We start from the raw sequence: 72,089 nt of genomic DNA on the forward strand, positions 1-72,089 counted from the left end.
CCTAACACAGGTGTATTAACTGCACACATCAAGCTCAGGTAAAAGTAAATAAGCTGATCAGGAAACTCTGTGGTTGTAGCTTGACACCCCCCAATCCAAAATTCACATTGACTGCATTTTATAGATCTGTCACTTCATTTTGTATTTCGTTGTATAGTGTATTTTCCTTCCATAGCCTATTCTGCTGTGTGGCACTGAATTATTTCTTAGTGAGCAATAAAGCATTATACTATATCTAACCATTTAGATATTTTTTTCATCAATTACAATATGTTGGTCAGTTTTGTCACTTGATTTTATATTTTGTTGTATTATCTATTTTCTTCCATAGCCTATTCTGAATAACTTTTTTTGTGATCAAGAAAGCATTATATATTTACTTATTATTTAATTAACAACTCAGGTATGCAAAAATTGTTACCAATACTTTTGGAGTGTAAACTATGTCAACAATTATGGGTCATGAACCCAGTTTGAATACACGGGTTGGGGTCATTCTGAATTGAATCAGAGAGGAAGGAGTGAAGCGAAGCGAGAGGCTCCACTCCCGTCAAAATCTATTCCAGCAAGAATACAGAGATATACAGTTTTTATGTATTGATATAAGTGGATGTGGCATCTGGGCAACTTTGAGAAAAACAGTTTCATGTCAGAGTTGTGTTTGCTGTTCACGTGCATATCTGCCCTCTCATTGGCTAGAATGTTTCCACCTGCCTGCCATTCCACTGTTGCGACAACAAATCCCATTGTTAGGGCGGAGACAACACCATCTCCTCATTAGAGTATGAAGTCAGTCAATTCAGTAAGTAATTTGAATTTAAAATAAAGTGGAACAACTTTTGAATTGAATAGCGTCTACTTTTCAGTTAATTGAGAAGTCATAGAAAATAGATGCAGTTTTTTCAATTATTGAATTGGAATTTCATTGTACTTCCTGAATTGACTGCCTTCAATTCAAATCGACCCCAACACTGCGGAATTCAGCCTTTGTCTGTCTCTCTGTGTTCTATTTGTTTGGTTAAGTGTTCCATCTGGATCTTTGATCATCTCAGTGTTCTGTCTGGCTCTGTTTTCTGTCTGGCTCTGTGTTCTGTTTGTCAAAGTGTTCTGTCTGGCTCTGTGTTCTGTTTGTCAAAGTGTTCCGTCTGGCTCTGTGTTCTGTTTGGCTCTGTGTTCTGTTTGTCAAAGTGTTCTGTCTGGCTCTGTGTTCTGTCTGGCTCTGTGTTGTGTTTGTCAAAGTGTTCTGTCTGGCTCTGTGTTCTGTTAAAGTGTTCTGTCTGGCTCTGTGTTGTGTTTGTCAAAGTGTTCTGTCTGGCTCTGTGTTCTGTTAAAGTGTTCTGTCTGGCTCTGTGTTGTGTTTGTCAAAGTGTTCTGTCTGGCTCTGTGTTCTGTCTGGCTCTGTGTTCTGTTTGTCAAAGTGTTCTGTCTGGCTCTGTGTTCTGTTTGTCAAAGTGTTCTGTCTGGCTCTGTGTTCTGTCTGGCTCTGTGTTCTGTCTGGCTCTGTGTTCTGTTAAAGTGTTCTGTCTGGCTCTGTGTTGTGTTTGTCAAAGTGTTCTGTCTGGCTCTGTGTTCTGTCTGGCTCTGTGTTCTGTTTGTCAAAGTGTTCTGTCTGGCTCTGTGTTCTGTTTGTCAAAGTGTTCCGTCTGGCTCTATGTTCTGTTTGTCAAAGTGTCCTGTCTGGCTCTGTGTTCTGTCTGGCTCTGTGTTCTGTTAAAGTGTTCTGTCTGGCTCTGTGTTGTGTTTGTCAAAGTGTTCTGTCTGGCTCTGTGTTCTGTTAAAGTGTTCTGTCTGGCTCTGTGTTGTGTTTGTCAAAGTGTTCTGTCTGGCTCTGTGTTCTGTTAAAGTGTTCTGTCTGGCTCTGTGTTGTGTTTGTCAAAGTGTTCTGTCTGGCTCTGTGTTCTGTCTGGCTCTGTGTTCTGTTTGTCAAAGTGTTCTGTCTGGCTCTGTGTTCTGTTTGTCAAAGTGTTCCGTCTGGCTCTATGTTCTGTTTGTCAAAGTGTTCTGTCTGGCTCTGTGTTCTGTCTGGCTCTGTGTTCTGTTTGTCAAAGTGTTCTGTCTGGCTCTGTGTTCTGTTTGTCAAAGTGTTCTGTCTGGCTCTGTGTTCTGTTTGTCAAAGTGTTTTGGCTGTGTATTCTGTTTGTCAAAGTGTTCCTTCTGTTTGACTGCCCGTATCTCTGGTCCTTGGCAGTAGTAAGTTCAGTTCACATGTAAGTATAATACCCAAACAGGCCACTAAATATCAGGAGAAAATTGGAATGATGATCAAATTTCACCAGGACCATCTGAGAGGAAAAGGTGTTTCCCTGCATACAGACACATACACACACAAATGTGTGGGTGTTTCAGTGGCGACCCATCATTCAGGGCAGGTGGGGCTCTGTTTCGAGCCCCACATCTTTAGCAAATAAATAAAGAAATGTTTTTTTGTGGGGGGGGGGGGGGGGGCTTGCTTGTTTTTCGTGTTATTTTGGCATTAATACGTGTCACATATCAGATTGCAAACAATGTAAAAATATATAGTATTGAGTTAATGAAGCTGCATACAAACATGGTCTCTGTTTTGCTTTCTTGAGTAAGGCAGCTGCAGGTGTTTCAGCCTAGCTCAGTGCTTTTTGTGGTGGTGGGGCAAGCCAGCAGAAAATACAGAGCTTTGCGCTGTGATTGGCATAGTGTTCTGTCACTCATGGGGACACTACGTCACAACGAAGTCTAAGGGTAGACTTAGAAAATTCTAGCCCTTTGCGTGCTGCCATAGAGTTACATTAGAAGTGTCCATCCAAGAAGGCTCAAGGTCATTGGCCACAGATAAAATGACTTCAAATCACATTATATGTACAGTAGCTTCGATTGGACTGATCATGTCATTGTCATATTTTCAAAATCTTCGCTAGCAGTCATCATCATGAATCAAGTCGACAATTAATACTGGAAAATCCTTTTCAATCTTTGTCATATGAAGATAAATAATGAAGAGAAATTACAGCTAAAACATGTCGGTGCTCATCGGCCATTGGACATAAACGTTACACAACAATGGAAATCGCAAATTCAACAATGAGTGGTTTGGAAGGAAGTGAGCACAGCACTGTTATGGTAGTCCTCCTCCTCTTCAACCGAAGAGGAGGAGTAGTGACTGAACCAAGGCGCAGCTTTGTGAAATGACATGATTTAATAAAGACACGACCAAACAACCAAGACAGAAAACGAACTAGACTTGAATTAACTAACAAAATAACAAAACGAATGTGTAGACAAACCTAGACATACGAACTTACAATAAAACACGAAGAACGCACGAACAGGGAAAAATAGACTACACAAAAATGACGATGTACAAACATACCGAACAGTCCCGTATGGTGCGACAAACACTGAAACAGGAGACAACCACCCACAACTGAACACTGTGAAACAACCTACCTAAATATGTCTCTCAATTAGAGGAACGCCAAACACCTGCCTCTAATTGAGAGCCATACCAGGCAACCCTTAAACCAACATAGAAACAGACAACATAGAATGCCCACCCAAACTCACGTCCTGACCAACTAACACATACAACAAACTAACAGAAATAGGTCAGGAACGTGACATAACCCCCCCCCTTAAGGTGCGAACTCCGGGCGCACCAGCACAAAGTCTAGGGGAGGGTCTGGGTGGGCATCTGACCACGGTGGTGGCTCAGGCTCCGGACGCTGTCCCCACACCACCATAGTCACTCCCCGCTTCTGTATCCCCCTCCCAATGACCACCCTCCAACTAAACCCACCTAAATGAAGGGGCAGCACCGGGATAAGGGCCAGCACCGGGATAAGGGGCGGCAGCTCCGGGCTGAGGGACTCTGGCAGGTCCTGGCTGAGGGACTCTGGCAGGTCCTGGCTGAGGGACTCTGGCAGGTCCTGGCTGAGGGACTCTGGCAGGTCCTGGCTGAGGGACTCTGGCAGGTCCTGGCTGGACGGCTCTGGCTGGTCCTGGCTGGACGGCTCTGGCTGGTCCTGGCTGGACGGCTCTGGCTGGTCCTGGCTGGACGGCTCTGGCTGGTCCTGGCTGGCTGGCTCTGGCAGCTCCTGGCTGGACGGCTCTGGCTGGTCCTGGCTGGCGGAAGGCTCTGGCTGATCCGGTCTGGCGGAAGGCTCTGGCTGATCCGGTCTGGCGGAAGGCTCTGGCTGATCCGATCTGGCGGAAGGCTCTAGCGACTCCTGTCTGGCGGACGGCTCTGGACGCTCCTGACTGGCTGACGGCTCCCGCAGATCCTGTCTGGTTGGCAGCTCTGGCAGATCCTGTCTGGTTGGCGGCTCTGGCAGATCCTGTCTGGTTGGCGGCCCTGGCAGATCCTGACTGACGACTGGCTCTAACGGCTCGGGACAGACGGATGGCTCAGACGGCGCTGGGGAGACGGATGGCTCAGATGGCGCTGGGGAGACGGATGGCTCAGATGGCGCTGGGGAGACGGATGGCTCAGATGGCGCTGGGGAGACGGATGGCTCAGATGGCGCTGGGGAGACGGATGGCTCAGATGGCGCTGGGGAGACGGATGGCTCAGATGGCGCTGGGGAGACGGATGGCTCAGATGGCGCTTGGCAGACGGGCAGTTCAAGCGCCGCTGGGCAGACGGGCAGTTCAGGCCCCGCTGGGCAAACGGGCAGTTCAGGCCCCGCTGGGCAGACGGGCAGTTCAGGCACCGCTGGGCAGACGGGCCATTCAGGCACCGCTGGGCAGACGGGCCGTTCAGGCACCGCTGGGCAGACGGCAGACTCTGGCCGGCTGAGACGCACTATAGGCCTGGTGCGTGGTACCGGAACTGGAGGCACTGGGCTGGAGACACGCACCATAGGGAGAGTGCGTGGAGGAGGAACAGGGCTCTGGAGATGCACTGGAAGCCTGGTGCGTGGTGTCGGCACTGATGGTACTGAGCTGGGGTGGGAAGGTGGCGCCGGATATACCGGACCGTGAAGGAGGACACGCGCGAACCGGGGACACCACCTGTAAGGCTGGTGCCATGTACGCCGGCCCGAGGAGACGTACTGGAGGCCAGATACGTTGGGCCGGCTTCATGGCATCCGGCTCGATGCCCAACCTAGCCCTCCCAGTGCGGCAAGGTGGAATAGCCCGCACTGGGCTAAGCACGCGTACTGGGGACACCGTGCGCTTTACCGCATAACACGGTGTCTGACCAGTACGACGCCCTCTCACTCCACGGCAAGCCCGGGGAGTTGGCTCAGGTATCCAACCCGGCTTCGCCACACTCCCCTTTAGCCCCCACCCAAGAAATTTTTGGGTGAGCCTCTCGGGCTTCCAGCCGCTCTTACGTGCTTTTGCCTCATAGAACCTCCTCTCCGCTTTCGCTGCCTCCAGCTCCGCTTTGGGACGGCGATATTCCCCTGGCTGAGTCCAGGGTCCTTTGCCTTCCAGGACTTCCTCCCATGTCCATTTCTCCAAATAATTAAGCCTCTCCTGTTGCGTGTTCCACTGCTCGAACTTATGCTGCTTGGTTCTGGATTGGTGGGTGGTTCTGTTACGGTAGTCCTCCTCCTCTTCAACCGAAGAGGAGGAGTAGTGACTGAACCAAGGCGCAGCTTTGTGAAATGACATGATTTAATAAAGACACGACCAAACAACCAAGACAGAAAACGAACTAGACTTGAATTAACTAACAAAATAACAAAACGAATGTGTAGACAAACCTAGACATACGAACTTACAATAAAACACGAAGAACACACGAACAGGGAAAAATAGACTACACAAAAATGACGATGTACAAACATACCGAACAGTCCCGTATGGTGCGACAAACACTGAAACAGGAGACAACCACCCACAACAAACACTGTGAAACAACCTACCTAAATATGACTCTCAATTAGAGGAACGCCAAACACCTGCCTCTAATTGAGAGCCATACCAGGCAACCCTTAAACCAACATAGAAACAGACAACATAGAATGCCCACCCAAACTCACGTCCTGACCAACTAACACATACAACAAACTAACAGAAATAGGTCAGGAACGTGACAAGCACAACAAGGTGCGTCCAAAAATGTATTGTATGCTGCTGCATAATGATGTAATATGCCACAGAGATATGTATACTGTAGCTAAGAAAGTAATACGAAGTGTATGTTGTGTAGTAAGCTGTTAGTAGCCCATGTGCCTCACCCTAATAATTTGCAATATTTTCCCTTCTTAATTTTGCCTACTGTTCTGACTTGGTGGTGCACATGTAGCCTATAGCCTGTTTTAGAGAAATGTAATCATTGAATATTGTAAGAGCTTTCATTGTCTGCTTATATGCTCCCATTATTTATCCTACGGTTCTGACTTGGTGTACAGGGAGAGTACTGTAAGAACAGCCCATGTTCTGAATTCTGTCGCTAAACATTTCAAAAGTGCTGAACAAATAATTATATTGACAACTTCGGTCTTACTGTAGCTCGCTCATGAATGTCTTAATCGAAATTACGGATTGCCTCTTATCCGCTCGTCTTTCCCTTATGCCCTAGTTTGTACATCTCAATTGTCAGTATAAATCACATTTGTTTAAGCAAGAGCTATATCAGCTATGTTTTTTAAAAAGGCAGTAAATGAGGCTGAATGAACTGTTTCGTTGCCAGACAAGGCTCCGTTGATAGCCATGTGTAGCAGTGGTAAGGTGCTGAGACTGCTGTTGGGACAGCTTTATGTAGGCCCAACAGTTTGTGGACACCGTTTGTCACCGTTATAGTGCAATTAATGTATTGTCTAGTGTTGTGTTGTGTTGTGGCTTTGCTGGCATGCATAAATATATTTTTAGACCCACAAAATTTAAAATCACGACTTGTGTGTTCCAGTCTGATCACGGCAGGCTGACGTGGACGGAGCGTGTCAGCTGATAGCCAGTCTGGACTGTGCTGCCCGCAAGTCTCATTTATACCTCTTGCTAACATGAGTCTGTTGTCCTGGTTTACATTTGAGTCATGTAGCAGACGCTCTTATCCACAGCGATGTACAGTAGTGAGTGCATACATTTCAGCACTTTTATTTATTTTGCACACTTTTTCCACATTCTGATTGTGCCCATTTTTTATACAGGTGTAGACGATTAAAACACCATTTGTGATCAGAGCTTCCTTTCCACCTCCGGAGGTAATCAGGCATGCATTGTGTCTGGATATCTCTCAAGCCTGATTTGGATAGTGAAACCATTTGAATCATAATTACTCGCCTTCTAAAATCATTGACAGGTGGCACCACTGACTTATGGCATCAATATGTCAATATGGCATCAATATGTCACTGTATAAACCAGACACTGCTTTTGAAGTTTGCAGTCGGGTCTACCTCATCACGTGACCATGACCGACTCATGTCCGCTACAATAGCAGCAGGTATAAATGTGGCTTCAGACAGGTGTTTGGACAGGCCCAGCTCACCGTCAAGCCCTGATCAACACAGGAGACAGCACAGCTACAGCACATCTATACAACAACGTTACAGCCTAGTTACAGTCTAGCTGGCAACAGTTTAGAGATTGGGCTTGTTCTGTTGTTTTTGTTATTATACATGGATCATGTAGCTTCACAAAAGAGAAAACATGTTCTAACTATGAGTGTAGTTCGATGTAATAAACCGTTTAAAGAATGGGCTTGAATATTAATACATGGTTCAATATGATCATGTTGCATTACAAGATATTTACTTTTTTAAAATTTTTATTATATATTTTTTTCTCCCCAATTTTCGTGGTATCCAATCGCTAGTAATTACTATCTTGTCTCATCGCTACAACTCCCGTACGGGCTCGGGAGAGATGAAGGTCGAAAGCCATGCGTCCTCCGAAGCACAATCCAACTGCTTCTTAACACATCCAACCCGGAAGCCAGCCGCACCAATGTGTCGGAGGAAACACTGTGCACCTGGCCCCCTTGGTTAGCGCGCACTGCGCCCGGCCCGCCACAGGAGTTGCTGCTGCGCGATGAGACAAGGATATCCCTACCGGCCAAACTCTCCCTAACCCGGACAACGCTAGGCCAATTGTGCGTCGCCCCACGGACCTCCCGGTCGCGGCCGGCTGCGACAGAGCCTGGGCGCGAATCCAGAGACTCTGGTGGCGCAACTAGCGCTGCGATGCAGTGCCCTAGACCACTGCGCCACCCGGGAGGCCATATTTACATTTTTAACCACAATACGCATATTTTATTGAAGTTGATGAAATGTTGAATGTCCTTGATTTGTTTTCTCTTTTGACTTCTATGCCAGAAAAATACTTCTATAACACAAATTAAAAAGAATAACATAAATGTCATTGCATGCTATCAATTACTGTGTTTTTATCACAATATACAGTATAAGATCTTTTGAAATCAATAATTTTTTGCTCGCATTATCTTGTATGCCTACATTGATTTCTATTCAGTAAAATGGATTGATGCATGCTGTCAAAATGATAATTCTCGACAGTTCTTAGTTGTGCAGCTCTGTGCTAGTTTCCTATCTGCCCTCTTTACAAGCCTTATGGTGAGAGACTCTCCCTGAAAGTAGTCTGGCTGATACCAAACTCAAAGTCCTCCAGACTCTCTCCTCTCTCTGTGTCATGTGGTCTGCACGTCAGCCAGGCTAACAGTATCTGCTTTTCCCCTCGAAGTGCCCATCAAAGGCCCTAAACCTAACCCTTATTTTAAATCTAACCCTTATTTTAAACCTAAACCTTATTTTAAACCTAACCCTTATTTTATATCGAACCCTTATTTTAAATCGAACTCTTATTTTAAACTACAAACTTATTTTCAACCTAACCCTTATTCTAAACATAACATACTCTAACAGTATCTGCTTTTCCCCTCGGAGTGAATTTATTTTATATCTTGAAAATGAAGTATGATGAAAATAAGTGTCTCAAAGTGAAAGTACAGTTTGTTGCACAAGTAGCACAGCACTGTCTCTGTCTTCATGAAACATAACCTACAATGTGGTGAGACTGTTGGTCTATGTGTGTTCTTGCACCTGCACGAAGATGCTTTGCAGACTTTTGCAGCAGTTTCTGTATAGAAGTCACTATTAGAAGACAGTAGAAAGCTATTCTAAACCAACTCTGGCCACGTATTTCTGAGGAACTAGTCTTAAACAAATGGTTCTATGTAGCGCCAAATAAGGGTTATTTGACTCTTAACGATGGCAGAACCCTTGTTGGTGTTATACCTTTTTTAAAGGTTCTGTAAAGAGCCATGCTCATAAGGTTCTAAATAGAACCTTTATGGCACTATAAAGTCAATTAAAAAAAGGTTCTATATAGCACTAAAAAGGGTTCTGCTATTGTTGCAAACCTTTTTGGTGCTATACAGATCCATTTTTTAAAGATTATTGACAGATCGTTTATGGAGGATCGTTCTACAAAGAAATATACTCGAAGAACCACACAAGGTTAAAGAATGACTGATTTTGACAACACTTATGACACATGGCCGTGCAATTTTAACAAGATGCCATTACTTGCTGAAATCACATGCAAGATATGGCATAACACAACAGACTAGGTAAATTGGTATGAAACTCTTACTTCCGGTTGCACAAAAAGAGCTGCCAGCAAACCACGCACCAAAATATTTGAAAGAGTCGCCGCCCCTAGATTTTAATTATCACTAAAATAGGAAATAAATAACCTTTTTCTGAACTGCAAAGAACCTTTGAGGTACTTTTCAGTACCTCAAAGGTTCTTTGCAGTTCAGAAAAAGGTTATTTATTCATTATGGTTCCACATATAACCATCTCCCTTACCAAAGAACCATTGAAGAACCCACTTTTTAAGTGTGCACAGAGAGGACTATTTAGTATATACAGTTGAAGTCGGAAGTTTACAAACACCTTAGCCAAATACATTTAAACTCAGTTTTTCACAATTCCTGACATTTAATCCTAGTAAGGATCACCACTTTATTTTAAGAATGTGAAATGTCAGAATAATAGTAGAGAGAATTATTTATTTCAGCTTTTATTTCTTTCATCACATTCCCAGTGGGTCAGAAGTTTACATACACTCAATTAGTATTTGGTAGCACCTCAGGAGTAAATGTCAGTTGGCCTTTCATAGCCGATCATTAAGAGTATCTCTGCCGCTCCTGCGGTCTCTAGAGAGTTGAAAACAGCAGGTCTGGGACAGGTAGCACATCCGGTGAACAGGTCAGGGTTCCATAGCCGCAGGCAGAACAGTTGAAACTGGAGCAGCAGCACGGCCAGGTGGACTGGGGACAGCAAGGAGTCATCATGCGAGGTAGTCCTGAGGCATAGTTCTAGGGCTCAGGTCCTCCAAGAGAGAGAAAGAAAGAGAGAAGGAGAGAGAGCATACTTAAATTCACACAGGACACCGGATAAGACAGAAGAAGTACTCCAGATATAACAAACTGACCCTAGCCCCCCGGCACATAAACTACTGCAGCATAAATACTGGAGGCTGAGACAGGAGGGGTCAGGAGACACTGTGGCCCCATCCGATGATACCCCCGTACAGGGCCAAACAGGAAGGATATAACCCCACCCACTTTGCCAAAGCACAGCCCCCACACCACTAGAGGGATATCTTCAACCACCAACTTACCGTCCTGAGACAAGGCCGAGTATAGCCCACAAAGATCTCCGCAACGGCACAAACCAAGGGGGGGCGCCAATCCAGACAGGAAGATCACGTCAGTGACTCAACCCACTCAAGTGACGCACCCCTCCTAGGGACGGCGTGAAAGAGCACCAGTAAGCCAGTGACTCAGCCCCTGTAATAGGGTTAGAGGCAGAGAATCCCAGTGGAGAGAGGGGAACCGGCCAGGCAGAGACAGCAAGGGCGGTTCGTTGCTCCAGAGCCTTTCCGTTCACCTTCACACTCCTGGGCCAGACTACACTCAATCATATGACCTACTGAAGAGATAAGTCTTCAGTAAAGACTTAAAGGTTGAGACCGAGTCTGCGTCTCTCACATGGGTAGGCAGACCATTCCATAAAAATGGAGATCTATAGGAGAAAGCCCTGCCTCCAGCTGTTTGCTTAGAAATTCTAGGGACAATTAGGAGGCCTGCGTCTTGTGACCGTAGCGTACGTGTAGGTATGTACGGCAGGACCAACTCGGAAAGATAAGTAGGAGCAAGCCCATGTAACGCTTTGTAGGTTGACAGTAAAACCTTGAAATCAGCCCCTGCCTTAACAGGAAGCCAGTGTAGGGAAGCTAGCACTGGAGTAATGTGATCAAATCTTTTGGTTCTGGTCAGGATTCTAGCAGCCGTATTTAGCACTAACTGAAGTTTATTTTGTGCTTTATCCGGGTAGCCGGAAAGTAGAGCATTGCAGTAGTCTAACCTAGAAGTAACAAAAGCATGGATTCATTTTTCTGCATCATTTTTGGGCAGAAAATTTCTGATTTTTGCAATGTTACGTAGATGGAAAAAGGCTGTCCTTGAAACAGTCTTGATATGTTCGTCAAAAGAGAGATCAGGGTCCAGAGTAACGCCGAGGTCCTTCACAGTTTTATTTGAGACGACTTTACAACCATCAAGATTAATTGTCAGATTCAACAGAAGATCTCTTTGTTTCTTGGGACCTAGAACAAGCATCTCTGTTTTGTCCGAGTTTAAAAGTAGAAAGATTTCAGCCATCCACTTCCTTATGTCTGAAACACAGGCTTCTAGCGAGGGCAATTTTGGGGCTTCACCATGTTTCATTGAAATGTACAGCTGTGTGTCATCCGCATAGCAGTGAAAGTTAACATTATGTTTTCAAATGACATCCCCAAGAGGTAAAATATATAGTGAAAACAATAGTGGTCCTAAAACGGAACCTTTATCTACACAGCAAAACCATTATCTACACATGCAAATATGTAACAAAGTCATTTATATTTGTGCTCAAAGTGCAGATTTATCAGTGTAGCAACTGTTTAGGTTTTCAAGATTAGACAAACCACAACATGTGGGGATATGAGAGGGGGGGATATGAGAAGTCATGTGACTACGGGGAACTAGTAGGAGGAGAGAGAGAGATATTTTAACATATAAAGGTTTCAATGTGCCATTCCTTCGTCATAGCAGAACACCTTTAGACACAGATGAATAGATGACTGTAGAATACCGGATATAAAACATTGCTTTAAAAAACCTCATGAAGTTTTATGTTCATGTTCTGTTATAGTGGAGAATACTTGTCTTCATGGGAAGATGGCTTCATTCTCTGGTGAGTGCCTGTTAATTGTGTTGAACAGATAATTAAATAGAACATATCTTATATAACATTATGGGGTGTTTTCCCAGACAGAGGGTGTTATTTTGTTGTCATATTGTCAACAAAGCGTCATGAGAGAATTATTATGCCAAGTTTTCAAACTACCGGTTGTTTGTTTGGGAAGATGTATAAAGTGATCTGTGCATTTGAAAAACAGCATAAATACACCAATTTCACTTTTGCATGTAGAATCAACAATGTGCTGCACATGCTGTGACTTTTTGATTACCAAAGTTTGTTATATTTTTAGAACAAGCAGCGTGCAGCCAGCTCACAGGTGCATTGGTGCTACAAGCAGAAGGAAATGCATGAACCACAGATGCGACAAGTGAAAACAAATGATCTAACTGGGGATAGCTAGCTAGCATAATAATAATAATAATGTACTAAGCATGATGAGTTCACCATGACTTGAAATTGGCACTAGCTTGCCGGTAGCTAGTGTCCGCTATCTAACATTTGCATCTAGTCCCGGAAGGGGAAACAGAAAATACATGTTGTTCTTCTCCTACCAGATCTGCGAGAAGGTTTCTAATGTAGCACTCTGTTCTTAGACTGTTGATGGATGTGGATAAAGATTAAAAATCTTTGATATGGATGTCCGGTTTATGTCCCAGGCTCAATGACGGTCATGATTATTTATTTAAAAGTCAATTACAACTTATTCTTCAGTGCCATTTGTTGAGTGACCAACCTGATAGAGCGAGAAGGGTGTAATTGCGACCCGCAGATCAGGGAATTTCCTGCATTTGGGCATTCCTGCATCCCCTCTTTATAATTCTATTGGTCAATTTTTAAGCCATAACCTGGTACACAGGCAGGAGACGGGGTGGCGGTAAAGAACCATAACGTTGGATGCCAACCACCAATAAACCCCACGGGTGTGACAACGGTAGCTAACTAGATAGGGCACCGGTAGACAGTGTCCTTTGCCGCCGCCTGTCGGACACTGCTTTCCCTGTTAACAACGGTGAGGGAAGGTGTTTGGTAGGTGTAAGCGAAGGACACTGTCCAGTTAACTAGCAGACTGGTGCACAGTGTCCTTTGCCCTGGAAAAACTCTGCGAGTGCTAGCTGGCTGTACTACAGACACCTGTCGTCGTCGTGGGAAAGACTCATTGTTATCATTTCGTAAAACAACTAGTTGCAGTAAAAAGCCAATCTGGATACTAAGTAGAACCTGAGGGAAATCGACGAGTACCAACAGCTTTACGCTATGGAGGAACAACATACTCCTTCGTGGAAAGATCCGACCACCTCACAAAATAACTTTAACCCGACAAAAAAAAGAAAAACAGATTAATCTACAGACACGGACGATTTACTTACAATTAACTTAGGTAGAGGCTAGTGCTCTGGCTGGAATCCATGCAACACTGTAAAAGTTGTGTGAGGAGGTAGCAGGACTGAGGGGGTGTTTGGAGTTCAGCCAGAGTGAAATTCTCACACTCCAAAGAGAAAACAAGACTCACAGCCAAGGTAAAAATCCACGATTCCAACATGGATTGTCTACTCAGGGAAACATGGTGATGAAGGCGTCGCTACTAGACATACAAAGTCGTAGCATGCGTGAAAATATTTTTTTTTCTGCGATTCCTGAGGACGCATCCAATAATCCAGAGGGCGCCATCAGAGAATTCATGCAATCCGCCTTGAAACTTCGTATAGAGACCCCGACTGATCATCGCAAAATTTGAACACTACCAACAAAAGGAGCTGATCAAAAGCAGAGGAAGGGAGTTTATTCCGAGAGAGCTCCATAACACTGTGGATGTACTAAATTCTACAGGGACTTCAGGTTACGAAAAAAAAGAAGGTATGGGAACTGTTTAAAATATCTGAACATTATGAAGTGGATATGAACACACACGTACTCAATTACATGCTTGCTTACACATACGGACTTATAGATACACACACACCTGATCTCGCTCTCTTCTCTCACTCTTTTCTCTTCTCTTCCTCTTTATTGTCGAGAACTGTTTTATAATTTAATGTGTTTATTGTTTGTCTATCTTCATGTATTTGTCTACAAGGTTATATATGTTTACAACAAGCAAGGGGAAGATATCAGAATAGGGGCATTGGGGAATAATAATATATTGTACAGAAAACATTTGTACTGTAGTGAAGCCGTCTCTAGAGTAATGCAAGGTCTCTTCATGATCATGTGAAACGTCAATTGCTATGGAAATGCTGGGATGTGTTTTTCAATTATGTTAAAGGTAATTATGATGCAACTATGATGGTGATACGATATGGATTACAATTACGCACTACATGTTACACACATAGAGACTCAACCATGCAAATTGGCAGAGTTATTATTTATTTGAACATCACACATTATAGTCTTACTCTTATACAGACATCATAAACACTCTCACTATATCACATCCAATATCATACACATCAACCTACTCAGATTTGCTACACACATAATATCTTGTCTCAATTTTCTAACATCTGTGGCATTGGCTCACAGGCAAACAGGCAAGGGAATAAAACAAATAATGCTAGAACCTATTTCTTGAATTCTAAATATCAGACATTTGAAAGTTCTAGTTTTGATCTTCATAATACCTCTGATGGCAGTGACTTTACAAGCACTAATTATGGTCAATTTAGACTGAGAATAGTATCTAGTTATGGTAAGGGGTGAAATAAGTGTAGCCAGTTATAATTGTAATGGTTTAGCAGATTATAAAAAAAGAAGATCAGTCTTTACAGGACTAAAAGAAAAGGAATATAACATATACTGTTCACAGGAAACTCACTCTACGTCCTTAGATGAAGTTGCGTGGAAAATGGAATGGGGTGGTGAAATAATTTTCTGTCAAAATTAACAACAATTTTGATCTGAATGTGCAAATAGTCAGGAATGATTCGCAAGGAAGGTGGATCCTTTTGAATATGAAAGTGGACAAAAAAAGAGATTTGGCTCATTAATCTATATCATATATGTCAGAGTCAAGGCCCGCGGGCCACATCCGGCCCGCGAGAAGGTTTTTTACGGCCCCTGGGATGATCTTGATTTATTATTAGAACCGGCCCGCAGACCGCAGCAAGCCGGCAGCCCGCAGATCTTTTACACGCACCAATACTACATTTCCCACAATGCAACGGTGACGCACCGAGCAGTAGGCTGCTGTGTAAATGAGATGGAGCTGCCTTGGGAAAAACTCGTGGGTTTGACAACCGACGGAGCACCTGCGATGTGTGGACACAGGAGCGGACTGGTGGCGAAGATACGGGAAAAGATGCAAGAGGAAAACGCGACAGGTGAGCTGACAGCTTATCATTGTATCATACACCAGGAAGCGTTGTGCGGTAAAGCCTTGAAAATGGAGCATGTAATGAGCATCATCACGCGCACAGTTAACTTTATCAGAGCCAAAGGTTTGAATCACCGCCAGTTCAAGGCATTTCTGACGGAGTTAGAAACGGAGCATGGTGATTTGCCTTATCACACAGAGGTGCGATGGCTAAGCCAGGGAAAGGTGCTTCAAAGATGTTTCGAGCTTCGTGAGGAGATTTGTCTGTTCTTGGACAGCAAAGGGAAAGACACAACACAACTCCGAGACGAAATGTTTCTGTGTGAAATGGCTTTTCTGTGTGACATTACGAGTCATCTGAATGCAATGAACTTGCAGCTGCAGGGTCGGGATCATGTCATCTCTGATATGTACAGTACAGTGAAGGCATTTAAAACCAAACTGACTCTGTGGGAGACGCAGATGCGGAAAGAAAATTTGAGCCACTTTCCCAGCTGCCAGACCATGAAAGAGAAGCTCTCTACCAGTGCGTTCCCGAGCGCACAGTTGGCTGATAAAATAGGTATGCTTGCCGCTGACTTTCGACGCCGATTTGCTGACTTTGAAGCACAAAAAAGCAGGTTGGAACTGCTCGGTAACCCATTTGCTGTTGACGTGGAAAGCTCACCACCAAACCTCCAAATGGAGTTGATTGACCTCCAATGCAATGATGCACTGAGGGCAAAATATGCGGCAGTGGGTGCTGCGGAGTTCGCCCGTTTCCTCCCCGACACAATGCCCCAGCTGCGCATCCAGGCTGCTCAAACGTTGTCTATGTTTGGCAGCACATACCTGTGTGAACAACTGTTTTCTTTGATGAACCTGAACAAAACATCACACAGAAGTCGACTTACTGCTGAACACCTCCACTCAATTCTGAGGATTTCCTCAGCTCAGAGCCTTACCCCGAACATTGATGAACTTGTGGAAAAGATGGGACACCACCAAGTATCACCCTCAACCTCAAACAAGTGAACATTACTGTGCAATCACATATTTAGAGTTTTTACTCAGTTCAAGTTTAAAAGTTAAAGTTTAATATTTGTTTTCACTGCATGTTACTTCTCCTTAAACAAAGTGTTGTTTTTGATTAATAGATTTTTGCACTTTATTTTATTGTATTTCAATCCAATTATATTTTAAAAATATTTCAGTTGAGTGGATGATAGAAAATTGCTATTATTGTTTTTTTCTTTGAAGTAAATTTAGCCCACTTTTGCTAAAATAGAAAATATAGGCTACTGATGGTGCCTTGAATACCGGTTTCTTTCATTTAATGTTCATGTTATGGGGATTTTTATATAAAGGAAATTTGTCTTTTGTGTCTGTTGAAAATTAAAGATTACTGACAGAGCCATAAGAAAATATTGCTTTATTTATCTGATCATATTGGAATATATTTGTTAGGTTTTCAGTAGGTTCAATTAGGTTCACTAGACTATATGCGTCATTTAAAAATTTTTCAATGAACATTCGAACAGTCCGGCCCTCGGCTTGTAGCTAAATTTTTTATTTGGCCCTCCGTCCATTTGACTTTGACACCCCTGATCTATATGGTCCAAATCAGGATGATCCACACTTATTCGAAAACATTTATACCAATTTATTAAACTTACAGGCAACAAATGACCTAATCATTATGGTAGGAGACCTCAATGGACCGTAAAGGTAATCACTCTACAAACCATCATCACCATGCCCTTTAGGAAATCACAAATTATATGAACACATTAGAAATAGTGGATATTTGGAGACTAAAATACCCCGACCTAGTGAGATATACATGGAGACTTAATCAAGCTAGTCATCTTGACTACTTTCTTGTCTCTTTCTCTCTTACATCAAATGTTAAAAAATGTAATAGGAGACAGAATGTGATCGGATCATCACATGGCTTACATCTAATTGGCATTCACATAACTTTTTCGGTGATTCTCTTATAAAATGGGTAAAAATAAGGTGTAAAATACTAAATAATGGCTACTTCTCAGAGAGTTTTGAATTGTCAAGAAGAGTTAAACAAGTGTGTCCTCTGTCACCATATCTATTCGTTATGGCCATCGAAATGCTAGCTATTAAAATCAGATCCAATAACAACATTAGATGATTAGAAATACAAGGCTTAAAGACAAAGGTGTCCATGTATGCCGATGACTCAAGTTCTATATTAAGTCCGCAAGCTAGATCCCTGCAATGTCTCATTAAAGATCTAGATAACTTTTCTGTACTCTCTGGACTAAAACCTAATTATGATAAGTGTACAATATTATGTATTGGATCCTTAAAAAATAGAACTTTTACATTACCCTGTTTACCTATAAAATGGGCTGATGGTGAAGTGTACATACTCTGTATTCATATCACAAAAGTTATAAATAAGCTCTCCACAATGAATTTCAATAGAACATTTGTAAAAATAGACAAGATCCTGCAACCATGGAGAGTTAAATACCTGTCTATTTATGGAAAAATTGCCCTGATTAACTCCTTAGTCATATCTCAGTTTACTCACTTATGGCGCTGCCTACTCCTGATGATTCGTTTTTCAAATCATGTGAGCAAAACATATTTCGCTTTATCTGGGAAGTTAAACCAGACAGAATAAAACAAGCCTATCTATATAATGAATATGAATTGAGTGGGTTGAGATTATTAAATATAAATTGCACTAAACCTCTCTCTAAACGCTTCACTCATTCAAAAGTTTTATTTGAACCCTAAATGGTTCTCAAGTAGACTACTAAGAAAAGCTCATCCATTGTTTAAAAATGTCCTTTTTGCCTTTTTGCAGATTGCCATGTCTCATTTTCGATTAATTGAAAATGATACTTTTTTCAAAGTACCTCTTTTTCAAACAAGCATTGCAGAGCTGGCTACAATTTCAATTTCATCCCCCTGAAAAGATGGAACAAATATTATGGCTAAACTCAAATGTGCTGGTTGATAAAATACCTTAATTTATGTGAAAGATGTTTGAAAAGGGTATTTTGTTCGTAAATTAGATTGGAATGGTAGAGTTATGTCCTTCATGGAGTTATCAGAATTGTATGGAAAGGTCTGCTCAATCCAAGAGTACAACCAATTGATTACAGCGTCATTTATCCATCGCTCATTCAATAGCCAACCATGCTCGAAAGTAAAGTTCTATACCACTTGTGAAAGCCATGGGGATTTATACCTAAAGCTTGACATTTTCCTTGCCTGACTAAATCCCAATGTGTCCTCTCTCTATAGATTGATATGAACAACCCGTTTGCCATTGTCTTCAATCAAATGGAAATTGCCATAGTTCCCGGGGTTCCAGTCGATTTTAAACAAGAATCTTACATGACACTGCAGTATGGGAGGCGGTCACAGTAAAACATGTACGTTTCAGACTGTACTAGATTGCTATCATTACTTGCCACCAACACATTCTTGAATTCTTTTGAAATATTAAATAAACATGCATCTCTGTGTCCTCTCCCCAGCCACTGATAAGGATCCTGTTCATGGCCGTCAACAGAAGTGGACCAAGGTGCAGCGTGGTGAGCGTACATGTTCTTTTTATTAGAAAAGACGCCGAACAAAACAATAAACACTACAAAACAAACCGTGAAGCTAAAGGCTATGTGCCATAAACAAAGTCAACCTCCCACAAAGACAGGTGGGAAAAAGGGCTACCTAAGTATGGTTCTTAATCAGAGACAACGATAGACAGCTGTCCCTGATTGAGAACCCTACCAAAACATAGAAATAAAAATAATAGAACATAGAATACCCACCCCAAATCACACCCTGACCAAACCAAATAGAGACATAAAAAGGATCTCTAAAGTCAGGGCGGGACAGTACCCCCCCCCCCCCCCCAAAGGTGCGGACTCCGGCCGCAAAACCTGAACCTATAGGGGAGGGTTTGGGTGGGCATCTATCTGCGGTGGCGGCTCAGGTGCGGGACGCAGACCCCGCTCCACCACTGGCTCACCCCACTTTGGTGGCACCTCTGGTGCGGGGACCTCGTCGCCGACCCCGGACTGGGGACCCTCGTCGCCGACCCCGGACTGGGGTCCCTCGTAGTGGGCTCCGGACTGGGCACCCTCGTTGCGGGCCCCGGACTGGGGACCGTCGCTGGAGGCTCCGGACTGGAGACTGTCACTGGAGGCTTCGTGCCATGACTCATCCCTGGAGGCTTCGTGCCATGGATCATCCCTGGAGGCTTTGTGCCATGGATCATCCCTGGAGGCTTCGTGCCATGGATCAGCACTGGAGGCTTCGTGCCATGGATCAGCACTGGAGGCTTTGTGCCATGGATCAGCACTGGAGGCCTCTTGCCATGGATCATCACTGGAGTGAGGAGACGTATGGGCAGTCTGGTATGTGGAGCTGCCACAGGGCTCACCAGGCTGGGGAGACATACAGGAGGATTAGTTCTGGGCGCAGGCACAGGACTCACCAGGCTGGAGAGACATACAGGAGGCCTTGTCCTTGGCAGAGGCTCCGGATACACTGGGCCGTGGAGGCGCACTGGTGGTCTCGAGCTTAGAGCCTGCACAACCTGTCCTGGCTGGGGGGAGCTGGAATGTAGCGCACCGGGCTAAGAACGCGTACTGGAGACACCGTGCACTCCACCGCATAACACGGTGCCTGACCAGTACAACGCTCGCCACGGTAAGCACGGGGAGTTGGCTCAGGTCTCCAACCTGACTCAGCCAAATTCCCTGTGTGCCCCCCCAAAAAAATGTTTGGGAGTGGCCTCCCGGTCTTTAGTGCCAGCCGTGACCCTGTGTAGTCCTGGGCCCTCTTTCTCGCTGCCTCCACCTTCCTCTCTGCTTCCAGCTGTTCCCATGGCAGGCGATCCATTCCCGCCAGGATCTCCTCCCATGTCCAGGATCCTTTGCCATTTAGGATGTCCTCCCATGTCCAGTCCTCCTGAACACGCTGCTCCTCCTTACCACACTGCTTGGTCCGTTTGTGGTGGGAAGTTCTGTCATGGTTGTTGAAGGAAGTGGACCAAGGTGCAGCGTGGTGAACGTACATGTTCTTTTTATTAGAATAGACGAAAAAGGGCTACCTAAGTATGGTTCTCAATCAGAGACAACGATAGACAGCTGTCCCTGATTGAGAACCCTACCCGGCCAAAACATAGAAATACAAATAATAGAACATAGAATACCCACCCCAAATCACACCCTGACCAAACCAAATAGAGACATAAAAAGGATCTCTAAGGTCAGGGCGTGACAGATCCATTAATTGAACATGAAGAGTTAGATGACGGTAGGAAGACGTTTCTTTACCTCTACTTTATACACAAATGTTTGTGTTCTCCTTCCCTTCACATTTCTCACTGTCAATCGTGAATGATAATTCTTCAAGTTTTACTGGTGAAACACCCATCCAGCATCTGCATACCAACCATTTGATCTCAATCAGTTTCATGGGGATATGCATTTAGATTTTCTTGAGTTATACAGTGTTGTTTAGAAGTAGACCACAGTGTTTAGAAGTAGCCTACAGTGTTGTTTAGAAGTAGCCTACAGTGTTGTTTAGAAGTATCCTACAGTGTTGTTTAGAAGTAGCCTACAGTGTTGTTTAGAAGTAGCCTACAGTGTTGTTTAGAAGTATCCTACAGTGTTGTTTAGAAGTAGCCTACAGTGTTGTTTAGAAGTAGCCTACAGTGTTGTTTAGAAGTAGCCTACAGTGTTGTTTAGAAGTAGTCTACAGTGTTGTTTAGAAGTAGCCTAGAGTGTTGTTTAGAAGTATCATACAGTGTTGTTTAGAAGTAGCCTACGGTGTTGTTTAGAAGTAGCCTTATGGTGTTGTTTAGAAGTAGCCTACAGTGTTGTTTAGAAGTAGCCTACAGTGTTGTTTAGAAGTAGGCTACAGTGTTGTTTAGAAGTAACCTACAGTGTTGTTTAGATGTAGCCAACAGTGTTGTTAAGAAGTCGCTTACAGTGTTGTTTAGAAGTAGCCTACAGTGTTGTTTAGAAGTAGCCTACAGTGTTTAGAAGTAGCCTACAGTGTTTAGAAGTAGCCTACAGTGTTGTTTTGAATGATGTAGAGTAAATGATTTTTTGAGCAGATGGTGTTAACAAACTACAGCATAGCCTACCTGTGTATTTTGCCTAGTGGCACGCGTTGTTGAGTTTTGGCCAAATGAGAGAAAAATGTGGTGGTGTTTTTCTCTCACAGTAAATGTACTATGCTATTATATTCCGTTATGTTATGTAGAATACTATCATTGTGTGACATTGCATACATTGATTCAGCTTTGATCTAACTTTATTAAACAAGCACCATTCGCCAGAGTAGCATGTTTTCTATGAGTAGAGAAGAGATGGTGAATAAAGTAGAGAATGAACACATGCCCCGAATGTGATACGCACATGCGGAGAAGTGTCGAGGGTCTTTAGTGCGAAAGAAATAAGGTCTGGGAAAAAGTCAGATCCGCAGCCACTCCGTTGATTTAATTGGATCCTAAATCATGCATACTTTCTACTAGCTATATCTAAATCAGCAGATTTTAAGGCATTTTATTACAATCTAGGAATAGAGAAATGCTGTGCATGCATACAGTATTTATCCATTTAGGTATGCAACAATTGTTATAAATGATTTGTTTGTGAACAGGTATATACATAAAGCATATATTTGTTCTTTTTTGTTCTGTTTGTTAAAGTGTTCTGTCTGGCTCTGTGTTCTGTTTGTCAGTTTTCCTTCTGTCTGATTGCCCCAGTAAGTACAGTAGGTATGTAAGTGCAATACCTAAACAAGCCACTAGATAGCATAAGAAGATTAGATTTTTTTATTTAATTTTTTTTAACCTTTATTTAATCAGGTAGGCTAGTTGAGAACAAGTTCTCATTTACAACTGCGACCTGGCCAAGATAAAGCAAAGCAGTTCGACACATAGAACAACACAGAGTTACACATGGAATAAACATACAGTCAATAACACAGTAGAATAAGTCTATATACAGTGTGTGCAAATGAGGTAAGATAAGGGAGGTAAGGCAATAAATAGGCCATGGTGGCAAAGTAAATTACAATATACCAATTAAACACTGGAGTGATAGATGTGCAGAATATGAATGTGCAAGTAGAGATACTGGGGTGCAAAGGAACAAGATAAATAAATAAATACAGTATGGGGATGAGGTACCATCCAGAGAAACACACCACGTGTGTGTGTGTTCCAGTCTGATCAAGGCTGGCTTGTCCCTGACCTGGACGGCCCACCAAGCTGATGGCTTCAAGCCATTGCTGTTTTCCTGGTGCAAACATTCATCCTTTGTCCCGATCAAATCAAATCAAATGTTATTGGTTAGCTGATGTTATTGCGAGTGTAGTGAAATGCTAGTCCTTTTAGATCCGACAGTGCAGCATTATCTAACAGGTAATATCTAGCAATTCCACAACAAATACCTAATACACACAAATCTAGTAAAGGAATGGAATAAGAATATATAAATATAAATATATGGATGAGCAGTGTCAGAGCGGCATCGGCTAAAATGCAATAGGTTGTATGGAATAGATAGCACAGAATAGGAGTATATACATATGAGATGAGTAATCCTAGATTTGTAAACATTCTTAAAGTGACATTATTAACGTGACTAGTGTTCCATTTATTAAGGTGGCCAATGATTTTAAGTCTGTATATAGTCAGCAGCCTCTCTGTGCTAGTGATGGTTGTTTAACAGTCTGATGGCCTTGAGATAGAAGCTGTTTTTCAATCTCTCGGTCCCAGCTTTGATGCACCTGTACTGACCTCTCCTTCTGGATGGAAGCAGGGTGAACAGGCAGTTTCCTGAAGTACATGATCATCTCCTTTGTTTTGCTGACATTGAGTGAGAGGTTATTTTCCTGACACCACATTCCGAGAGCCCTCACCTCCTCCCCTTAGGCTGTCTCGTTGTTGTTGGCAATCAAGCCTACTACTGTTGTGTTGTCTGCAAACTTGATGATTGAGTTGGAGGCATGCATGGCCACGCAATCGTGGGTGAACGGGGAGTCAGGAAATCCAGGACCCAATTGAACAGGGCGGGGTTGAGACCCAGGGCCTCAAGCTTAATGATGAGCTTGGAGGGTACTATGGTGTTGAATGCTGAGCTATAGTCAATGAACAGCATTCTTACATAGGTATTCCTCTTGTCCAGATAGGATAGAGCAGTGTGCAGTGTGATGGCGATTGCATCGTCTGTGGACCTATTGGGGTGGTAAGCAAATTGAAGTGGGTCTAGGGTGACAGGTAAGAAGGAGGTGTAATGATCCTTGATTAGTCTCTCAAAGCACTTCATGATGACAGTACGGAGAAGGAGAGCCCACAGTCCTTGGTAACGGGTCGTGTCGGTGACACTGTATTATCCTCAAAACGGGCAAAGAAGGTGTTTAGTTTGTCTGGAAGCAAGACGTTGGTGTTCGCGACATGGCTGGTTTTCCTTTTGTAGTCCGTGATAGTCTGTAGACCCTGCCACATACGTCTCGTATTGCGACTCCACTTTGTCTCTATACTGGCATTTTGCTTGTTTGATTGCCTTACGGAGGGAATAACTACAGTGTTTGTATTCGGCCATATTCCCAGTTGCCTTGTTATGGTTAAATGCAGTGGTACGCGCTTTCAGTTTTGCGCTTATGCTGCCACCTATCCACGGTTTCTGGTTAGGGAAGGTTTTAATAGTCACAGTTGGTACAACATCTCCTATACACTTCCATATAAACTCACTCACCAAGTCATCGTATACGTCAATGTTATACTCTGAGGCTACTCGGAACATATCCCAAGCCACGTGATCAAAACAATCTTCCGATTGGTCAGACCATTGTTGAATAGACCAAATAATGGGCACTTCCTGTTTGAGTTTCTGCCTATAGGAAGGGAGCAGCAAATTTTGTGGTCAGATTTGCCGAAAGGAAGGCGGGGGAGGGCCTTGTATGCATAGCGGAAGTTAGAGTAGCAATGATCCAATGCTGCATTCGGTATGCTGGTAGAATTTAGGTAGCCTTATTCTCAAGTTTGCTTTGTTAAAAACACCAGCTACAATAAATGCAGCCTCAGGATATATGGTTTCTAGTTTGCATAAAGTCCAGTGAAGTTCCTTGAGGGCCATCTTGGTATATTCTTGAGAGGGAATATACACGTCTGTGACAATAATCGAAGAGAGTTCACTTGGGAGATAATACGGTCGGCATTTGATTGTGAGGAATTCTAGGTCAGGTGAACAAAAGGACTTCAGTTCCTGTATGTTGTTACAATTACACCATGAGTCGTTAATCATGAAACATACACCCCCGCCCTTCTTCTTCCCGGAGAGATGTTTATTCCTGTTGGCGCGATGCACTGAAAATCTTGTTGGTTGTATCAACTCCGACAGCATATCCCAAGACAGCCATGTTTCCGTGAAACAGAGTATGTTACAATCCCTGCTGTCTCTATGGAAAGCAACCCTTGCCCTTATTTAATCAACTTTGTTAACTAGGGACTGGACATTAGCAAGTAATATACTTGGAAGACATGGGTGGTGTGCGCGCCTCCGAAGTCTCACTAGAAAGCCGCTCCGGCTCCCTCTTCTCCGGCGGCGTTGTTTTGGGTTGGCCTCTGGAATCAGTTAAAATGCCCTGGGTAGTGCGGACAAAGGATCCGCTTCGGGAAAGTCGTATTCCTGGTCGTGGTGCTGGTAAGTTGACTTTGCTCTGATATTCAATAGTTCTTCCCGTCTGTATGTAATAACACTTAAGATTTTCTGGGCTAACAGTGTAAAAAAAAAATACAGAAAAAAAAAAAATACTGCATAGTTTCCTAAGGACTAGAAGCAAGGCAGCCCTCTCTGTCGGCACCATCTTGGTACTTTTGTTGTCCACATTCTGGTTGTGCCTGCATTTCTATACAGGTGTAGATTAAAATACCCATTTGAGATCTGAAATACCCATTGAGATCTGATTGTGATCTTCCTGACTATCACCGGAGGTAGTCAGCAGTGGTGTAAAGTACTTAAGTAAAAATACTTGAAAGTACACAAGTCGTTTTTTGGGGTATCTGTAGTTTACTATTTATATTTTTGACAACTTTTACTTTTACTTTACTACATTCCTAAAGAAAAGTATGTACTTTTTACTCCATCCATTTTCCCTGACACCCAAAAGTACTGGTTACACTTTGAATGCTTAGCAGCACAGGAACATTTAGCCTCTGATCTGGTGGACTCACTAATCACATGCTTTGTTTGTAAATTATGTATGAGTCGGAAACAATGGAAAAATGCAGTGGTTGTGTGGCTTTGAGGTCCAGAATTGAGTTTGAGGGACTTATGGGATCAATATAGTGTATGTCTTAAAATAAATAAATACTATTTGAAAGAATATGTCAAATAATTTGCATACATGGAGGGACCAGGAAATATGTTCATAATGCGAACACAGTGGACTAATAATGTGTAGTCGCGTGTCTGAAAATGTGGGCACAATCAGAATGTGGAAAATATCAGGACAACAGATGCATATTAGCGCCAGATATAAACGGGTTTCAGACAGGTCGACAGACAAGCTCAGCTCAATGTCAAGACCTAAGCAACACAGGAGAGAAAACACAGCTATACAGCACATAGTTATAGTTTCCAAACATTTTCCAGCCAGGTTAGGCAATTTCCCTATCTTATATCAGCTCTCCTGCGCTCAGATGGAAGGGGTGGAAATATTTGGTTTGTGTTCTTAAAAACATGATCGAAAGTGCTAATTTCAGGCAACGCTGACAGGGATATATATATACGACCAACAAAAAGCTGGTTTTAGCGGTAACGCAGTTGGTTATGGAATGAGTTTTGACAGCGGAAACGCTGCTTATCCACTGCCCATATGTACATGGAACAAGCGTAGCCTAACGTGCTTTTGGTGCCTGTATACTTCGTATTTAGAAACATAAATACTAATGTTTTTTTAAATTAAAAACCAAACATAGCCTCCCCTCCTCTCAAAACAATTAAGTATTGTTTTTGTCTGCCAAATGCAATCGTGAAGTAGTCAAGACTGTTGATAAAGGGTTTGGCTCCTGAGACCGCTTGGAAATCACCAAAGCTTTATTAAAATATTTGAGAGGAATTATTAAAAGTTTGAGAGGAATAAAACAGTGAGCTGACATTCACTTTTAATCTATGCATTATAGGCAGCCACACATTATTTTAGCCATGCAGGTCCCGTTTTGGACGTGCGTAAAATGCTATATGCCCATTATGGAACGAGAGATGAGAACCTCCGTGAATCTGTAAACTTGAATCTCAAAAATGGCTTGTTTTCCGTTGTATATGTTCAAAACCCAAGCCTTCCCTTAGGTCTACTATACATAAGGCAGGTTCAACAGCAATGCGTGTATTTTTGTATCCTGGCGATTTTATGATATCATTACATTTTACATGTATCTATTGTTGTTAGTTATTTATTTTTTTAAGTGATTGCTTGTTTTTCGTTTACATTTTATTTCAACCAATACTTGGAATGATTCACGGTCTTGGTATTATGGTGACAACGTCCGTGGCGCGCTTGCAATGCAATTTATGGAGGTGTCTGAATGCGATCTGATCTGTAAAATGGTTCCGATTATGTTCATAAAACATAGGCCTATTTGGGAGCAGTATAATGGTGAGTGGACATTCTCCCTTTATATTGGATATTTGTCCTGCTACTGTGAAAAGTTTGGATGTGCGTAAAACTCTCCATAGTCTGCGTTGTTTTAATATTATGTGCCCACTGGGAGAAATGATGGTACTTGTAAGTGTGACACAGCCTATTTAAAATGAGTTGTTTCGTTTTGTTCAGAATTTGATTAGAATAATTCTTTATCTTTTTAGACGTTATCAATAATGAATTTAATCTTGCTTATTGACAACGTTTGGCGTTGGACTTTACAGTACTAGGCCTAGCCCATATATCAGTGTGAACGCTATTGAATGTATGCAATTACTTAGAACAATGTGTACTGCAAATGGATTCAAGTCCACTATTTAAGCAAAGATAGGTCTACATTTTGTTATTTCGTTTTCTGTAAGCCATTTAACAAACTATAACGGACTAAAATTGGAATTTGAGTTGATTCCAAGGCAATAAATAAAATACAGTAAATACACAACATGAAGCAACCACATATTTCTCCATGGAGTACATTTCTAATTGGCCAGTGAGGGGCCAAGCCTCAACACCCACAACTTGCTTATTCATCAAAGCCCAGTCCTTTCGCGCTAAACCCATCAAGTGCGCCCATAATGGTACAACTGAAAACAGCAAAAAGATTTCTGACACACACTTGAATCTATAGTGCTACTGCCCAGTGCTTAGATTAGCCATTGCGTTAGGTTTGTTAAAATAGAGCCCCATGTCTCAAACGTCTCAAGGATAAAACGTCCTTTAACCTGTTTCATCCCCTTCATCTACACTGATTGAAGTGGGTTTAACAGGTGACATCAAAAAGGATCATAGCGTTCAGCTGGTCAGTCTATGTCATGGAAAGAGCAGCTGTTCATAATGTGTTGTACACTCAGTTTATATATATATATATATATCAAACCACAATTAAAACATTTGCCAGAAATATGTATTTTATGTCTAGAAAATGAAGCCTGATTAAACTAAAAGGTGCTGAAAGTGCAGTTTGTAACACATACCGTACAATGTGGTGAGGCTGTTAGTTGAGGTCTACACAATATTCCAAAAGGGTTATTTGCAGAGGGATATGGTTCTACCAAGAACTGTTTTGATCAGAATAACCCTTTTTGAAAAACAAGGGTTCTTTGTCATTCAAAGGGTTCTACCTAGAATCTTTAATTGGGATAGGGGGCAGCATTGGGATGTTTGGAAGAAAATCGTGCCCAGAGTACACTGCCTGTTACTCAGGCCCAGAAGCTAGAATATGCATACAATTAGTAGATTTGGATAGAAAACACTCTAAAGCTTCCAAAACTGTTACAATAATGTATGTGAGTATAACAGAACTCATATGGCAGGTGAAAACCTGAGACAAATCCAACCAGGAACTGGGAATTCTGAGGTTTGTGGTTTTCAAGTGATTGCCTATCAAATATCCAGTGTCTGTGGGGTAAGATTACACTGCCTGTTACTCAGGCCCAGAAGCTAGAATATGCATACAATTAGTAGATTTGGATAGAAAACACTCTAAAGCTTCCAAAACTGTTACAATAATGTATGTGAGTATAACAGAACTCATATGGCAGGTGAAAACCTGAGACAAATCCAACCAGGAACTGGGAATTCTGAGGTTTGTGGTTTTCAAGTGATTGCCTATCAAATATCCAGTGTCTGTGGGGTAAGATTGCACTTCCTAAGGCTTCAACAGTCTTTAGAAGTTGTTTCAGGCTTCTATTGTGAAAGCGGAGAGAATAAGAGCACTCAGAGTAAGTGGCTCAGCTGAAAGCCATGAGTTGTTTATCGCGCGTGGCCGTGATAGCGACGGTCATTCCCTTTCCTTTCTAATGAAAACGGTATTGTTCGGTTGAAACATTATTGAATATTTATGATAAAAACACCCTAAGGATTGATTAGAAACATCGTTTGACATGTTTCTACGAACTTTAATGGAACTTTTTTGACTTTTCATCTGGATGTTGTGCCCGCGCTTTGTGCATATGGATTACTGAACTAACAAAATAAACATTTATTTTGTAACATGGAGTCCTGGGAGTGCCACCAGATGAAGATCATCAAAGGTAAGTGATTAATTTTAACGCTATTTCTGACTTTTGTGACACCTCTCCTTGGCTGGAAAATGTCTGTATGGTTTTTGTGGCTAGGCGCTGTCCTAACATAATCACATGGTGTGCTTTCGCCGTAAAGCCTTTTTGAAAACGGCTGGATTAACTTTTACTGCCTCAGAAACCCGGATCCGGGAGCACCCCCCCCCCCCCCCCCCCCACTGACTAGCATAGCTAGCATAGCGTCACAAGTAAATTGTAGCATCTAAATATCATTAAATCACAAGTCCAAGACACCAGATGAAAGATACACTTCTTGTGAATCTAGCCACCATTTCTGATTTTTTAAAATGTTTTACAGGGAAGACACAATATGTAAATCTATTAGCTAACCACGTTAGCAAAAAACACCATTTTTTTTACTCCACTATTTTTCCAATTCGACCAAATAAAGAAATAAATAGCCACTAACCAAGAAAAAACCTCATCAGATGACAGTCTGATAACATATTTATTGTATAGCATAGGTTTTGTTAGAAAAATGTGCATATTTCAGGTATAAATCATAGTTTGCCATTGCAGCCACCATCACAAATCTCCCCAAAGCGACTAGAATTACTACAGAGAGCAACGTGTATTACCAATTTACTCATCATAAAACATTTCATAAAAATAGACAAAGCATAGCAATGGAAAGACACAGATCTTGTGAATTCAGACAATATTTCAGATTTTCTAAGCGTTTTACAGCGAAAACACAATAAATCGTATATTAGCATACCACATGTGCAAACGTTACCCCAGCATGAATTCAAGGCAAAGGGAGCGATAACGTTATCATCACCAAAATATATTAATTTTTTCACTAACCTTCTCAGAATTCTTCCGATGACACTCCTGTAACATCATATTACAACATACATATAGAGTTTGTTCGAAAATGTGCATATTTAGCCACAAAAAAACGTGGTTATACAATGAGAATAGTAGCAAAACTGGCCTGAAAATGTCGGGCGCCATCTTTGAGAGTGATCTAGTCTAATCGATAACTAATCATAAACTTGACAAAAAAATACAGGGTTGACAGGAATCGAAAGACAAATTAGTTCTTAATGCAATCGCTGAATTACATTTCTAAAATTATCCTTACTGTGCCATACCCGGGTCCGCCAAAGCGAAGCTACACAAAACAAAATGGCGATATATGCGTTTAACATTTTTCAACAGAACAGCGATTTATCATCATAAATAGTTCTTACTTTGAGCTGTTCTTCCATCAGAATCTTGGGCAATGTATCCTTTCTCCGGTCTAATCGTCTTTTGGTCGAAAGATGTCCTCTTGTCCCGTCGAAATGGCCACTAACGTTCGGTATGTACAGGAAAAGTGCCCAGCTCATGGAAGGACGTCACAAATAAATGCCTCAAAATCGCACTAAACGGATATAAATTGCTATAAAACGGTTTAAATTAACTACCTTATGATGTTTTTAACACCTATAACGAGTAAAAACATGACCGGCGATATATTACTGGCTAAACCAAGGCTTGGAAAGAGGCCAGTCTGACGTCCATTGTGCGTCGAGCGCAGGGTCCAAAAGAAAGCTCCTTCCGGTCTTTGGTGTTTTATACAGGCCCTGATTGCGCAATTGACTCCATTCAAATTGTCACCACTTACTGACATCTAGAGGAAGGCGTAGGCAGTGTTTGTATCCTCATAGCATTCACAAGGACATTAAAACTGACCTGGGACCAGAGGCCAAGATTTCTGAAATCTCACTCCCTGTCAGGAAAAGTGCTGTAGAATGAGTTCTGTTCCACTCAGAGACATAATTCCAACGGTTATAGAAAATAGAGAGTGTTTTCTATCCAATAATAACAATAATATGCATATTGTACGAGCAAGAATTGAGTACTAGGCAGTTTAATTTGGCAATGTCAAAAAAAAAAAGTGCTAACAGCTCCCCCTATTGACAAAAGGTTAACAAGAAGTTTATTTTTAACCTCTCTGGGATATGTGGGACGCTAGCGTCCCACCTGGCCAACATCCAGTGACAATGCAGAGCGCCAAATTCAAATAAATTACTATACAAATTAAGCTTTCATGAAATCACACATGCAATACACAAATTAAAGCTACACTTGTTGTGAATCCAGCCAATGTGTCAGATTTCAAAAAGGCTTTACGGCGAAAGCAAACGATGCTATTATCTGAGGACAGCACCCCAGCAAACATACACAGACAATCATATTTCAACCCTCCAGGCGCGACACAAAACATTGAAATAAAGATTTAATTCATGCCTTACCTTTGTCGAGCTTCTTCTGTTGGCACTCCAATATCATTTACATTTACATTTAAGTCATTTAGCAGACGCTCTTATCCAGAGCGACTTACAAATAAACATCACAAATGGTCCTTTTGTTCGATTAATTCTGTCGATATACAGTGGGGAGAACAAGTATTTGATACACTGCCAATTTTGCAGGTTTTCCTACTTACAAAGCATGTAGAGGTCTGTAATTTTTATCATAGGTACACTTCAACTGTGAAAGACGGAATCTAAAACAAAAATCCAGAAAATCACATTGTATGATTTTTAAGTAATGCATTTGCATTTTATTGCATGACATAAGTGTCAGGATTTGGCCAGGATTGTTCAGGTTTTGGTCACTAGATGCCCCCATTGTGCTTTTTTGACCCTTTTGTTTTTTCCCTTGTTCCAGTTATTATTTGCACCCGTGCCTCATTTCCCTTGAAAGTATTTAAACCCTTAGTGTTCCTCAGTTCTTTGCTCTGTGTTTGTATGTTAGCACCCAGCCCCAGCCATGCTGTGAACATTTGTTTCTCTAGTTGGATTTTCTTGAGGTACTCTGGTTTTGTTCTTGTTTATTTTTTATTATTCTTTTGAGGTTTGTTTTTTCCCTGCTGTTCTTACCACTTTGTGGATTTTCCTTGTGTCTTGGAGGATATACATTTTTTCTCTTGGAATTACTTTTGACGTTGTGGATTTATATTTTTTGCCAGAAGATCTTTTCCTTTTTACTTTATTAAACCACCGTCTCTAGTACTGCTGTGTCTGCCTCATCTTCTGGGTTCTGCCGACTATTAGTGGCTCAGTTTACTAAGTGACTGTTTCTCACACCGGGTCCTGACAATAAGTATTTGATCACCGACCAACCAGTAAGAATTCCGGCTCTCACAGACCTGTTAGTTTTTCTTTAAGAAGCCCTCCTGTTCTCCACTCATTACCTGTATTAACTGCACCTGTTTGAACTCGTTACCTGTATAAAAGACACCTGTCCACACACTCAATCAAACAGACTCCAACCTCTCCACAATGGCCAAGACTAGAGAGCTGTGTAAGGACATCAGGGATAACATTGTAGATCTGCACAAGGCTGGGATGGGCTACAGGAAAATAGGCAAGCAGCTTGGTGAGAAGGCAACAACTGTTGGCGCAATTATTGGAAAATGGAAGAAGTTCAAGATGACGGTCAATCACCCTCGGTCTGGGGCTCCATGCAAGATCTCACCTCGTGGGGCATCAATGATCATGAGGAAGGTGAGGGATCAGCCCAGAACTACACGGAAGGACCTGGTCAATGACCAGAAGAGAGCTGGGACCACAGTCTCAAAGAAAACCATTAGTAACACACTACGCCGTCATGGATTAAAATCCTGCAGCGCACGCAAGGTCCCCCTGCTCAAGCCAGCGCATGTCCAGGCCCGTCTGAAGTTTGCCATTGACCATCTGCATGATCCAGAGGAGGAATGGGAGAAGGTCATGTGGTCTGATGAGACAAAAATAGAGCTTTTTGGTCTAAACTCCACTCGCCGTGTTTGGAGGAAGAAGAAGGATGAGTACAACCCCAAGAACACCATCCCAACCGTGAAGCATGGAGGTGGAAACATCATTCTTTGCTGATGCTTTTCTGCAAAGGGGACAGGACGACTGCACCGTATTGAGGGGAGGATGGATGGGGCCATGTATCGCGAGATCTTTGCCAACAACCTCCTTCCCTCAGTAAGAGCATTGAAGATGGGTCGTGGCTGGGTCTTCCAGCATGACAACGACCCGAAACACACAGCCAGGGCAACTAAGGAGTGGCTCCGTAAGAAGCATCTCAAGGTCCTGGAGTGGCCTAGCCAGTCTCCAGACCTGAACCCAATAGAGAATCTTTGGAGGGAGCTGAAAGTCCGTATTGCCCTGCGACAGCCGCGAAACCTGAAGGATCTGGAGAAGGTCTGTATGGAGGAGTGGGCCAAAATCCCTGCTGCAGTGTGTGCAAACCTGGTCAAGAACTATAGGAAACGTATGATCTCTGTAATTGCAAACAAAGGTTTCTGTACCAAATATTAAGTTCTGCTTTTATGATGTATCGAATACTTATGTCATGCAATAAAATGCAAATTAATTACTTAAAAATCATACAATGTTATTTTCTGGATTTTTGTTTTAGATTCCGTCTCTCACAGTTGAAGTGTATCTATGATAAATATGACAGACATCTACATGCTTTGTAAGTAGGAAAACCTGCAAAATCGGCAGTGTATCAAATACTTCTTCTCCCCACTGTATATATATATATATATATATATATATATATATATATATACCAAGTATACATACAGTATACTTGGAATACTCTTTTACCAAATAGGGCTATCTTCTGTATACCACCCCTACCTTGTCGCAAAACAACTGATTGGCTCAAGCACATTCAGAAGGAAATAAGTTCCATAAATTAACTTTTAACAAGGCACACCTGTTCATTGAAATACATTCCAGGTGACTGCCTCATTGCATTCAGAAAGTATTCAGACCCTTTTCTGACTTTTCCCACATATTTTTACGTTACAGCCTTATTCTAAAATTGATTAAATCGTTTCCCCCCCTCATCAATCTACACACAATACCCCATAATGACAAAACAAAAACAAGTTTTTTTATTTTTTTGCAAATTTATAAAAGAATTTAAAAATGTTTTAAAAAATTACATAAGTATTCAGACCCTTTACTCAGTACTTTGTTGAAGCACCTTTGGCAGCGATTACAGCCTCGAGCCGTCTTGGGTATGACACTACAAGCTTGGCACACCTGTATTTAGGGAGTTTCCCCCATTCTTCTCTGCAGATCCTCTCAAGCTCTGTCAGGTTGGTTGTGGAGCTTCGCTGCACAGCTATTTTCAGGTCTCTCCAGAGATGTTCAATCTGGTTCAAGTCCGGGCTCTGGCTGGTCAACTCGAGGACATTCAGAGATTTGTCCCGAAGCCCCTCCTGCACTTTCTTGGCTGTGTGCTTAGGGTCATTGTCCTTTTGGAAGATGAACCTTTGCCCCAGCCTGAGGTTCTGTGGGCTCTGGAGCAGGTTTTCATCAAGGATCTCTCTGTACTTTTGCTCCGTTCATCTTTCCCTCAAACCTGACTAGTCTCCCAGTCCCTGCCGATGAAAAACATCCCCACAGCATGATGCTGCCACCACTATGCTTTACTGTAGGGTTGGTGCCAGGTTTCCTCCCGACGTGACGCTTGGCATTCAGGCCAAGGAGTTCAATCTTGGTTTCATCAGACCAGGAAATCTTGTTTCTCATGGTCTGAGAGTCCTTTAAGTGCCTTTTGACAAACTCAAAGCGGGCTGTCATGTGCCTTTTACTAAGGAGTGGGTTCCGTCTGGCCACTCTACCATAAAGGCTTGATTTGTGGAGTGCTGCAGAGATGGTTGTCCTTCTGGAAGGTTCTCTCTTCCAGAGGAACTCTGGAACTCTGTCAGAGTGACCATTGGGTTCTTGGTCACCAACAAGGCCCTTCTCCCCGATTGCTTAGTTTGGCCCGGTGGCCAGCTCTAGGAAGTGTTTTGGTGGTTCCAAACTTCTTCCATTTAAGAATGATAGAGGCCACAGTGTTCTTTGGGACCTTCAACGCTGCAAACATTTTTTGGTACCCTTCCCCAGATCTGCGCCTCGATACAATCCTGTCTCAGAGCTCTATGGACAATTCCTTTGACCTCATGGCTTGGTTTTTGCTCTGACATGCACTGTCAAATGTGGGACCTTATATAGACAGGTGTGTGTGCTTTTCCAAATCATGGCCAATCAATTGAATTTACCACAGGTGGACTCCAATCAAGTTGTAGAAACATCTCAAGGATGATTAATGGAAATAGGATGCACTTGAGCTAAATTTCGAGTCTCATAGCAAATTGTCTGAATAAATATGTAAATACGTTATTTCTGTTTTTTATTTTTAATACATTTGTAAACATTTTTAAAAACCTGAATAAGGCTCTAACGTAACAAAATGTGGAAAAAAGGAAAGGGTCTGAATACTTTCTGAATGCTCGGTATCTATGCAGACATATTTATCTATACATACATACACACACACAGTACTAGTGAAAAGTTTGGACACACCTACTCATTTCAAAAACTCAAGTTTTTCTTTATTTTTACTATTTTCTACAGTGTAGAATAATAGTTAAGACATCAAAACTATGAAATAACACAAATGGAATCAATTACTTACAAAAAAAGTTTTAAACAAATCTAAATATATTTTATATTTGAGATTCTTCAAAGTAGCCACCCTTTGCCTTGATGACAGCTTTGCACACTCTTGGCATTCTCTCAACCAGCTTCATGAGGCAGTCACTTGGAATGTATTTCAATTAACAGGGGTGCCTTGTTAAAAGTTAACTTCTTTGGTATAGGGGGCAGCATTTTCACTTTTGGATGAATTTCGTGCCCATAGTGAACTGCCTCCTACTCTGTCCCACATGCTAATATATGCATATTATTATTACTGTTGGATAGAAAACACTCTGAAGTTTATCAAACTGTTTGAATGTTGTCTGTGATTATAACAGAACTCATATGGCAGGCAAAAACCTGAGAAAAAATCCAAACAGGAAGTGAAAATTCTGAGAGTGGTCGTTGTTAAAGTCATCGCCTATTCAATTTTACACGCCTTCCACTAGATGTCAACAGTCAGTAGGACGTGGAATGAAGCTTATGCTGTGTTGTGGGACCGGATGGGAGGGGAATGAGTCAGTGGTCTGGCAGATTGCCAGTTCTTGGTCACGCGCTTTCCTCATTATATCGTCTTGCGTTCCATTACTTATAGAGACTGAAAAGAGTTCTCCGGTTGGAACCTTATTGGATATAAATGATAACAACATCCTGAAGATTGATTCTCTACTAAGTTTGACCAGTTTATTCGACCTGGAATATAACTTTTTGAAGTTTTCGTCCGACGTTTGCCTGCATCTGCGCGAGTGTTTGGACACGTGTACTACACATGCTAGCAAAATTAGCTAATTGGACATAAGTAATGGACATTATCGAACAAAACAACGATTTATTGTGGAACTAGGATTCCTGGCACTGCATTCTGATGAAGATAATCAAAGGTAAGGGAATATTTATGATGTAATTTCGTATTTCTGTTGATTCCAACATGGAGGAGAAATGTTGTTACATCTGAGCGCCGTCTCAGATTTTTGCATGGTGTGCTTTTTACGTAAAGTTTTCTTTAAATCTGACACAGCGGTTGCATTAGGAACAAGTGTATCTTTTTAATTATATGTAAAACATGTATCTTTCATCAAAGTTTATGATGAGTATTTCTGTTATTTGACGTGGCTCTCTGTAATTACTCCGGATATTTTGGAGGCATTTCTAAACATGGCGCCAATGTAAACCGAGATTTGTGGATATAAATATGCACATTATCGAACAAAACATAAATGTATTGTGTAACATGATGTCATATGAGTGTAATCTGATGAAGATGTTCAAATGTTAGTGATTAATTTTATCTCTATTTCTGGTTTTTGTTACTACTATCTTTTGCTGGGAAAATGGCTGTGTTTTTCTGTGGCTATGTACTGAGCTAACATAATTGTTTGGTGTACTTTCCCCGTAAATCCTTTTTGAAATCAGACATGTTAGCTGGATTCACAACATGTGTAGCTTTAATTTGGTGTCTTTCATGTGTGATTTCATGAAAGATTGATTTTTATAGTAATATATTTGAATTTGGCGCGCTACATTTTTTCGCGCTACCGTCCCACCTATCCTAGAGAAGTTAATTTGTGGAATTTCTTTCCTTCTTAATGGATTTGAGCCAATCAGTGGTGTTGTGACAAGGTAGGGTGGTATAGAGAGTATAGTCCTATTTAATAAAAGACCAAGTCCATATTATGGCAAGAACAGCTCAAATAAGCAAAGAGAAATGACAGTCCATCATTACTTTATGACGTGAAGGTCATTCAATCTGGAACTTTGAAAGTTTATTCAAGTGCAGTCGCAATCAAGCGCTATGATGAAACTGGCTCTCATGAGGACCGCCACAGGAAAGGAAGACCCAGAGTTACCTCTGCTGCGGGGGATAAGTTCATTAGAGTTACCAGCCTCAGAAATTGCAGCCCAAATAAATGCTTCACAGAGTTCAAGTAACAGACACATCTCAACATCAACTGTTCAGAGGAGACTGTGTGAATCAGGCCTTCATGGTTGAATTGCTGCAAAGAAACCACTACTAAACGACACCAATAAGAAGAACATGAGCAATGGACATTCGAGTGTTTGAAATCAGTCCCTTGGTGTGATGAGTCCAAATTTAAGATTTTTGGTTCCAATCGCCGTGTCTTTGTGAGATGCTGAGTAGGTGAACGGATGATCTCTGCATGTGTGGTTCCCACCGTGAAGCATGGAGGAGGAGGTGTGATGGTGTGAGGGTACTTTGCTGGTGACACTGTCTGTGAGCTATTTAGAATTCAAGGCACACTTAATCAGCATGGCTACCTCAGCATTCTGCAGTGATGCGCCATCCTATCTGGTTTGCGCTTAGTGGGACTATCATTACTTTTTCAACAAGATAATGACCCAACACACCTCCAGGCTATGTAAGTGCTATTTGATCAAGAAAGAGAGTGATGGTGTGCTCTATCGGATGACCTGGTATCCGCAATCACCTGACCTCAACCCACATTAGATGGTTTGGGATGAGTTGGACCGCAGAGTGAAGGAAAAGCAGCCAACAAGTGCTCAGCATGTGTGGGAACTCCTTCAAGACTGTTGGAAAAGTGTTCTTTCTGCAAAGCTGTCATAAAGGCAAAGGGTGGATACTTTGAAATCTAAAATATATTTTGATTTGTTTAACACTTTTGGGGTTATTACATGATTATTTCATAATTTGATGTCTTCACTATTATTCTACAATGTAGAAAATAGTAAAACTAAAGAAAAACCCTTGAATTAGTAGGTGTGTCCAAACTTTTGACTGGTATATTTCAAATGTTTGTTTTAGCAGCTTCTCAGATTCTAAAACGAACAACTATTTCCTTTCCATTTAGATGCCCCATATGAAACAGACTGGTTGCTTCTGTAATCTGTTCAAATGAAGATAGTAAAGAGGATCTGCTAACCAAAGATGGAACTGGAATATTCCACGTTATTACAGTAGTCACAAATGGGAAATATAAACAGTACTCAAAATGGTGAGTCAAAGCATTTCTCATACAGCTCCACTTAAGCGTAATAGTATTGACAATGAAGAGAATGGACTCTAAAACTCATAACCTCTCGTTAATTTAAATAATGCTGAAAAATAATTTGTTGCTGAACAAATCCCTATTTTGATATTTAATGTAATCAGATAAAATACTTAGTTATGAGTTAATACATTTAATGATTAATTGCTTTGTTACCTTTTGAACAGACAGTGAGAGAGCCCCATTGCTAGATGACACAGATGAGGGTAAGTTTCTTTGGACAGATTTTTCAATTGTAGGCTACTCTTATTGGCATTAGTGGAGAGTTTAAACACACTTTTTACCAGAGGTGTCGGCTTCTCTAAATGATGTCAGCAGAATTTAAAAGTAATCTTTTTTATATTTTTGTCTATATAAATGTTCTTCCTCTGTCAGGTGTCATTTTAGACAATTTACGACTTGTTCTGATTGGAGATATGGGGAAGAATGACGCTGGAAATACCATCATGGGACAAAATCATTTCTCATGGTTTAACACATTCTTTAAGAAAACACATATAAAAAAGGAGAATCAAATACAAAACCGACACATCACCTTGGTTCGAACGCCAGGCTCATTTAGTCATTTGGATAGTAGTAGCAACCAGATTAAAACAGATACTATACATTGTGTGCAGTCCTTGTTTTGCCCTGGACCTCATGCTATCCTTCTAGTTATTCAACTACCTGTAAGTTCTGAGGATTCTAAATTCATTAGAACAACAGGAAATGAAATGAACACACTTTTTACTCAGGACGTGTGGAAACACACCCTTGTATTGTTTACTAGAGGGGAAAAGATGCAACCTGGCCACACCATTCAGGATTACATCAGTGGTCACGGCCTCGCTGAAATAGTAGAACAATGTGGAAAGGAGCCTTTCGTTCTCTATGGTACAAAGAAGGTTAAAAATCAAAGCATAGAGCTTATCAAGACAGTAGAGGAGATGGTAGCTGAGAACGAACACATTTATTTCATGACGCAGGACAAAAACATGGTTCCTCAAGGTTCACAAGAAGCGAAAAATATTCTAGAAAACCTTAAAAACAAAGTTGATCACCTGGAGGAGTACACAAATGCATTGTCAAGACTAATGCAGCTAGCAAAAAGTCAAGATAAGCTGAAGTCTTACGAGAATACAATCAAAATGAAAAATGATGAAATAAAGAGACTGCGAGTGATCATCAGAAAGAAAGACATCTTGTTAGAGAGTTTTGTGGCAGGTGTAGGTCAGACTGAATGTCCAGCATGTCAACTAAAGGACCTACAGATACAACATCTAGAGGAAGAAAATAACAGATACCGAGCAGAACTGAGTGCTCTAAAGAACACAACTGATAATGTCAGTGAAGAAGACACACCTGAATTGGGAGACCATAGGCGACAACCCTTCTTAAGAGCAGAAGCGGGCAGGAATCATCAAAATGAGACCCCTTCTTGCGTTGGAATGAATTGTCTTTCTTCTTGTGGTGAGTATGGTAACAGAGAGAAACATTTACTGTACATAATGCTTCATTTCTAATACAATATAGAATATGAATGAGTGAATGAGTTTAAAATACATTTAGATTTTCAATTAATAACTAAGCCATTCATGTAGGTTCCTTCTAAATGCAAGAGATAAAATACACTTTTCCCCCTTCCTCTGTATCCCCTCCTGCCTACACCTTTATCCCCACTGGTCAAGGCTTCATCACCAAACACAGAATGGCTTTGGAGACCCGCCTGGGACGTTTGGATGGCATACTCTCGCATCTCCACGCTCAAAAGGTTCTGGATGATGAGGAGAGGGAGGAAGTGGTCAACCAACCCACCAAGAGCAGGACCAAACAGAACCAAACCCTGCTGGACATGGTTGTACGTAAGGGAGATCATGCTCAAGAACACTTCTACCATGTTCTGAAAGAAAAAGACCCTTACCTGGTGAAGGACCTGGAAGAGAAGAAATCCCGACCAGAGCAGGCTGGTGTGTAATGAAGGATTCCCGACCTGAACCATAATAGGACAACTCTCGCCAGTACTCCAGTTATGTTTGACATTATCTGTACTTCCTTCTGGATGAAGAACCTGTCGATGTCTAATGAGTAGGATTTACTTCAGAGACATTTGTCTGCAGACATGCAGTCAGAGGTGTAAAGCGTTTTTCAAAATATACTTTTCAGAAAAGACGATATTCCTCACATATGACAAGATAATTATGTCTTATCTTTAACGTGGAGAAGGCTATCTTTTAACTGTCTTAAATAGGCCCCCAAGGTCTTAGGCAAGGTGATATGACCGTGCGAGGCTAACATTTAACAACCTCTACTTCACAGGTTTACTAACTGCACACAACAAGCTCAGGTAAAAGTAAATAACCTGATCAGGAAAACTCTGTGGTTGAAGCTTGACACCCCCTGGTGTCATAGTGGAGGATGGAAATTGTGGACAATATTGGGTTTTGACATTACACTTCAAATCAAAGTTTATTTGTCACGTGCGCTGAATACAACAGGTGTAGACCTTACAGTGGAATGCTTACTTACAGGCTCTAACCAATAGTGCAAAAAAGGTATTAGGTGAACAATAGGTAGGTAAAGAAATAAAACAACAGTAAAAAGACAGTGAAAAACAGTAGCGAGGCTATAAAAGTAGCGAGGCTACATACAGACATCGGTTAGTCAGGCTGATTGAGGTAGTGTGTACATGTAGATATGGTTAAAGTGACACGGCATATATGATGAACAGAGAGGGGTTGGCGGGTGGTGGGTGGGACACAATGCAGATAGCCTGGTTAGCCAATGTGCGGGAGCACTGGTTCGTCGGCCCAATTGAGGTAGTATGTACATGAATGTATAGTTAAAGTGGCAGGCAGCTTAGCCCCAGTGATGTACTGGGCCGTACGCACTACCCTTTGTAGCGCCTTGTGGTCAGAGGCCGAGCAATTGCCGTACCAGGCAGTGATGCAACCGGTCAGGATGCTCTCGATGTTGCAGCTGTAGAACCTTTTGAGGATCTCAGTACCCATGCCAAAAACATTTTGTTTCCTGAGGGGGAATAGGTTTTGTCGTGCCCTCTTCACGACTGTCTTGGTGTGTTTGGACCATTCTAGTTTGTTGGTGATGTGGACACCAAGGAACTTGAAGCTCTCAACCTGCTCCACTACAGCCCCGTCGATGAGAATGGGGGCGTGCTCGGTCCTCCTGCTTTACACTGTATAATCTTATGAGCCTCAATCTAAATGTCACAATGACTGCATTTTATAGTTGACACTTCATTTTGTATTTTGTTGTATCATGTATTTCCTTCCATAGCCTATTCTGCTGTATGGCACTGAATTATTTATTTGTGATCAATAAAGCATTATACTGTATATATTTAGGTATGCAATTTATTTAATCAATTACAGTAAATGTTGGTCAATTTTGTCACTTTTATATTTTGTTGTATCATGTATTTCCTTCCATAGCCTATTCTGCTGTATGGCACTGAATTATTTATTTGTGATCAATAAAGCATTATACTGTATATATTTAGGTATGCAATTTATTTAATCAATTACAGTAAATGTTGGTCAATTTTGTCACTTTTATATTTTGTTGTATTATGTATTTTCTTCCATAGCCTATTCTGCTGTTTGACACTGAATTTTACAAAAATGACCAAGAAAGCATAATATATTTACTTAATTAACCATTCAGGTATGCAAAAATTGCTATCTGTCACACCCTGGCCTTAGTTATCTTTGTTTTCATTATTATTTTAGTTAGGTCAGGGTGTGACATGGTGTAGTATGTGTTTTAGTATTGTCTAGGGTGTTGTATGGTTTAGGGGGTTAAGTAGAGTAGATGGTTTAGTGTTCAGTGTAGGTGTCTAGGAAAGTCTATGGTTGCCTGAATTGGTTCTCAATTAGAGACAGCTGGTTATTGTTGTCTCTGATTGGGAGCCATATTTAAGGCAGCCATGGGCTTTAGCTGGTTGTGGGTAATTGTCTATGTGTAGTGTTTGTGTCAGCACTATTTTCTATTATAGCTTCATGGTCGTCTGTTTTGTTATTTTGTTAGTTTGTAAAGTGTTTTTGTTTTGTGTTTTCTCTCTTCTAATAAAAGAAGATGTTCTTTTCACGCGCTGCGCCTTGGTCCTCACTCTCTACCTTTGAAGATCGTGACACTATCATTACTTTTGGGGTGTAAACTTTGGTCAGGGTTTATGGGTCATGAACCCAGTTTGAATGCACGGGTTGGGGTCATTCTGAATTGAAGCAGAGAGGAAGAAGCGAAGCGAGAGGCTCCACTACCGTCAAAATCTATTACCGCAAGAATACAGACCAAGTAAACCAGACCATATAAACATACCAAGTGGGGATTTTTTTTTTATAGAGGTCTATGAGAGTGTTGGATTTGGTCAACAAAAAATGGGATTACTAATTTGATAAGTGGGGCTTATTTGATGTAATTTAAGTTTCATAATGGTTAGGTTTTTAGAATGTATTCATATAAGTGGATGTACGTGGCATCTGGGCAACTTTGAGAAAAACGGTTCTATGTCAGAGTTGTGTCTGCCGTTCATGTGCATATCTGCCCTCTCATTGGCTAGAATGTTTCCACCTGATCTCGCTTCTTCCTGCCTGCCATTCCACTGTTGCGACAACGAATCTCATTGTTAGGGCAGAGACAACACCATCTCCTCATTAGAGTATGAAGGCAGTCAATTCAGGAAGTCATTTGAATTTAAAATAAAATGGAACAACTTTTGATATGAATAGCTTCTACTTTTCTGTTCATTCATTGAAGTCATTGAAAATAGATGCAACTTTTTCAGTTATTGAATTGGAATTTCAGTGAACTTCCTGAATTTGAACTGACTTCAATTCAAAATTGACTGCCTTCAATTCAAATTGTCTCCAACCCTGCTGAATTCAGCCTTTGTCTGTCTCTCTGTGTTCTATTTGTTTGGTTAAGTGTTCCATCTGGATCTTTGATCATCGCAGTGTTCTGTTTGTCAAAGTGTTCTGTCTGGCTCTGTTTTCTGTCTGGCTCTGTGTTCTGTTTGTCAACATTTTCTGTCTGGCTCTGTGTTCTGTTTGTCAAAGTGTTTTGTCTGGATCTGTGTTGTTTGTCAAAGTGTTCTTTCTGGCTCTGTGTTCTGTTTGTCAAAGTGTTTTGTCTGTGTGTTCTGTTTGTCAAAGTGTTCCTTCTGTCTGAATACCCTTATCTCTGGTTCTTGGCTCCATAAGCAGTAGTAAGTTCAGTATGCATGTAAATTCAATACCAAAACAGACCACTAGATGTCAGAGAAGATGACTCAGTTACACCAGCTCCGTCAAGAGGAATGGGCCAGAATTCACCTAACTTATTGTGGGAAGCTTGTGGAAGGCTACCTGAAACGTTTGACCCAAGTTAATCAATGCTACCAAATACTAATTGAGTGTATGTAAACTTCTGACCCACTGGGAATGTGATGAAAGAAATAAAATCTGAAATAAATAATTATCTTTAATATTTTTCTGACATTTCACATTCTTAAAATAAAGTGGTGATACTAACTGAACTAAGACAGGGAATTTTTACCAGGATTAAATGTCAGAAATTGTGAAAAACTGAGTTGAAATGTATATATAACAGTGAGAGTTTTAGGGATGTATAGGGAGAGGGATATGTTGGCACAAGCAGACAACACAGTTTGAAAAAGTTAAACCACGCCCTTCCTTCGTCATAGCAGAACACCTTCAGACATAGCTGAACAGATTGTGCAGATGCGTGTTGAATATCCGTCATAAAACATTGCTTTAAAAAACGTCATGAAGTTTTGAGTTAATGTTCTGTTATAGTAGAGAATACTTGTCTTCATGGGAAGATGGCTTCATTGTCTGGTGAGTGCCTGTTAATTGTGTTGAACAGATAATTAAATAGAACATATCTTATATAACAATATGGGGTGTTTTCCCAGACAGAGGGTGTTATTTTGTTGTCGTATTGTCAACAAAGCGTCATGAGAGAATTATTATGCCAAGTTTTCAAACTACCGGTTGTTTGTTTGGGAAGATGTATAAAGTGATCTGTGCATTTGAAAAACAGCATAAATACACCAATTTCACTTTTGCATGTAGATTCACCACTGTAAAGTTAGTTCTATTTTTTAAAGGGATCCACTATGGCTACAAGCCAAAGAACCATTATTTGGTACTATATACAGTCAAGCATTATTGTGTGTAAGAAGATGCAATGTGTGTGATAATTACAATGTAGCGGCAGCAGGTGGCTTAAAAGCATTGGGCCAGTAACCGAAAGGTCGCTGGTTAGAATCCCTGAGCCGACTAGGTGAAAAACAGATGTTCCCTTGAGGAAGTAACTGAACACTACTAGCTCCTGTAAGTCATTCTGTATAAGAGTGTCTGCTAAAATGTCAACAAAAACAAGTACGTCTTTGTGTGTGAATGAATTGGGCAGAGAAACATGTTTTTTTTTGTCCAACCAGATCTGCAAGAAAGTTCTAGTGTATTCCCTCTGTCCTTCGACTGATGTTGAATGTAGACAAAGATTAAAAAATCTTTGATATGGATGAAAATAGATTTTCCTAGTGTTTACTCTTTATAAACATTTAACTCAACAGGTTAATACATTTTTAATGTACTGTAGATACTTTGAAAATGTTCCATACAACATCTTCCAGCGTTTAATCTCAAGGGTATTTCATCTCAACAGCTATAAACTAAATTTTATCACACAACTCTAACCATTCTGTTTGGTATTATGGCTGTCATGTAACCAAGGTCAGTGGTACTGTATGACAAGTCATGTAATTACGGGGTTCTACAGAGAGAACAAGAGAGACAATGGCTGTGTTTCATTCCAGGAAGATGTTCCCTCCCCTATGCTCTCATCACCTCCTCACAGACTGGATATGCCAAAACAATGTGGCAAGTTGTCTCAGATCTGTGAAGTGGAGTGAAGAACGAGGGCATAGTGAAGTAAAGATTTTCCTGGAATGAAACACAGCCAACACCTGCATGGTACACTGACAATCTAAACATACTTTGTTTACATACTTCGGGACTAGTTGAGTTCAAACTCTAACGGAAAGGATGTATGATGTCTACGAGAACCTTCCCAGAGGGAAAACTGAACAAAACTATATATGTAGAGAGAGAGAGAGATTTAATTTTGGAACACGCAGACACATTACATTTTCAAAAGCCACGCCAATCCTACCTCATAACCGATAACCTTGATACACAGCTGACCAGATTGTAGCTCACTGTGGAATATCCATCATAAAAATCTAATTCAGTTTTAACTTCACGTTCTGTTATTTGAGGAGAGGATACTGACTTCTAGACTATGGAGTCCTTGACTAGAGGAACTAGGTTAAGATGGTTATCACCTGCATTTTTTTTTTAAAGTCTGGGATGGACTACAAATATTTACATTTTCAGAAAGCTGAAAAATAGGCTTTTTAGGTGAGCACTGATGCCGCCCTATGATAAGTAGTTCCCACTTTGTCAAAGGCAGGGACACAAAATAATTATCTTGTCCATTCCCAGCGCCTCTCCAGGGTGCTGTTAGAGAGACACATCTCTGCAGAGCTCCACCAACGTTCATTGAACAACATGATCTAACATAAATCATGTAGCAGATAGAGGATATGGTGGAAAGAATATGTGGCCCTTTCTGTATCCTGCAGGCTGGGGATAAAAATGTATGACAATATAATGAGACAGAAACGTTTTACATCATGCAGGTTTCCGATTATATAGGCTAACCTAAATGGCGCCCAATCAAATAAAAAATGTGCTGACATGTTGACAAACAACATATCCTAAAAACAGAACAGGTCAAAGTAAAATGGACAATATGAATGGACAATCAGGCTACTCACAACTGCTGAATACTTCTGCATTTCCCGTTGTGTAAACACATTGCAAATAGGCTCCTCCTGATAAAGTTGGGTAGCTGATATTTAGAGCTTAAGTAACCAAATTGATTAGTCACAGGAATCAGGACAAATAAAGCCAACGCAACAGCCTGTTTTACAAACGGTGGGCCTAACACATGGATGGGAATACATAAAGTTCCATTGCAGGTGACATGGTAGGCTACACCCCAGTAATCACGCTGACGTCGGTCAGTTATGTTTGTGTCCAGACCGGCCATATTTTTTGGGGTGTTTTACAAATGGTAGGCCTACCACATAGATGGGATTCCTAAAATTACATTTCAAGGCGACACTGTCCTCTGGGGGCTGATTGGTGTCACACTAACACATCTGAAACCAATAATCAACTAATCATGATCTTCAGTTGAGAATGCAATTAATTTAATCAGCTATGTTGATTAGGGACGGGAAAAAGTGTGACACCACTCGGGCCCCCAAGGACTGTAGTTGCTCATCCTTGCTGTATACCTCGGTAATCAAAGACCGAAGCTGACGACTTGGGGACATCTTTTTTCTGCCCTGTCTGGACTTGTTTTTTTGTTGCAATCCCGACCAGCCTTGATTTACACATCCACAGATGTTGTTTTTCGGTCCAGTTCAGACCAAATCTGAACCAATCATAGACGTCTATAAATTACTTATTTTCAACTTTCATTCAGAACCGAAAATAAATCTGATTTCAACTTCAAGAGAAAACATCTCTTCACCTTTCACTCTGAACCTACATTGAATACCTCCAATATCTGGGAAAAGCATATTATAGACGTCATTTTGATTACTCTGACTATTCTTCTAGGGGAGGCAATATTTGTGTCTGGCCAGGACCGGCCCTTGTTAGCAAACACACATACAATGCAGATAAATTCTTCACATTCATTGTTTTACACAAACTCTTATCATAGTACAGGCAAACCATGGATGACACACATGGCGGACCTTGGGACTATAATAAGATCGTTTATGTAAATTCTAGGGTTCCACATAAAACCATCACCCTTACCAAAGAAACATTGAAGAACATTATTGTCGAAGTGTGTACAGGCAGAACAAGAAAGACAGCGGCCGTGTTCGAGAGAATCAAAACCGCAATTAATCAAATTTTGACTGACTACAAATAATGAGTCGTTTTTTATGACGCAAGGAGATTTGTAGAGCCGTCAATTAGCTGCAGACGTTTTGATTCTCTCGAAGACGTTACACGGCCGATGGCTGTGCATTATTGCAGGAAGATGTTCCATTCCCTCTGCTTTCTTTCACTACCATTCTTCATCTAAGAGTTTACTTTTAAACAAAGTTGACTTTGATCATATTGATGTATGACGTTTACGGGGAGAAAGAGAGAGAATGAGAGAGAGGGATATGCAAGGCTGGTGTTGTTGCTCACAAACTCTCAGAGATTTTGGCACAACAGGCTAAACCACATTATCCACGTCCTTCAGTCCTCATTTCTGACAACCTTTAGACACAGCCGAACAGATTGTACAGATGACTGTGGAACGTCATGAAGTCTTATGTTCATGTTCTGTCATTTGAGCAGAGGATATTTGTCTTCATGAAAAGATGGCTTCATTTTCTGGTGAGTGCCTGTTGATTTTGTTGGCCAGATAATTAAATAGAACATATTTTACATAACATTATGGGGCAGAGCTTTAATTAGGTCAGGGCTAAGCTAATTCTGCTACTATTCAGATGATTAACTTCTAGACTATGGAGTCCTTGATTAAAGGATCTAGTTACAGATGGTTATTACCTGAGGTTGTTTTAGAAGTCTGGGATGGACTACAAATATTTAAGTGTCAAAGGGCGGAAAAGTGACAGGTTCTAGGTCTGGGTTGGACAGGCAGAGTGAAGTCATCAGACAATCATCAGACAAACATACAAACCAAACCAAGAAAACAAAAAGGGGAAGAGGAAGTGATGCAGCCCAGAAGGCAGGTGTCCAGTTTCTTAAAAATCTCACTTCAACTCAAACAACCCACAAAAATAAATGGTTGGTGGCAAGAATGTACAATAATTTAAGACCAAAAGCACTAAGTGTTGAATCTTGCATTGTTTTTATACAGTATTAGCACATACAGTACAACCTTGTGCCATGGAATCGGAATATAAAAAATCTCCTCCCAGGTGTCTTGGCGCAAAACGAAAACACCGAAAATTCTATATCCTCAGTTGTACATGTATGTTTGTGTTTATTGACACTGTCATGACGCAGTTTCTTATCAACTGTAATATAAACCCAAACCATGGCTTTGGACTTGATTCTCTCGAAGACGTTACACGGCCGATGGCTGTGCATTATTGCAGGAAGATATTCCATTCCCTCTGCTTTCTTTCACTACCATTCTTCATCTAAGAGTTTACTTTTAAACAAAGTTGACTTTGATCATATTGATGTATGACGTTTACGGGGAGAGCGAGAGAGAGAATGAGAGAGAGGGATATGCAAGGCTAGTGTTGTTGCTCACAAACTCTCAGAGATTTTGGCACAACAGGCTAAACCACATTATCCACGTCCTTCAGTCCTCATTTCTGACAACCTTTAGACACAGCCGAACAGATTGTACAGATGACTGTGGAACGTCATGAAGTCTTATGTTCATGTTCTGTGATTTGAGCAGAGGATATTTGTATTCATGAAAAGATGGCTTCATTTTCTGGTGAGTGCCTGTTGATTTTGTTGACCAGATAACTAAATAGAACATATTTTACATAACATTATGGGGCAGAGCTTTAATTAGATCAGGACTAGAATATGTTTGTTTGTGTTTGTTGACACTGTCATGACGCAGTTTCTTATCAACTGTAATATAAACCCAAACCATGGCTTTGGACTTGGTCTGGTCTGGTTAGGCCCTGTGTCACACCCTGGCCTTAGTTATCTTTGTTTTCATTATTATTTTAGTTAGGTCAGGGTGTGACATGGTGTAGTATGTGTTTTTGTATTGTCTAGGGTGTTGTATGGTTTAGGGGGTTAAGTAGAGTAGATGGTTTCGTGTTCAGTGTAGGTGTTTAGAAAAGTCTATGGTTGAGTGATGTGTCTAGGAATGTCTATGGTTGCCTGAGTGGTTCTCAATCAGAGACAGATGTTTTTCATTTGTCTCTGATTGGGAGCCATATTTTAGGCAGCCATGGGCATCATGTATTTGTGGGTAATTGTCTATGTCGATGTTCTATGTTGCATGTGTGCACTAGTTCATGCTTAGCTTCACGGTCGTCAGTTTTGTTATTTTGTTATTTTGTAAAGTGGTTTCGTTTTGTGTTTGTTCTCTTCTAAATAAAATATGTTCTTTTCACGCGCTGCGCCTTGGTCCTCACTCTCTACCTTTGACGATCGTGACAGAATTACCCAACAAACCCGGATCAAGCGGCGTGTCAAGCGGCAACAGGACCCACCTACACAGGATTCATGGACATGGGAGGAGATACTGGATGGTAAGGGACCTTGGGCACAACCGGGAGAATATCGCCTCCCTCGTGAAGAGCTGGAGGCAGCTAAAGCCAGAGGAGGCGATATGAGGAGGCAGCACGGAAACAAGGCTGGAAGCCCGTGAGTACAACCCAAACATTTCTTGGGGGGGGGGGCCTTAAAGGGAGTGTGGTGAAGTCAGGTAGGAGACCTGCACCTACTCCCTGTACTTACCGTGGAGAGCGAGAGTACGGGCAGACACCCTGTTACACAGTTGAGCGCATGGTGTCTCCTGTACGCGTGCATAGCCCGGTTCGGTACATTCCAGCTCCACGTATCGGCGGGCTAGATTCCGGATGTCATGAAGCTGGCCCAACGCATAGTACCCGGTTCGCCTACATAGCCCGGTGCGGGTTATTCCACCTCCCCGCACTGGTCGGGCGACGGGGAACATAGAACCAGGTAAGGTTGGACAGGCTCAGTGCTCAAGGGAGCCAGTACGCCTGCACGGTCCGGTATTTCCGGCGCCACCTCCCCGCTCCAGCCCAGTACCACCAGTGCCTACACCACGCACCAGGCTTTCTGTGCGTCTTCAGAGCCCTGTGCCTCCTCCACGCACTAGCTCTATGGTGCGTGTCTCCAGCCCTTTACCACCAGTGCCTACACCACGCACCAAGCCTCCTGTGTGTCCCCAGAGTCCTGTGCGTCCTGTTGCTGCTCCCCGCACTAGCCCTGAGATGCGTGTCCCCAGCCCGGTACCACCAGTTCCGGCACCACGCACCAGGCCTACAGTGCGCCTCAGCCGGCCAGAGCCATCCGTCTACCCAGCGCCATCTGAGCCACCCGTCTACCCAGCGCCATCTGAGCCATCCGTCTACCCAGCGCCATCTGAGCCATCCGTCTACCCAGCGCCATCTGAGCCATCCGTCTACCCAGCGCCATCTGAGCCATCCGTCTACCCAGCGCCATCTGAGCCATCCGTCTGCCCAGCGCCATTAGAGCCGCCCGTCTGTCCCGAGCCGTCAGAGCCGTTAGTCAGTCAGGAGCCGCTAGAGCCATTCGTCAGTCAGGATCTGCCAGAGCCGCCAACCAGACAGGATCTGCCAGAGCCGCCAACCAGACAGGATCTGCCAGAGCCGCCAACCAGACAGGATCTGCCAGAGCCGCCAACCAGACAGGATCTGCCAGAGCCGCCAACCAGACAGGATCTGCCAGAGCCGGCAACCAGACAGGATCTGCCAGAGCCGCCAACCAGACAGGATCTGCCAGAGGCGCCAACCAGACAGGATCTGCCAGAGCCGCCAACCAGCCATGAGCAGCCAGATCCGCCAGCCAGCCATGAGCAGCCAGATCCGTCAGCCAGCCATGAGCAGCCAGATCCGTCAGCCAGCCATGAGCAGCCATATCCGTCAGCCAGCCATGAGCAGCCAGATCCGTCAGCCAGCCATGAGCAGCCAGATCCGTCAGCCAGCCATGAGCAGCCAGATCCGTCAGCCAGCCATGAGCAGCCAGATCCGTCAGCCAGCCATGAGCAGCCAGATCCGTCAGGCAGCCATGTGCAGCCAGATCCGTCAGCCAGCCATGAGCAGCCAGATCCGTCAGCCAGCCATGAGCCGCCAGATCCGTCAGCCAGCCATGAGCCGTCCAGCCAGGATCTGCCAGAGCCGTCCAGCCAGGATCCGCCAGAGCCAGCCAGCCAGGATCCGCCATTCAGTCCGGTGCTGCCCCTTATCCCGGTGCTGCCCCTTAGGCCGGTGCTGCCCCTTAATCCAGTGGGGTTAAGTTGGAGGGTGGTCATTTGGAGGAGGCTACGTAAGCGGGTAGTGACTATGGTGGGGTGGGGACCACGTCCAGTACCAGAGCCGCCACCGTGGACAGACGCCCACCCAGACCCTCCCCTAGACTTTATGCTGGTGCGTCCGGTGTTCGCACCTTAAGGGGGGGGGGTTATGTCACACCCTGGCCTTAGTTATCTTTGTTTTCATTATTATTTTAGTTAGGTCAGGGTGTGACATGGTGTAGTATGTGTTTTTGTATTGTCTAGGGTGTTGTATGGTTTAGGGGGTTAAGTAGAGTAGATGGTTTAGTGTTCAGTGTAGGTGTTTAGAAAAGTCTATGGTTGAGTGATGTGTCTAGGAATGTCTATGGTTGCCTGAGTGGTTCTCAATCAGAGACAGATGTTTTTCATTTGTCTCTGATTGGGAGCCATATTTTAGGCAGCCATGGGCATCATGTATTTGTGGGTAATTGTCTATGTCGATGTTCTATGTTGCATGTATGCACTAGTTCATGCTTAGCTTCACGGTCGTCAGTTTTGTTATTTTGTTAGTTTGTAAAGTGGTTTCGTTTTGTGTTTGTTCTCTTCTAAATAAAAGATGTTCTTTTCACGCGCTGCGCCTTGGTCCTCACTCTCTACCTTTGACGATCGTGACACACTGCCCGTACCAGACAAGGTACTGTAATTGACAGTGACCATGTTAACATGCAAACCAATATCCTGTTATTATTTGGGATACTCAAGAATTCTGTTATTGTGTTGACACATTTAAACATTGTATCCCGTTTACAATAACCCCAAAAAGATTGTATTCCCGTTATGAGAAACCCGGATAAGATGCCTGGCATATGCTGACCTAAGACGGGATACTGTTGCATGTAAACATCTTATCCCGTTTACTGTTTTTCGTGGTCTGCGCAGGTTCAGTTTCACATATCATGGGTGTTGTGTAATCTTGTTTTCATCTGGTTGCCCCAAAATACTAAATGAAGTAGTGCTCCTCAGAATAATGTCTTACGTTGATAGAATGAATGCATTATTCATCTAGTTAACACCGGTAAATTTGTCTGTTTCGTTTATTAAGGACCAGGGAGAAAACGCAATAACTCCAAAACAGTGGAAAGATTGATCCTGTGCAAAATGTCCAAATGTCATCAGTTTGACTGGTTTTAATGAAATTAAAAGCTGAGAAACAATAAAACACATTTATGATAAGACTTCAGTTCGTCTTGGGTACATCATTTATGTGGTTGAAATACTGTCTGCTGGCATAACAAAGTCAAAGATAACACAGTACTGTCTGCAGGCCTAACAGAGTCAAAGATAACATGTTACATGAGCATTAGCATTTTGTCAAGAGATGCTGAAAGAAATCAACCATATTTCTCCTCTCATGTTCCCAAGACAAAATTAACATTTGTTGTATAATTTCACTGCAAGAAAAGCATAATTCTGCCGGAGTTAATATTATATTACGCTTCATGTGAGAGGTTATAGGCCGACAGTCAGTGTCCAGATTTACGTTACTATTCCATTTAATCCATATGAACTTAAATGAGGAATATTCTGTTTATTCATGGACACAGGGATGCACATGAGTGGGATATCAAAGGTGCATGTAAACCGCTTATCCCGAATAAAACCTTAAGCAGGATATGAGCTACTATCCAGAATACTGTGTGCATGTAAACATGGTCAATGATTATGCAACAACATTTAACTGCTGTGGGGAATATCTCAGCATAAGGTTGGTTTGGTGCTGTATCATGTATAAAGGCACAGAGGAGATGACTGACTATAATTCTAAAGCTTTCTTGACTAACTGTCAATAATCATTTCTATTCTCTCCCAGGATTAACATAACATGGAGAAAAAACAGATTACCATTGTCATCGATTCAAATACCGGTAGAAGCTGCAGCCAAACGTTAACACAGTGGTTTTGAATTCATTGGGAGTCTTACATTTCAGTGGCTTAAATGGGATGTGGATCAAGTGGTAGGTTTCTTTACTTAGTTGCCACCAACATGTTCAGTTGTTTGTTAATTTATATATGAAAGGTAATTCTACTCTGTCTTCTCCATAGCCTCTGAAAATAATCCATTGTTTGTAGAGGATGAGTCAGAAGACGGTATGTTATTTTAACTTATTACTGACTTATTACAGACTTATTATTTCCTTATTATTTCCTTATTACTGACGTATTACTGACTTATTATTGACTTAATCATAATATTCTTTAATTTCTTTTAAAAAACTTTCTAAAATAAAATTTAACACCATTTTTATCCTTTACCCTGTCACCAACAGTTGTCCTTTTTGAAGAACTAGATTTTGTGCTTATTGGTTGCCATGGGGCTGGAAAGAATACAGCAGGAAACATCATCCTGAACAAAAAGGAATTCAATTACTGGACATCATGGAGAAAACAAGCTATGAAGAAAGAGACTAAGCTAGGCAGTCGTAAAATTACTGTGATCCGCACTGCAGGTTGGTCTGGACGTTCAAGTAAGGATGAGACAAAACAGCAGATTATAGAATCTGTCTGGTCCTCATTTAAAGATGGACCTGATGCTATCCTCTTGGTTATTAGAATCGGTTGTACAGACTCTCTAAAACCGACTCTATCTATTTTCATGAATGAAGAAGGAGAGAGGAGCACATATGAAGATACATTTATCGAAAGAGCATTGAATAATACAGTGGTGCTGTTCACAAATGAGGAAGAATTGGACAAATTGCATCTAACTATTGAGAGATACATTACTGACTATAACCTTGGAGGGTTGATAGAGAAATGTGACGGAAGGTATTGTGTTCTTTCTGACAAAAAGTCACGTAAGGTTCAGAATTCAAAGCTGATCAAGCAATTAGAGAAACTGATATCTGAAAACAGAGATGAGAATTTCCAGGTGGAAGAGAGCTTCATGGGCACGTTAGAGAAGATAGTGGAGAAGAATACAAATCTAATAACAAACCTTGAAAAAAAGATTGCAAGACTTGAGGAAAAGATGCGTAGTTGTAAGATTTTTTTATTATTTTTATTTTTTATTTTATTTTATTCCCTTTTCTCCCCAATTTTCGTGGTATCCAATCGCTAGTAATTACTATCTTGTCTCATCGCTACAACTCCCGTACGGGCTCGGGAGAGACGAAGGTCGAAAGTCATGCGTCCTCCGAAGCACAACCCAACCTAGCCGCACTGCTTCTTAACACAGCGCGCCTCCAACCCGGAAGCCAGTCGCACCAATGTGTCGGAGGAAACACCGTGCACCCGCCCCCTCGGTTAGCGCGCACTGCGCCCGGCCCGCCACAGGAGTCGCTGGAGCGCGATGAGACAAGGATATCCCTACCGGCCAAACCCTCCCTAACCCGGTCGACGCTAAGCCAATTGTGCGTCGCCCCACGGACCTCCCGGTCGCGGCCGGCTGCGACAGAGCCTGGGCGCGAACCCAGACTCTGGTGGCGCAGCATAGCACTGCGATGCAGTGCTCTAGACCACTGCGCCACCCGGGAGGCCGCGTAGTTGTAAGATTAAGAGAGACTTGGAATCCTGTGAGAGGGAGATAGAAAAACTGCAGAAGACCATTAAGCAGAAGAATAAAGAACTGCAAGAAGTAAAGGCTTGTATTAAACAGTTACATCCCAAAGTCAAAACAGATAATCAGACACAGACAGAAGAGGACAACGATCCACAACGCCTGCGAGACGAAGCAATAAATAAGGACAACCTGATCGAAGAGTTCAGTGGAATTAAAGCACAGTTGGAAAAAGAGTTGAGAACAGCTGAAGAAGAGTTGAAGAACACTGAAGGAAAGTGGAGGAGAACTGAAGAAGAGTTGAAGAGAACTAATGCAGAGTTGGAAGAACAGCTGAGGACAGCTGAAGAAGAGTTGAGGAGAACTAAAGAAGAGTTGGAAAAAGCGAAGAAAGCTGAAGAGTCAAAGAAAACAACTGAACTTTTTAAAAAACTATATAAAGAGTTGAACAGGAAGTTTCCTACCTCTTATTGTAAGGAAGAAACACATAAGAAGAATATCAAGATAGATAGGCCATATGAAATGACTCAACGGTCCTTTATTGGTAAGTATGCAAAAATTATTTAAATTCTCAGTTGTTCTGGTAGAGGCAGAACAAGCCTCCACGTCTTTTTTATTCAACAATAGAAATAGAAGAAAAAAAACATTTCAGGTTGTTGCCCCTTTTCTCGATTTCACCCATGTAGCCTCTTCAGCCAACCCTTCTACTCCCACTGGTCAAGCCTTTATCACTAAACACAGGATGGATTTGGTGGACCGACTGGGACTCTTGTCGCCCATACTTATGCGTCTCCAGGATCGAGGAGTTCTGAGTCAAGAGGAGATTGAGGAGGTGGAAAGTAAAGACACCAAGTCCAAACAGAATCTAGCCTTGCTCAAAATGGTTGAGCGGAAGGGAGTTCGCGCCCAAGAGTACTTCTACCAAGCCCTGAGAGAATCAGACCTTTTGTTGGTGGAGGATCTGTGCAAATGTCGTAAATAGGCCCCCAGGTCTCAGGCAAGATGACGTGACTGAGTAAGGCATAATGTGTACCAAACAACGTCTGCACACAACACGTGGACACACATTTATCTTGCTCTCTCATCAATGTAATGTTACTTAATGTATGGTATTACTAAGGTTGCAAAGGGAGGGTATATTACTGGTAACTTTCAAAGTTTACCAGTAAACTACCAGAATGTTGGTAACTTTCATTTTATCAGATGACATCTAGTGGCCTTCTTGAGCACTTCAGATTATTACAGGTGTCTGTGATTGTCTGTAATTATCTCTGGCCCTCTCTGCGGCCTCAACAAATGTAAAATATATAAAATAATTTATCCCGCTTTAAATGATGTTCAGCTAATAAAGGCTTCAAAAAGCCTTTATAATGCCTTCATAAGTGCTAAATACATGTGTTACAATGCATCTATAACCGTATGTCATGCTTTATAAAGGGTTCACAAATGTGGCTTAACTGTGTGTCATAATCACCCATGTCAAAGGTGACATAACACACTATGTCGAATGTGACATAAACATGTGCTTTATAAAGGGTGACATGGTGTGCTGCAGGATTACATTACACCCAATAAACACTGACACTGATGAAAGTCCCGAACATCAGGAAATTGAAAGTGGCTTTCTTCTGGAACCAAGTTAAAGCTTCCTCAGTACACAAACACACACACACACGAATATAACGAGCCATACCGTGTGGTGCTGGGCCAAGTCAGGTCTTTGACACATTCACCCTCTCCCCCAGTGAAAGATCAGCCACAAAATGTTGGCACCATTATAACAGGTTGTTATCAAGCCCTCCAGGTAGGACTAGGCCTACTCCAAATCATATTGGCTCTGACACACACGAACACAAGCTTTGCAGGCTCATCAACACATTTAAATATCTCTCACACCTTACCTTAGTAACCTGTGGGTCATGAGAGAACCTTCAAAAATCAGCAGAACATTTATAACCTATTTACTGACACTTTATGTAGTTCCCTGTAATGCTTAGTTTGAAGTGAGACACCTTCAGTCATTCATAACACATCCATAAAGAGTCTATATCGCATGACGCTGTATTTAATTTCAGACCCCTTTGGTCATTCAATACACATACACAATGATGTAAACACAAGTGTATTAACTCTAAAGGAAGCATCACAAATAAACAAACATTAAAGACATGTTTAAACCATACATTTTCCTTTTATTTTTACATTTTTAAAACAATACAAATACATTAAGAGGTACTGTATGTTGGTTCCAACCTTAAAAGTAACAACAAAGAAAATTAGCAGGTCTGTTAGGTAGCTAGCAATTGCTGTGAAGTCACCAAGATTCATTTAAATAACGATTGAGGTAGCTATTTAATCAACACCAATATAACTACTGTAAACTCATTTAAATTACAATAAATAAAGGATAACATACTCATTTTCCGCTGTCCAGTGGCACCACCAACCAATACACCTCTAACCAAACAGTGCATGCAAACTGAATTAAAGGTAACTGCACTCAGAAATCAAAGTTTCTTATATTTTCCCAGACCTCAAATGTGGTCCCCTGGTGTGGTTTAAGCATTGTTGTGAAAACCGAATAATAAATAATGTGTTGTTTTTTAATTAAAATGTGTGAAAGAAAACTGGCGGAAATCTGAAACCTGAAAAAACTAAACCGAGAAAACTGAACAGGTTTATTTAAAACACTACATATATATACTGTATATAATGTATACCTGATGTGTTTAAGTACTATCTCTCCAGATGTAATGTATATCAAATAACTATTTTGCTATGTAACTACTGTGTAAAAAAAGTGGCATGTATGTCAAATGTACAGAATGCAAATGAAAATAAAAACAAAAAGCTGTAAAACTAAAATTATTTTTGTCCTCCGAAGAGGGTGGATGGGCCAATAAATAAATAAAATGAACAGGTTTATGTAATTTGACATAGTGGGTTATGTCACATTTGACATTGGGGATAATATCACACAGTTATTCCACATTTATGAACCCTTTATAATGCTTGACATACAGTTATCGATGCTTTGTAACACATTTATGTAGTGCCTAAGAATGCCTTTGTAAGCTGAATGTAATTTAAAGCGGGATCAAATAGGTCAAATAAGATTATTTTAAAATAAAAAAATAGAACAACAAAGCTGTAAAATATTTCATAAAAAATAATGCCATTGTTGATTAGATGCATTTTTTTTATTAATTATGCTATTTTCTCGCAGGTTAGCATTTTTCGCCATGAATCTTGTTCTGGAGGCAGGTCTGCAGAGTGGTCACTAGCTGGCACAGCCACAAAGTCATAAAATCACATTAACCACACTGCTAACCCTAATGCTTAACCATAACCTTAAATTAAGATCAAAAAGCTAAAAAATTAAATAATTGTCATACATTTTTACAATAGCCAATTTTGACTTTGCAGCTGGCCCATCTAGCGGAAATCTCTAAATTATGTCCCGAGGGCAAGATTCATGTCAATAAACGTCAACCTGCTAATTTATCTTGAACCATATAATCTATCAACTAGAAACTCATGGACAATATAGACACATATATAAAATGTTAACTATATATGATTTTCTTTATTTATTCAAGTATAAATTACGGAAGTTACATTAGATTACCATTGATTAGTTGTCAATTACCAAAAATCAAGAAAATTCAGGTTACTTTAGGAAATGACCGGTAGCTGTGCAACCCTAGGTAGTATCTGCATTTATTAGCTCTACCTGAGAGAAACAGACTGTGGAAAGATCTGGAAGAGCCAGAGCTGGTTGGTGTGTAATAACGTGTTCCAACATCACCTAGGACAGGACATCATGCCCTCTCACCAGTGAAATGCTGCAGTTATACCCTCTCACCAGTGAAATGCTGCAGTTATAAATTATCTGTGCTGTCTACCGGACAAAGAGCCTGTCAATTTCTAAGAAGAGGGGTTAACTTGAGACAGTTATTTTCGGACATGCATTCAGAGGGGTGAAGCATTTGACAAAATATACTCTTCAGAAAGGACAATATTCCTCACTTAATGACAAGTTAATTATGTCTTATCTTTTACTGTACATGATCTGTCTGCAGCATTGTAAATGTTTAACTGTCTTGGATAGGCCCCCAGGTCTCAGGGAAGGTGACTTGACTGTGAAAAGCTTATGTATAACAATCTCTGCTACACAGGTGTACTAACTGAACACAACCAGCTCAGGGTAGGTAAATAACCTGATCAGAACAACTTTGTGGTTGAAGATTGACACCCCCTGGTGTTATGGTGGAAGGACATTGTGGACAATGTTGTTTTTTAAATCTTACTCTTTACACCAGGGATCATCAACTAGATTCAGCAGCAAGACCATTGTCTTGTTGAGTGGATGGAGCGTGTGGCCGGAACATAATCACAAATAATTGTAGACTGCAAATTGACTGCAAGAAACCCAAGCAGATATAAGGCTTGACTAAAACATAGTAATTTCAAACCTGGCTTACATTTGTTTACGATCACGTTTCTCTCTATTATGCATGGGAATACTTGGGAACAGACTTCTTAAATTAAAATCACATGGAGCTGATTTCCTGGTGTTTTTACAGTCTTTTGTGTCCAATGAATTTAAAATAGAATAAAAACAGTTGGGGGTTTTTTGCTCAGAAAAATTGGCGGGCCAAATTAGCCAAATTCATCCCGCGGGCCTCAGTTGGGGAACCCTGTTTACACTGTATAATCTTTTGAGCCTTAATCCAAATCTCAAAATAGTGTCACGGATTCCCCTGGTACTGCTGCTCATTCCGTTCACCAGTTCCAGAGGTCTACGTCACCATCCTCTAGGCACTTGTTATTATGGGTCTCGTCCTGTGTATTTATTAGAGGTTTTACCTCGCTCTTTTGTTTGGGTTACATCCTTGTGTTTTTGTATACGTGTTTGTTTTGGGCTTCGTCCCCGTGCCTTTTCATGGCATGTTGTATATTTTGGGTGGAGTAATAAAACCCCCTATTACGAATTCTTGCGCCTGTCTCCAATCATTTATACAATGTGACAAATAGCTGTATGTTTCAACTTTATTTTTCTTGCACTAACACTTGCAGTTGTCTTTTCTTACAGTACTAGCACTGATTTCACTGATAGCTGCTTTATACATTTTTACTTGCAGTGACTGATATCTTACCTACCTTAGATGAATTTAGTGACTGCATGTCTCTCTGGATAAGAGTATCTGCTAAATGACCTAAATGAAAATAAATATGAATGTCTGTCACTGTATTTTATATTTTGTTGTATCATGTACAGTGATATGAAATGGTTTATGCCCCCTTTCTGATTTTCTCTATTTTTGCATATTTTTGATACTGAATGCTATCAGATCTTCAACCAAAACCTAATATTAGATAAAGTGAACCTGAGTTTACAAATAAAAAACAAAAAAAACATCTACTTATTTTATGTATTTATTTAACAAAGTTACGCAAAACCCAGCTTCTTACTGTGGAATGCAGTGTTTGGTTTTCGCCAGACATAATGAGACCCATCTTGTCCAAAAAGTTGACTTGTTTGCCAAATGCACCTGGAAGCACCTGGATGGACAGATAAGTTAAAGGTATAACTTTTTGGACGGCAGCGGTGCCATTATGCCTGGCGAAAACCAAACACTGCATTCCACAGTGAGAACCTTATACCAACGGTCAAGCATGGTGGTGTTACGTCCATCGTTAAATAAAGACCAAGGTGCAGCGTGGTAGGCATACATTTTCTTTTAATATTAAATGTTCCACCAAAAACAATAAACAACTCAACGAACGTAAAGCTAGGAGTGCAAACACATGCAACAACCAAAGTCAAGATCCCACAACTGAAGGTGGGAAAAAGGGCTGCCTAAGTATGATCCCCAATCAGAGACAACGATAGACAGCTGCCTCTGATTGGGAACCATACTCGGCCAACAAAGAAATATAAACATAGATTTCCCACCCTAGTCACACCCTGACATGCCAAATAGAGAATATAAAGGATCTCTAAGGTCAGGGCGTGACAGGTGGTGGTAGGGGGATGGTTTGGGGATGCTTTGCTGCCTTAATAGTAGGAACCATGAACTCTGCTCTGTATCAGAGAATTCTACAGGAGAATGTCAGGCCATCCGTCTGTAAGCTGAAGCGTAGCTGGGCCATGAAGCAAGACAATGATCCAAAACACACAATCAAGTCTACATGAAAATGGCTAATAAGCAACACTTTTCAAGTTTTGGAATGGCCTAGTCAAAGTCCAGACCTAATCTCAATTGAGATGTTGTGGCAGGACTTGAAATGAGCAGTTCATACTTGAAAACCCACACATGTCATGAAGTTAAAGCAGTTCTGCATGGAAGAGTGGACCAGAATTCCTCCAGTTATGTGAGAGACTGATCAACAACTACAGGAAGTGTTTGGTTGGAGTCATTGCAGCTTAAGGTGGCACAACCAGTTATTGAGTGTATGGGGACAATTACTTTTTCACATAGGGGCATTGGGTTTTGCATAACTTTTTTAATGAAATAAATTAAATAAGTATGTAATTCAAATAAAATCACTTTTATTTGTATAGCTCTTCTTACATCAGCTGATATATCAAAGTGCTGTACAGAAACCCAGCCTAAAACCCCAAACAGCAAGCAATGCAGGTGTGGAAGCACGGTGGCTAGGAAAAACTCCCTAGAAAGGCCAAAACCTAGGAAGAAACCTAGAGAGGAACCAGGCTATGAGGGGTGGCCAGTCCTCTTCTGGCTGTGCCGGGTAGGGATTGTAACAGAACATGGCCAAGATGTTCAAATGTTCATAAATGACCAGCATGGTCAAATAATAATAAACACAGTAGTTGTCGAGGGTGCAACAAGTCAGCACCTCAGGAGTAAATGTCAGTTGGCTTTTCATAGCCAATCATTGAGAGTATCTCTACCGCTCCTGCTGTCTCTAGAGAGTTGAAAACAGCAGATCTGGGACAGGTAGCACGTCCGGTGGACAGGTCAGGGTTCCATAGCCGCAGGCAGAACAGTTGAAACTGGAGCAGCAGTACAGCCAGGTGGACTGGGGACAGCAAGGAGTCATCATGCCAGGTAGTCCTGAGGCATGGTCCTAGGGCTCGGGTCCTCCGAGAGAGAGAAAGAAAGAAAGAAAGAAAGAAAGAAAGAGAGAAAGAGAGAATTAGAGAGAGCATTCTTAAATTCACACAGGACACCGGATTAGACAGGAGAAATACTACAGATATAACAGACTGACCCTATCCCCCCGACACATAAACTACTACAGCATAAATACTGGAGGCTGAGACAGGAGGGGTCAGCAGACACTGTGGCCCCATCCGATGATACCCCCGGACAGGGCCAAACAGGCAGGACATAACCCCACCCACTTTGCCAAAACACAGCCCCCACACCACTAGAGGGATATCTTCAACCACCGACTTACCATCCTGAGACAAGGCCGAGTATAGCCCACAAAGATCTCCGCCACGGCACAACCCAAGGGGGGGCGCCAACCCAGACAGGAAGACCACGTCAGTGACTCAACCCACTCAAGTGACGCACCCCTCCTAGGGACGGCATGAAAGAGCACCAGTAAGCCAGTGACTCAGCCCCTGTAATAGGGTTAGAGGAAGAGAATCCCAGTGGAGAGAGGGGAACCGGCCAGGCAGAGACAGCAAGGGCGGTTCGTTGCTCCAGAGCCTTTCCGTTCACCTTCACACTCCTGGGCCAGACTACACTCAATCATATGACCTACTGAAGAGATGAGTCTTCAGTAAAGACTTAAAGGTTGAGACCGAGTCTGCGTCTCTCACATGGGTAGGCAGACCATTCCATAAAAATGGAGCTCTATAGGAGAAAGCCCTGCCTTCAGCTGTTTGCTTAGAAATTCTAGGGACAATTAGGAGGCCTGCGTCTTGTGACCGTAGCGTACGTGTAGGTATGTACGGCAGGACCATATCGGAAAGATAGCTAGAGCAAGCCCATGTAATGCTTTGTAGGTTAGCAGTAAAACCTTGAAATCACAACACCTTGTTGTGTTATCTGTTCACTCAGGTTCCCTTTATCCAATATTAGGGTTTGGTTGAAGATCTGATAACATTCAGTAACAAAAATATGCAAAACTAGAGCAAATTAGAAAGGCAGAAAATACTTTTTCACAGCACTGTATTTTCCTACCATAGCCTATTCTGCTGTGACACTGAATTACTTCTTAGTGATCAATAAAGTCTCTATCAATTCAGGTATGCAAAAATTATCCCTCAAAAATGTGCTATTTTTTGGTTGTTGTTGACTACATTTTGTTAAATATAAATTATTATAGTACATTTATGACAGGGATTATGGACCATGAACCCAGTCTGAATACAGCTTTGTCTCTCTGTGTTCTACTTATTAGGTTCAGTATTCCATCTGGCTCTTTGATCATCTGTGTTCTGTCTGACTGTGTTCAGTTTGTCAAAGTGTTCTGTCTGACTGTGTTCAGTTTGTCAACGTGTTCTGTTTGGCTGTGTGTTCAGTTTGTCAAAGTGTTCTGTTTGTCAAAGTGTTCTATCTGGCTCTGTGTTCAGTTTGTCAAAGTGTTCTGTCTGACTGTGTTCTGTTTGTCAAAGTGTTCTGTCTGGCTCTGTGTTCTGTTTGTCAAAGTGTTCTGTCTGGCTCTGTGTTCAGTTTGTCAAAGTGTTCTGTCTGACTGTGTTCAGTTTGTCAAAGTGTTCTGTTTGGCTGTGTGTTCAGTTTGTCAAAGTGTTCTGTTTGTCAAAGTGTTCTATCTGGCTCTGTGTTCAGTTTGTCAAAGTGTTCTGTCTGACTGTGTTCTGTTTGTCAAAGTGTTCTGTCTGGCTCTGTGTTCTGTTTGTCAAAGTGTTCTGTCTGGCTGTGTGTTCTGTTTGTCAAAGTGTTCTGTTTGTCAAAGTGTTCTGTTTGTCAAAGTGTTCTGTTTGTCAAAGTGTTCTGTCTGGCTCTGTGTTCTGTCTGGCTCTGTGTTCTGTTTGTCAAAGTGTTTTGTCTGTCTGTCAGATTGCCCCATATCTCTGGTCAGTAATAAGTACAACACACATGTATGTCCTATACCCAAATAGTCCACTAGATGTCATAAGAAGATTGGAATGAGGACCAGATTTACCCAGGACCATCTGAAAGGAATAAGTGTTTCCCTGCACACACAGACACACACGCACGCACGCACACATACACGGGCACACATACACGCGTGCGCACACACACACACACAAGTCTGATGCTGGCTGGCTCGTCTCTGACGTGGTGGACAGAGCGTTTCACCCCCTCAGGGTGGGACCAACCAAGCTGATGGGCATCCCCAGGAAATGCAAAATATTGTAGCCTCACGCGGACGAAAGAGTAGCAGAAGAAGGAGTTACCTTCTGCTGCGGTGTTCGTGGAAAAATATTATGCGCTGTGGCGTTGTTCGTTTCTATTCAGGAGGATCTGCTCTCATTGACTCCCCTTCACAGATCTGATAGGACTGGAGGTGTCAAAAAAGAATGGAGGTGTGAACGCATGTAAACCTACCCAGTTGTCTCAGATCGGTGAAGGGGAGTGAACAAAGGCAGGGAGAGAAAGAGAGGTGCATGCAGACAAGATACAGTTTCAAAAGGTTCAACCACAACCACGCTCTTCCTTCCTCATAGCGAAAGAATGTAAGCCCTATTTATATATGGTGCTAAGATGTGTCCTTTTTCCTGATTGTGCCCACATTTGAAGACCGGCGTAGACAATCAAAAGGAACATTGATCAGATCACAATGTTTACGCATCCTGTCTGGATATCTCCCAGTGTAAATAGGGGGTGCTTTTATTTGTCCTGTTCACACGTGTGTAACCTGTATGAATGTGTGGTTTGAAATGGAAATGTGTATTTTTTGCATATCCCACTCCCCGTGAGACACCCTCAGAGAGTGGGGTCAAGGCCAGGGATCCGCCATTATTAACAGAAACCCTGGAGCAAATTGGGTTAAGTGTTTGCTAAGGGCAGATCGACAGATTTTTCAACTAGTGGTTTTGAACGCTCTAATTATAAAACAAATTATATCAATAATAAAAAAATAAGACAATTTGCATGCAGGGATGGACAAGGAAATCTGGTCACAATACAGACAAAGTGGGCGGATAAGAGACACTTTAATACCATGAGTAGACACATCTGAAAATGTGGTCTAATTCAGAATATTTACAACATCAGGACCAAGGATGCATAACAGCAGCAGGTATAAACAAGGCTTTTGACACAGCTGAATAGATTGGAATACTGGTTATTAAACATTGCTTTCAAAAACATCCCACTTAAAGTTCATGTTCTGTTATAGTAGAGACACTTGTCCTCATGAAACGATGGCTTCATTGTCTGGTGAGTGCCTGTTGATTGTGTTGACCACCACATAATTAAGTACAACACACTATATATAACTGTCTTTTGGAGAACCGATGCTGTAATGAAAAAGGAAAGACTTTTCACTCTACTTGGCTCATTTACAAGCTTAGTTAATAACAAAACTAAATCATATTAAGAGAAAAGAGCTTAGTTAATAACAAAACTAAATCATAGTAAGAGAAAAGAGCTTAGTTAATAACAAAACTATATCATATTAAGAGAAAAGAATCAACCCAAAAGTGTTTAAGGATGTTACCTTACACAACACAATATGCATACATATAATTATTTAACAGTGTTAAACATAAATAATTATAGAACTGAAACTAAAGCTTACAATAGATAGCAGTGGCTGAAGTTAGCTGAAGTTTGTAGTGGCTGTTTAAAGAACTGAACCACCGATTACAGTTTCTCCTGGCCCATAGTTCAGGGTGAAGAAACATCTAACATTCAGTTGTAAAATAGTGAACTTCCCCTAAGAGCTGACAGCCCTTTTACACTGCTTTCGCAATTGCTGTATTCATCAATCTAACAAGATGGCAATATTTTGAATAATGTAGTATAGTGCCATCTTGATATCACTTTTCACCCCATAAGATGTACACTGGTAGAAAAAAGGGTTGAAAAAAGGGTTCTTCCAAGGGTTCTCCTATGGAAGATTCTAGATAGCACATTTTTCTAAAAGTATACTAAACATATACAAATATGATATCATATGTGAATCCATGAAATGTAAATAAACAAGACTTTTCATATTGTAAAATATATCCATAGTTAAATCAGCTTTAGGAACATTTACCCCCCAAAAACTCATCTTCTTTATTACTTTAGCTGCATGGAACTCCGAAAATCTAAAGAAACACTTTGTTTACATACTTTGCCGATGGTTGAACTCACCAATCAAAAGGGAAAACAGTATTCTTTGATACTAATCTCTCGATCTCCCCTCTGTCTGTCCGAGAGAAAGAGAGAGAGGGCGGGAGAGTGAGAGAGAGAGACGGGGGAAGAGCGAGAGAGAGGGGAGCGAGAGAGAGGTGGGAGAGCGAGAGAGAGGGGGAGGGAGCAAAGAGCGAGAGGGAGGGAGGGAAAGAGAGGGGGAGAGGGGGAGAGAGATCTTGGCACCTGCAGACATAACACATGCAGGTTTTTTAAAGGTTAAATGGGTAATCTGTGACTGGTGGATCCATTTTTTGACTTTTTAATTAATTATACACTACCGGTCAAAAGTTTTAGAACACCTACTCATTGAAGGATTTTTCTTTATTTTTACTATGTTCTACATTGTAGAATAATAGTGAAGACATCAAAACTATGAAATAACACATATGGAATCATGCAGTAACCAATTATTATATTTGAGATTCTTCAAATAGCCACCCTTTGCCTTGATGACAGCTTTGCACACTCTTGGCAATCTCTCAACCAGTTTCATGAGGTAGTCACCTGGAATGCATTTCAATTAACAGGTGTTACTTCTTGTGGAATTTCTTTCCTTCTTAATGTGTTTGAGGCAATCAGTTGTGTTGTGACGAGGTAGGGGGGTATACAGAAGATAGCCCTATTTGGTAAAAGACTGTGTCCATATTATGGCAAGAACAGCTCAAATAAGCAAAGAGAAACGGCAGTCCATCATTACTTTAAGACATGAAGGTCAGTCAATCCGGAAAATTTCAAGAACTTTGAAAGTTTCTTCAAGTGCAGTTGCAAAAACTATCAAGCGCTATGATGAAACTGGCTCTCATGAGGAACGCCACAGGAAAGGAAGACCCAGAGTTACCTCTGCTGCAGAGGATAAGTTCATTCGAGTTACCAGCCTCAGAAATTGCAGCCCAAATAAATGCTTCAGAATTCAAGTAACAGACACATGTCAACATCAACTGTTCAGAGGAGACTGTGTGAATTAGGCCTTCATGGTCGAATTGCTGCAAACAAAACACTACTAAAGGACACCAATAATAAGAAGAGACTTGCTTGGGCCAGGGAACACGAGCAATGGATATTGGACCGGAAATGTGTCTTTTGGTCCTGAGTCGAAATTGGAGATTTTTGGTTCCAACCGCCGTGTCTTTGTGAGAAGCGGCGTGGGTGAACGGAAGTGTATTTCCCACCGTAAAGCATGGAGGAGGAGGTGTGACGGTGCTTTGCTGGTGACTGTCAGTGATTTATTTAGTATTCAAGGTACACTTAACCAGCATGGCTAACACAGCATTCTGCAGTGATATGCCATCCCATCTGGTTTGAGCTTAGTTGGAATATCATTTGTTTTTCAACAGGACAATGACCCAACACACCTCCAGGCTATGTAAGGGCTATTTTACCAAGAAGGAGAGTGATGGAATGCTGCATCAGATGACCTGGCCTTCACAATTCCCCTACCTCAACCCAATTGAGATGGTTTGGGATGAGTTGGACCACAGAGTGAAGGAAAAGCAGCCAACAAGTGCTCAGCATATTTCAGAACTCCTTCAAGACTATTGGAAAAGCATTCCAGGTGAAGCTGGTTGAGAGAATGTCAAGGGTGTGCAAAACTGTCATCAAGGCAAAGGGTGGCTATTTGAAGAATCTCAAATATAAAATATATTTTGATTTGTTTAACACTTTTTTGGTTACTATATGATTCCATATGTGTTATTTCATTGTTTTGATGTCTTCACTATTATTCTACAATGTCGATAATAGTACAAATAAAGAAAAACCCTTGAATGAGTAGGTATTCTAAAACTTTTGACCGGTAGTGTATATACCATTGATTCTTAAAGAATATACCTATAAATGCCCCATGAGCTTAGTCATACCTCATCAGAACCCAAAATATAAGCCTACTTACTCCATTGTTTGTAAACGTTGTAATTGTAAACAAACACTTCATAGTCCTAAAACATGGCTAAAACCATCATTTAGAGCTATTGGAGGATCTGTCTTTGCATCCAAAGCCCCCCCCCCCCCCCTTCCCTCCCATTTTGCCTTCAGAACAGACTCAATTCGTCGGACATGGACATGGACATGGACAAGGTGTCGAAAGCGTTCCACAGGGATGCTGGCCCATATTGACTCCAATGCAATGAGTTTTTATGGTGTCACTCTAGCTTCCTATAGTTAGTCTGGGCGTCTGGTTAAGGAAATGGGTTTTGCTAGGGATAGCTTGAGCTGACAATGACTTGGTGATAAAAATCTAAAAGCTGGCATTCTATAGACATGATGTGTTGTGTGTGACCCGAGATAGAGATAGCCTGGAAGAGTTTAGAACAATTCCTCATCGTCTCATCTTCCTTGCATCTGGGAAACTAAGCCGGGTTGGAAGTAAAACAACATCCCGTGCAGATACTGTAACCAGGAGATGGATCGAGGTGGCTTATGGGAAGGGTAGAAATGACTGACTGAACATTTAGGGCCTATATAAGATCTCTAATTGTCCAAGTCTCTCTCAGTACTGAAATTTCCACATCAAGTGTCATTTGACTAACTTTTTATTGTAAATAAGAATACAATGTTTCTGAACACATGAATGAATCGTGAATAATGAGTGAGTATCACGCCCTGACCTTAGAGAGCCTTTTTATTTCTCTATTTGGTTAGGTCGGGGTGTGATTTTGGTGGGCATTCTAGTTTTTCTATTTCTTTGTTTGGCCTAGTATGGTTCCCAATCAGAGGCAGCTGTCTATCTTTGTCTCTGATTGGGGATCATACTTAGGTAGCCTTTTTTCCACTTGTGTTTGTGGGATCTTGTTTTTGCATTGTTGCTGTCTAGCCCTGCAGAACTTTACGTTCGTTTTTGTATTTTGTTGTTTTGTCGGAGTTCAGTGTTAAAAATCATGAACACTTTCCACGCTGCGCTTTGGTCTCATTCATCTAACGACAGACGTAACAGTGAGAAAGTTAGAGGAACAAAGATTATACCCCCCCAGGACAAGCTAACCTCTCACCATTACAGGGGAGGTAAAAAAAAAGAAAATTTTCAGTTGAAGTTGGAAGTTTACTTATACTTAGGTTGGAGTCATTAAAACTAATTTTTCAACCACTCCACAAATTTCTTGTTAACAAACTATAGTTTTGGCAAGTCGGTTAGAGCATCGACTTTGTGCATGACACAAGTAATTGTTCCAACAATTGTTTACAGTCAGATTATTTCACTTAGAATTCACTGTATCACAATCCCAGTGGGTCAGAAGTTTACATACACTAAGTTGACTGTGCCTTTAAACAGCTTGGAAAATTCCAGAAAATTGTGTCATGGCTTTAGAAGCTTCTGATGGGCTAATTGACATAATTTGAGTCAATTGGAGGTGTACCTGTGGATGTATTTCAAGGCCTACCTTCACACTCAGTGTCTCTTTGCTTGACATCATGGGAAAATCAAAAGAAATCACCTAAGACCTCAGAAAAAAATTGTAGACCTCCACAAGTCTGGTTCATCCTTGGGAGCAATTTCCAAACACCTGAAGGTACCATGTTCATCTGTACAAAGAATAGTACGCAAGTATAAACCCCATGGGACCACGCAGCCGTCATACCGCTCAGGAAGGAGACGCGTTCTGTCTCCTAGGGATGAACGTACTTTGGTGCGAAAAGTGCAAATCAATCCCAGAACAACAGCAAAGGACCTTGTGAAGATGCTAGAGGAAACAGGTACAAAAGTATCTATATCCACAGTTAAACAGGTCCTATATCAACATAACCTGAAAGGCCCCTCAGCCAGGAAAAAGCCACTGCTCCAAAACCGCCATATAAAAAGCCAGACTACGGTTTGCAACTGCGGGGACAATGGGGACAAAGATCGTACTTTTTGGAGAAATGTCCTCTGGTCTGATGAAGCAAAAATAGAACTGGTTGGTCATAATGACCATCGTTATGTTTGGAGGAAAAAGGGGGATGCTTGCAAGCCGAAGAACACCATCCCAACCATGAAGCACGGGGGTGGCAGCATCATGTTGTGGGGGTGCTTTGCTACAGGAGGGACTGGTGTACTTGACAAAATAGATGGCATCATGAGGGTGGAAAATTATGTGGATATATTGAAGCCACATCTCAAGACATCAGTCAGGAAGTTGAAGCTTGGTCGCAAATGGGTCTTCCAAATGAACAATGACCCCAAGCATACTTCCAAAGTTGTGGCAAAATGGCTTAAGGACAACAAAGTCAAGGTATTGGAGTGGCCATCACAAAGCCCTGACCTCAATCCCAGAGAAAATGTGTGGGCAGACCTTAAAAAGCGTGTGCAAGCAAGGAGGTCTACAAACCTGACACAGTTACACCAGATCTGTCAGGAGGAATGGGCCAAAATTCTCCCAACTTATTGTGGGAAGCTTGTGGAAGGCTACAAGAAACGTTTGACCCAAGTTAAACAATTTAAAGGCAATGCTACCAAATATAATTGAGTGTATGTAAACTTCTGACCAACTGGGAATGTGATGAAAGAAATAAAAGCTGAAATAAATCATTCTCTCTACTATTATTTTTACATTTCACAATCTTAAAATAAAGTTGTGATCCTAACTGACCTAAAACAGGGAATTTTTACTAGGATTAAATGTCAGGAATTATGAATGTAATGATGCAGTCAAATGTATTTTGCTAAGGTGTATGTAAACTTCCGACTTCAACTGTATATGCCTCTAACTTTCTCACTCATCATTATTCACGGTTCATTCATGATTATCCGTAATGCATTCAAAATGTTGTAGTCACAAAATGTAATAGTCATGATGTAATCATTGCGTGTTAGGAATATGCGACCAAATACTAAACTTTTGACAGTCATTTGACTGTATCATTTGACTGCATCATTTGACTGGATCAGTTTAAATCAGAAACAACAAAACATTTGTGACTGTCCAAATACTTTTGTACCTCAATGTATATACTGTATGCTGATTGCAGATTTCGAGAAAGAATCATGACATTTGTTTATCTATAATTATCATAACATCTGTTATCTACTCTTACCTCACAGTTTCTGTTTGTCTTTTCCCTGCTAAATCATCACCAGAGGTCCTGTTCAGTCGTCTGGACTTTGTGATCATTGGTGGTCAAGGTTCTGGAAAGAGTACTGCAGCAAACATAATCCTTGACAAGACATTCACTCTCTGGACATTAAGTAAGAAACAACGTGTGAAGAAAAGACATCGGGAAATAACAGTGATCTGCTCTCCAGACTGGAGTCAGTCTGGACTCAAATTGAGTAAAATGAAGATTAAAAAATCGGATTAAAGAATCTGTAAAGTCATGTGAATATGGGCCCAATGCTGTCCTCTTGGATATCAAAATCACATCTGACAAGTCTTCTTTTAACGAGAGTGAGCAGAACATACTGGAATATCTGCTTACCG

The 72,089-nt window shown here is 41.6% G+C and overlaps 1 long non-coding RNA gene across 1 annotated transcript; it reads left to right on the plus strand.

The window, feature by feature from the left end:
* Positions 1-12,009: 12,009 nt before the first annotated feature.
* On the plus strand, positions 12,010-55,515 carry LOC139561183 (uncharacterized). Its single transcript, XR_011672082.1, has 10 exons — positions 12,010-12,188; positions 18,784-18,914; positions 19,020-19,076; positions 38,578-38,721; positions 38,943-38,981; positions 39,151-40,224; positions 40,443-44,606; positions 53,705-53,849; positions 53,938-53,982; positions 54,162-55,515. It is a non-coding gene; the product is annotated as an uncharacterized lncRNA (long non-coding RNA).
* The last annotated feature ends 16,574 nt before the right edge of the window (positions 55,516-72,089 follow it).

Source organism: Salvelinus alpinus, chromosome 31, assembly GCF_045679555.1.
Source record: "Salvelinus alpinus chromosome 31, SLU_Salpinus.1, whole genome shotgun sequence".
Classification (NCBI taxonomy): domain Eukaryota; kingdom Metazoa; phylum Chordata; class Actinopteri; order Salmoniformes; family Salmonidae; genus Salvelinus; species Salvelinus alpinus.